This window comes from Leucopleurus acutus, assembly GCF_964270905.1.
Source record: "Leucopleurus acutus genome assembly, chromosome: 16".
Classification (NCBI taxonomy): Eukaryota; Metazoa; Chordata; class Mammalia; order Artiodactyla; family Delphinidae; genus Leucopleurus; species Leucopleurus acutus.
This window is the reverse complement of record NC_139158.1, coordinates 21,573,187-21,644,960: the sequence shown is the minus strand read 5'-3', so window position 1 is coordinate 21,644,960 and position 71,774 is coordinate 21,573,187. Positions and strand designations below refer to the sequence as shown.

Genomic DNA, 71,774 nt, shown 5'->3' with positions numbered 1-71,774 from the left:
CAAAGAAAGTGAGAGGGAATGGGATCCAAAACAAAGGGAGAAAGATCAATAGGATGAAAGAACAAGTGTGTGCAGATAAATTCATAAGTTTTGATGGTGGACAGTTGAGGGGTTGCTGTCTGATGGCCTCTATCTTTTCTGAAAAGTAACAGACACAGGCACCTACTTAAGTGAAAGGGGTGGTGAATGGCTCTCATATTGAGGGAGAGTGCAGCAGACTTGGAATGGTCACAGTAGAGAATGGGGAAGCGCTGAATTAGGAAAATCTAATTAGTTTCTGGGTAGTGGTGATGGTCATGAGATAGAAACTTAGGAATTTATAGTGGCACACCTCTGCTCTGAGATATGATTTTCTTCATCAGCATTCAGCATACTGGAGGTAAGTGCAGGAGGGGCAAAACCTATGTTGAATCAGAGTTATGGTTTTTGCCAGGTGGGTGCAGTGAAAGGATAGAAGTTAGGTGGTAATATGATGGATCAAGGACTCTAGGCTGGATAAGGAAAGAAGTGAAGACAATAGGAAAGTGATGGATGGGGAGAAAATAGGGGCCAGTGCCAGGAAGTGCCAGGGAGGTATAAGCACAGGTGAAAGTAACAGGAATGGACACTGTTACTATAGTGGACACTAGTGACTGGCCTAATAAACCTATTATGTTACTCGGGTTTTCAGACATTGCCTATGTATGGTTCATTAAGTTTCCTTGTTTTACGTGTTGACTCTTTTTGGCCAGTTCACTATTTATAAGCACCCGCATCTTAAGGTAGAACCCAGAAATCACAGCTGATAAAAAATAATCATCACTAGCAGTGCTTCTGGAGGAAAATAATTAAATATGTGAAGTTTTTAAGTTACCTATAGACTATTATTTTCTGTGCTTGTGCTTCTACTCATTTAAAGTATGAGCTGCCAGGGTATGACTTACACCGGAAGGTATGTGTCACTGCCTACATTGGGGCCCCTACCAGGCCCCTTCTCACCTGCCTCCAGGTTCTCCTAAATTTCCTCAGCCAACCTGTCACTGAAACATGAAACTCTATAATTTCAGTTAAGTTGGAATATTGTCCCTTACTTAACTACAGGTGCTCTTGGAAAGGGCAATATGTTAAGCCTTTATCGGTCACTAAGACTTTTGTGGTAACGTGTTTGGTTTGTGTTACCAGTAGGATAGCTTGCCAAGATTAGATTTTTATATCCCCAGGGAGAAAGTAGAGTAAGAAATCCACATCAGTTGTAGGGATTGGGTGGGCCCGTTCACAATACCTACAGCTAACGAAGAGGGCCCCCTGAGAGGAAGAGAACACGAGTAGGAAGAAAACTCAAGGGAGAGATGGGAGAGGGCAATAGCAAATGTTAACTTCACAATTTTGTTCAAATTCAGCCCTATCTTGGAAAACCCTCTCCGTAGTCAGTTTAGTGAGCAGTTACTGCATATGATTTGCTCTGACAGATTGGTGGGAATGTGTGCCTTTCTGATTTACAATTACTGTGTTTCAAATTTTCTGTGACACAGCTTTTACATGTAGTGATGACATGCCTTGTAATCATCCTCATTGTGGCAACAGACATGCTCAGACTGTGTTAAATCATTTCAGCAGTGTCTGGATCTATAGATGATGGGTGTCAAAAGCCTCTTTAGTTAAGATTCCCCACTTAACAGGGTAAGATTCATTATGACTTCCTTTTCTGTGTTTTGATAACACAGGTGAGATACTAAGAGGCATGTGGGATGCTATAGTTCCTAGTTGGTTTTCCTTTTTCCTATTGTGTGCAAGTTTTTATTTGGCTAGACTGGTTACCTAGGAAACAGCTGCAGGGTAAAGATGGATTGGCTATTTGGAAAATGGAATTACAGGCCCCTTCAGGAGGCAAAAGACCTGTTGGATAAAACAAAAATTAGTGAATGGCTGAATTTATGCTTAATTTAGTGTGCTTCAACAAATCAAACTGAGACAGTTCTATAGGAGAACCTAGTTAATGCAGCATAATTTTTAAATTTAGCTTGCTTTTAATTTATTTAAGTTCACCAAATGTTTATTAATTCCTGCTTTGTGCCCACTGCTGCAGGCCATTCTAAGGTTTTCCAATGAAGCTAGAAGGTTCAGTTCCCTCCTGAAAAGCTCATTTTCTGTTTGGGGTTAAAAGAAGTTACCTTAAAATCAAGTGCACGATTATGTGATACAGTCTAAATGTGTTCAGAGAATTTGGAGGATGTAAAAGATCTTGGCTAGTCAATGTGAGTGATGGGTTTGAATCTACAGGCAGGAGATAATTCTTTGAGGTAAAAGATGAAGTTTAAAGACCTGGTGAAAGTTTGGGTACTAACAGTTACCTGAATTTACAAGATAACGGTAGCAGCACAGTTACCCTTGCAGATCCCTACACCCAGACAGCTTATGGAAAATATGTAACTGTGATATAAATTATATTGCCGTAGAATCTTAAGAAAATGAATTTTAGTGACAATGTTGACCAACCACTCTTTGCACTAGCCTTTGCATAATTTAAGAAAACTCTATTTTCACTGAAAGTGTGACAGCATTAGTTTTGTAATCTCAGACCACTACAAAAATGTGAGCACGTAAGAGACACTCAATAAAATATTTATGAATTGATTTGCTTATATACAGTACACCTTCTTGTTAGTTAGCATTAGCTTTCTTTTCTTCCAGAATGTAGCTGTTGAATATTTGGTCTTGATTTGTGGTGATAAGGACTTTCGTAAATATAGACGCATAACTCTTCTTTTACAGTGGAACATCTGTCAGGTTATTTCCATTGATTTGTAGAAAGTATAGGTATAATTTTCATTTTCTTACTTGTTCTCTTTGTATTCACTTGGCGTGGTGTGCCAGCCAGGAGAGGAAGAAAAAGCAATCCTACTCAGAAAGCTTTACAACCTATAGGCGCAGGAAGTTAAATTTGAGCCCTCCTTGCCATGTCCATAAATGGAAAGTAAACGAGGCAACATAAGGATACTCAAAATATTTTGAAAGAGAAATGTTTTAGTTATCGTTTATTGAACCTACAACTTCAAATATTTGCCAGCAAAAAATAATTCTCAAATGTAAATCGCAGGGCTTCCCTGGTGGCGCAGTAGTTAAGAATCCGCCTGCCAGTGCAGGGGACACGGTTTCGAGCCCTGGTCCTGGAAGATCCCACATGCCACGGAGCAACTAAGCCCATGCGCCACAACTACTGAGCCTGTGCTCTAGAGCCCGTGAGCCACAACTACTGAGCCCACGCACCTAGAGCCCGTGCTCCACAACAAGAGGAGCCACCGCAATGAGAAGCCCGCGTACCGCAACAAAGAGTAGCCCCGGCTCTCCGCAACTAGAGAAAGCCTGCGTGCAGCAACGAAGACCCAACGCAGCCAAAAATAAATAAATAAATTTATTTAAAAAAAAAAAATAAGTAAATCTCAGTCCACTAGCTATTTATAGAGTTACCAATGAAAGTTTCTTTGTATTTTAAATTTGTGAAGAGAATTGTTACTATAATCAGAATCCATAATATTGAATTTTGCCAGAGGGTCTTTCATTGCCTGTTGTCTATTCTCACTGTACTGATAGCTTTTATAAATGAGATAGTGACTACAGAGGGTAATTTGTTAGAAGATTTTTGCTGAGTGATCAGGAGTGGTTTCCTGTTAGAAGAGCTTGAGCACTGCTGTGAATGCCTTCTTTATTTCCAAAATTACCATAAAATGCCTTATCATAATAAGACACGCCCTCTCCCTCAAGTTTTCTTTTCAAGGAAACTTTTTAATGTTTCATTTTAAGAACAATTATGCAACTCCCTGGTACCTACTCACCCCTATTGTCCCTTTTCTGGTTTCAAGCAATCATCATGATACTAAAAATGTTAGTAACTGTCAAAAACTTTGAACTGATTTACTTCTCTGGCCTGTGGAATCACTCCACTCCAAACAGCAGCTCGGAGGAGGGATAGGGTGGCATTACTTACTGTGACAGTTTGCTCACTTTCTATCCCTCTCCCGCCCCTCATCTGCCTCCATCTTGCTGGCAATGATCCTGTAATTATAATGCTGTTTGCACCTATGCGGAGATCACAAGAAGGGCCTAATTATTAGATTATTTGAGAGAAAGAGGTACAACTTGTTTGTGTTATCGTCTTCCACTCTTTTGAAAAGTTATAGTCAGAGTTAGCATTAGAGGAAAAAAGACCACAACTCATTTCTGAGAGCAGAACTGATTTTTCTCTTCATTTTCTTTGAATACATTGCTTATTTCTACAAATGTACGAATGGCAAAGGCATGTTGCAGGAAAACCCCCTCCCTCCAACAGCCCCACCTACCCACATATACATCTGTATGTACAGGTTCAGCCCTGGTCTGTCTTCTCCCACCAAGGGCAGCTTCCCAAAATGCCTCTGGGAATTTTACTGACTGTCCTCAAAAAAGGCACTTGTTCATGGCAGGTGCTATGATTTTTGAGGTTAATGTCTTTTTGTTGTAGTTGTTTCTGTTGTTCATAATGAGAAAATAAGACCAATAAAATATGCAGAAATCTGTTGTTTTCAGTGGCTCCAGAAATTTCTTTTCTTGTATTTTTGGTAGCTGTTTTCCCATTTGCAGTTGCCCTTAAAGGGGGAAGCAAGCAACTTTTACTCAAAAGTGACATTTTAATTGTTCTTCTTACTGGGGAAAAGGATAAAATAATAATTCTTTCATCTTCCTTATCTAGGTCTCTGTAAATTAATTCACCCCAAATTTGATAGAGAGGTTCCTTGGGTTTGACATGAGAACATGTTTGTTTAAAAATAGCACTTGATGTTTTACAAAAACCACTTTCATTTATTTAAATGGAAGAGGGGGCACTTTAAAAATTAGCACCGATGCCTTTATGCTTTTCTGCTGAAGCATACTAGTAATGATTTGGCACTGTGAGTACTTGTACATTGTACAAAAATTGTTGACTTAACAAATGGGGTGAACCTACTAGCTCTTCCAGCATTTTCTTGAATTTAGTGGAAAAGTACTTATATTGTAGTTTTCTTAGACCTTTTAAGTTTAATAAAATAATTTAGTTCCAGTATTTAATCCATTATTTAATTTTATTTATGTATTACACTTAGACATATTTCAGGTTTGCCTTCAAATTTTTAAAACGTGTGTTTCTCCTCAGCCAAAATAAAATCATATACGTTTGAGTCTTGGATCTGGGAATAGAAAAGTTCCAATCCTTTTTGCTAGTATGGTAATCTCAGCAAGAGCGGGAACCTCATCTCTGTTGTTCACTGTTATTTTCCTGGAGCCTAGAACAGTGCCAGACACAGGTACCCAGAAAAGTATTTAATAAATGACTGAATGAATTTTCTTCTATGACTTGTGAGGTTTTTTTTTTTAAGTTCACTTTGTACCTTAAACAAAGTATTACTACCTAGTGGACTACAGCAGGATGCTGAAGAATAGGACTCAGTGGAATTCAGTGCTTGAATGACCCTCTCAGAGAGAAAAGGACTAAAGGGGTTTTGGTAGGGACAATTCCCTGGGTGTGCCAAACCCACTAAAATACTCCCACGTTTTGCATCTCTCCAGGAGCGCTCACTGTGGGCCTTGTGCGACAGTGTCAAACAATCCATGGACGAGACCGGACATGCATCCCACCTCGGCTTCCCCCAGAGTGGGTCACCACACTGTTTTTTATCATCATGGGAATCATTTCATTGACTGTCACATGTGGTTTGCTGGTGGCTTCCCACTGGCGAAGAGAAGCCACAAAATATGCTCGATGGATAGCATTCACTGGAAGTAAGTAACCTGTGCTAACTAAATTTGTCTAGAAGGCACTCACCCTGGAATCAAGACTCAGTAATAAGGACTCTCTAATCATCAAAGGGCACCACTTGCGTACAGCCATCAGATAGACTCTACGCGGTCCCATCAGCTCTTCCGAATTCTCACCATAAGACCAGGACATCCAAACCTTAATTGCTTTGTATAACGTGCTATTTTAATGAATTTTATTTTTGCTCACATTGTGACCTAAGTGTTCCAGGTCTGTGACTCAGAGCTACCACTAACCTGAGTCTTCCTCTTCTTAAAGGTATTGGTATTGTCTGTCAAATAAAGATAAATCTAGAAGAAACTATACAGAAATACAAATTAGTTTAAGGTGGTGATTTGCTTTTTAATATCATTGATTTGAGTTTCTACCATAAGTTGTGGTGTGACCATTGAAAAATCAACACATTTGGTTATTTAATAATCGTTTCTCAACATCTCTGATGCCATTTAAGCTATGCCCAAGGGTGTGATAATACTTATATATTACACATTCTCTTGTACTTTGCAAAACTGGTTTAATTTCAGAGCACAACGCAGGCTTTTCCCAAGCTAAAAGCAACAAAAATGCTCAAAGGGAAGGTTTCTGTAATTCTGCTTTCTTCTTTCTAAAGCAGGTTTGTCCCCCAGGGGACATTTGTCAAAGTCTGGAAACATTTTTGATTGTCCCAACTAAGGGGGTGCTCCTGGCATGTAGTGAGTAGAGTCCAGGGATGCTGCTGAACAGCGTACAAATGCACAGAACAGCCCTCCACAACAAAGACTAATCTGGCCCCAGATGGCAATAGGGCCCTGTTGAGAAACCCTGCTCTAAAGAACAGGATAACTATCCCTATGCCAAACACTATGGGGTTTAATTTCTAATTCAGTGTCTTATAATCATCTCAGGTTTTCTTAAGTTTTTAGAAAATGAATATTATAACACAGCTTACTTTCACCTGATATTGTCATGTAGAACTTGTATTACAGGGTTAAGGCATAATCCCATGTATCCCTATTAATGTTAAAACTCAATTTATTCTTAAAGATCATAGGATAGGGATATTAGTTCATGAGTCTCTGTTTCTCCCTATCTCTCTGTGAAACTCTCTTTAGAGAATGTATATATTTCTGGATCTGTTGTTTTATTTTTGTATGTATTTCTCCCTTAATTTTAAAATTTAGATCAAGTTGCAGTTGACATAAAAAGGCTTCTCCATCTTTGTTAAGAAATGTGAAAAAAGTTGATCTTTTCTGAGGTCAAACAGACCTCCTGAGACAGTTCTTTTCTAAATCGTAGGGTCTAGAGGCAGTTATAGAGACAGAGCTACTAAATTAAAGGGTATTGATGGGGAATTTAAAGAGAATCTTTACTCACAGATACAGTTACTTATCCACTCTTTAGAATTCACTCTTTAGGAGTAAAATAAAATCAAAGAAGAAGGATTTAGTTGAAATTTGGGAGTGCATGTACTCTGAATACCAAAAATCTGAAATATTATTTAGCAAAGTAATATGAGTCAGAGAAAAGCATTAAGGTGCTCACATGAGCCATTGGTTCTTATAACCCAATAAAGGGAAAGAACTTTGATTATCTTGTTTTTCGTTCCTCTTCAAAAGAAAATATTTAAGTATATAGCTTAAATAAGCTTAAATAGCTTAAATATATAGCTTAAAACATATAAGTATATAGTAAATATATAGCTACCTTGAAATGCAGAATGTTTTTCCTTTATTTTCCATTTTAAATAATTTAACTTTTTAAAATAATATGTGCATGATACATAATTCAAAGCCTATGAAAGGGTCACCAAGTGAAAAGTAAATCTCATTTGTGGCCCTGTCACCCAGTCGTCTGATACTCCTTTCCTGGAAGCAGCCATTCTCACCAGTTTCTGGGGTTTCCTACCAGTGGTGTTCTATGCATAGAAACATATATGTATATGTGTGAGTGTTCTATAAATACATATTTATTCTATTTATACTATTCTGTATCTTGGTTTTTTCGTTCAGCAATATATCTTCGTGTTGATGTCATCTAAGGAAGCATAGAGCTACATTCCCAGAGCTAGTTTACTGGGGTGGTAGTCATAAGAGGGATTGGGCTCCCCCTAGTGTTTCCATTCAGTCTTTGAAAATGTACTTCATCTCTATTTTATGCACTTCTATTCCAGTTAAGCTATAGTTTGGTAAGAATATAAGCTAACATTTTCTGATGGATTTACACAGTGGAAATGTTCAAAGGAGAGCCACACATGAGGGGGCTCACCTATGGGGGCAAGGGTGACAAAGCTGTGCCTTTTTCTTCAAGTCTGACCCTTGTCCTTGCTTTTGCCGCCCTAATTTACTTGTCTACCAGTACACCTGATTGACTTCCACCACCAAGAAATCTATGCTGTACAGGATATGAAGTTATGTCTTTACAGACTTATTTAGGACCCAGAACTTAATTGTCAAAAGTTGATATGTATTTTCAGCATTAACAGTATTTTAAGATCTAAAGTAACTTCACAGGTCTCAATAGCTAAAAAAACCCCACAAAAAGCAGGAAAACAAAAACAAAAAAACCTCACCCACCAACATTAAATCTCTCCAGGACAGAGAACTAGGTTCCTTGGATTAAAAACAAATATTGGATAGAATTAGGAGTTCATTGCTTCCTTAAAATTTGATTAAGCTTTTCCTGACCAATTTGGAAAATATTTTACACTTGTAAAATATTAAACCCTGCTTTAAATATAGTCATTAAATGATTACTCCTTTATAAAAGATAGATTTTTATTTTACAGTAGAAAATAGGAAAGGATAGGAATTAAGTTGGCACATCAATTAACAGAATGAACAACAGTAATATCTGCACATCTTTTAAGGACTTCTAAATTATTTTAGTGTTTCTTGAGGTTAGAGATTAATCCACATTAAAGAACAAATTGTTTTTAAGGCAATAATGTTTTCCCATTGTTTTTATTAGATTGTCTAATTGTGGTTTCATTTTACTTACCAAACCATATTAAGGCATAAGCACCGTTAGAGACTGGTGACAGATACCACAGATCAGGGGGCACTGGCAGCAGTAATAAAGTTATTTATTGCTAACTATACAACAGAAAGGCCAAAAGATCTAATACTGAATACCTGAATTTTTCATTTGTTCTGTAGTAGGTATCCAAAAGAATTTAAATCTGCTTATGTAACATTATTTGTTGTGGTCATATGCCCAAAATGAAACAGATTCTATGTCTGCTTAATATAAAATAATCCACCCAAATGGTGCGAAGCAAACAAGAGTGCTGGTGTGTTTCTTAAGCTAGTGTATTACTTAAGAAAATGTTACGTTTTACAGCATTTCTGGAGCTTCCTTCCAGGAAATATTCCTAATTGGCTTTTTCAGGACTCTCCTATTAAATTTTGTAGATTGAGTAACACAAAAAAAATTTAGGACAAGTGTCAGCTGGTATATTTATCCAGGACTCTGTCAGTATTGCTAGGGATGGGTTTAACTGAGAAAAGTTTTCTCATTCAGTTAATATTGGGAATGACTATAGAATGACATTACACTGAAGAAATGTTTCTGCCTTCAAAGAAATTTGAAAGACTATGAACATTTGACCAACATGCTTTCAAAAAGCATAAAATAATAATAATAATAGTAATAAAAAGCATAAAATATTTTCTTGGAAACGCCAGCCTATCTATAGGTAATTTGTGTTCCCTAAGAAGAGTGTTTCTTTGTTAGCACAGGGGAGCACGCGGTTTCCTAAAACAGCCAACTGTGGAATTACTTCTGCCCAGACACTGGGTTTTCTGATATCTTTCTAGAAGCATTTTAGCAAATAATATATTTCATTGTGTTTGCATACAAAATTCAAAAGATTTCCCCACTCTCCCCCACTTTAAACTCTGTAGTCAGAAACCTGGGAGATTTTTTTTTTTGGAACGTTGTCCGTGATGAGAGATAACCAGTCTGACAATTTGCTCCTCATCACAGAAGCCTGTGGTTCTTTCCACTAGCTGATTTTAAATCAGAGTAAGATAAATAGTGTTTATATTTGTATGCACCTTTTCTCAATTCCTCATAGCTAATACCAACTGAGAGAGCAGAGAATTGGCAAAATAATGCTAGGACAATAATAATATACAGCATTTATTCAGCACTTACTATCAACCTGTCACTCACTGTGCGAAGGACTTGACATTGTTTTGTTTATCCTTGTACTATATACTTACCCATTTTCAGAATTTCAGAAGCCTAAGATTACACCATTAGTAAGTAGTAGAGCCAGAACTTAGCCCCTGTCTGACACTAGCCAGAGCCCTTAGTCACTACTTTAAATGGTCAAGAATCGTATATACGAGTACTTAGTAGGTTTGGAGGCCTTCCTTAATGCTGATATTCAAAACTATGTAAAAGGCTAAGCTAGCTTTTACTGTATTTAATTGTTAGGCTTTGGGGATCTGTAGTATACTCAAATCTTTTGATAAGTGATCCATATTGTAACAGATTTGACCATGTCATCAATCCACAACCCTTCTTATGCCAAATTTTCATTGTTTTCTTAATCACCAAACCATGTTACTAATGTTGTGTTCTGGTTTGTTTTACAGTGATCCTTTTCTGTATGGCTGCCCTAATATTTCCAATAGGATTTTACATCAATGAAGTCGGAGGTCAACCATATAAATTACCCAACAACACAGTAGTTGGGTCATCATACGTACTTTTTGTCTTATCAATTTTCTTTACAATAGTAGGACTTCTATTTGCCGGCAAAGTTTGTTTACCAGGCTGATGAATGTCTGAATTGCTTGACTCTTATTATTTTTAATTTTATTTTATTTTTTTATTTTTGGAGGGTGGGGAGGACAAAGGCAAGGCATCTGAGTAGTCCTCGCATAGGAAGATGCTTAGATGAAACTGATGCTGAAAAGAAAAAAAAAATGCTTTGATTTGTTCTCACTATGCACTTTGGATTTAAAAACAAAAAATAAGGAGAGCCTTTTCCATAACCAAATACAGACAATATTGACTAAATCTCCTGAGCATATTCAGGCAGTCAGGTCTGCACTGTGATAGCAACCTAGTGAAGGAGAATGCTTTATACTGAAAAGCATGTGGCCCTTTGTGACTCTGTGGTTCCATTTTTAACGTCTAATGATTCATTTGAGGGAGGAAAAAATAAGTCTAAGTATTTATGAATCATGGCGGACCAGAGGGATGCAAGAGAAGTTCATGTGGGGCTGGCCTCACCTCCTAAGAAATTAGAGTTCACAGCTTCCTTGTAATGGTATGAGCCTTTGGCACCAGAATGGATTGCCATTGCATTACCGCACCAAGAAGCCAATAGATCAAAACTCGTTTGCTAAAATGTATGTAAAAATTCTGAAATTCCCTATTCTCTGTGTACAAAAAAAAAAAAAAAAAATCAAACACTAAGAAACATGTCGTTGGGGGGCGGGGGGTTGGGTGGGGGAAATTTTCCTTATATTTATATAAATATATATATAATATATATATTTTGCTGATGCAGTATACAGTGTGTATATATGTGTGTGTGCGTATGTGTGTGTGTAAATTTATATACACACACATGCAAACAGTTCCTGGAAGAGAACTCTGAATGCTTTGCTAGCAAAACACTGTGGTGTGCAAACCTAGAACTCAATAGAAAAAAAGCCATTTATCTGAAGGCTGCATAGTGGAGAGAGTCTTCAGTTTACCTCATTCTTTGTAGCAGCCCTTGATTTTAACAGGTTTTTGTAATAGGTACAAATAATCCCATACCCTTCTAGGTGCAATTTTAAGTTAAGCTAAAATTCTTTGTAGGGTTAATTTATTTGTTTATGATAGTAGAAGGTAAGATCATGTCAAACCTTATAATTTGGGGAATCTGACACTATTTAAATTATTGGCAACTGTTGTCTGTTGTACAGAGGTTCTCTTTTTCTACTGGCTCGTTCTGTTACATTAATAAAGCATTTTCTATGTTTAAGCACACAACTTTACATAAGTACAAAATTCACTAGTAATGTCAACTTACAATATTTTGGCTATTTGTAACACTAACTTCACTCTGCCATAAAGATTAAATTTATGTTTCTTTTCATCTAGGCATTATTAATAATCTCCTTTACCAAAAACCTGAGCAATACAGTATTTTCTTTAAATGCTACATGCCTTTGTTTGCTAAAAGCTAACATTTTTGCATTTACTTTAAAGGGCTGTACTAGACCCACAGCTTTACATTTCTTCCAGAAAGAAGCATTGCAGCTAACCCTTGAGCCCACAAATAGTTTAAAGTATAGTATTTCTCTTCTCCACATCTCCATGTCTTTATGTCAATGCTTAGTTGTTTTTCCAGGTGAACACAATAGATAATCTCCTGTTTGAAATGTGGGGCAGGAGGGTTTTTCATGGCAATGGAGTCTTTCATGGCAACGGCAACCGAAATGTCCCTATCAGAAGAGTTAGGGTACCTTGTTTCACACAAACTGAAATGAATGCACTGTTTTGTTTTTTTTTTTAAATGATTGCTTCAGAGATGGGGCTGCCTCCTCAGATATTCAAGGTATGAAATGGAGGAGCCTGATGTATTTCACACTGGCTTGTTTGACATTCATATATCTTACTGTTAATTCAGCAGTATTTTATTGTGGAAGAAAACCCCAGTGTTTCAGCTCACTCAGGAGTCAGGTAAGAGGTAGACCACCACTGGGGTGAGTTCCTTGAGTGTGCTGGGGGCATGTCACCCATTTCCTTCCCAGAGTCCAAAGAAACCTCTAGGAAATGCCTGAGGGAGACTAATTTTCCCCAAGTATTACGATGTCTAGTCAGTTCTAAGAATACCACTGGACATGTGCTGTGGACATTTGGGATGGCAGTTCCCATTGCGATTTGATTGGACCTCAGTCAAATGGATCACTTTGAAGGAAAGCTTTGGTTGTCACCATTATACCACTGAAATAAAGGGTTAGCAAAGTATGGTTCAAATTAACTTATGATATGACCAAGAGCTTTTCTCTTCCAAAAGTTGAATTTTATTGTAAATAGTTTCTCAAAATATTTTTAACTGGATCATGAGCATGGGGAGAGAAAGTTTCTCAGCTGCTAAGAATTTCCCCACTGTTTACGTCTTTCACTTACAGTGGTATTGCATATAAGATTGCAGAATTTAAGGTTTTATTTGTATCTATTACACAAACCATTAAATTGTCTTTAATTTCATCATTGTCTTGGAGGTCCAGTGCACTAAGGGCTGATAGGGGAAAACTCCCTCTAACCAGTCAGCACTCTAACCCAGGATTAAAACCATCCCATCAAGTAGTATGTGAAGTCAAATCTTTGTACTCTTCCAGACCAAACATTGAAATGGACTCATTCATATAAAATTCTATAAATCCTGTAAGTGAAAAGATAGACAACTGTCAGCAGTTGCATTTAAAAGGTCACTATAATAAGTACTATATAGTACAGTATTAATTTATAGCAGGAAATCATATCTTGTAAACTGTATATAAAACACTGTTTAATGGTGCAATCATTTGTCAAATTTTTGTCTGTTACATTGTTTTTAGAGTGTGTGCATTCTTCTCATACCTAAGAATATCACTGTAAAATCTGCTGAAAAATATTTATAGGTTTTATTTGCACAAGACTTAATTAGTTTGAAAGTTTTGGAAGCTCCTATTGAACATGCCTAAACATCTGTAAACATGAAAAATCTTCAATTCATTAAAAGCAAACATTTCAGTATGATTCTTTCCAAAGGTAATCCATGTTCTATGTTGTTAATGTGTGTATGTAATTTTTCTGACTCTTCTACTTCTTATAAGCCTATTTTCCGTTTCATTTGTTTTGTTTTTGAAGGACGGCTCTTTTTTTTTTTTTTCTTTTTAATGTTCTAGATGACCAAAACACTTCATTGGTTTTTACCCTTTTGCCTAAATCTTTGATATCCCCACTTGATGTTCTGTGAATTCACTGTTTAATCTCTTAAGTAAAACAATGAACAGTCCTGGTGACATACAACCTATTGATTTAGAGGAAAGACCCTGAAAAAGTATTGGAAACTAACTTTGAATATACTACTCTTAGCTATTATTTTGCATCGTGGGCTTCATGGGAGGAACATGTTGCATTTATTTTGTCTTTATTAAAAGACTACTAGCCACAGTTACTCTGATTGTAGTAACTGTTTCAGCAACCCACTTTGATCTTCTTTAAAATATTGAATTTACATTCACAATTCAAAACAGTAAGCTGTCTTTCAGAACTAATTTTTGAAGGATAAAAATATATGAAGGAAAAAAGTGACCTGTGTAGGTTGGATTCCCTACATAGGACTTATTAGTTATATCACCTCAAGAGATTTTAAAGTTTGTCATCAAGGCCTGTATATTACCCCAACTTTATTAAGAATTGTTTTCTAATTGGTTATAACATTTTTCGATTAATAGTTTCAAAACAAATTGTTAATACAAACTGTATAAAATGAACATAATTTTCTTCACTTGTATTTTTGTTATTGAGCAAGTTTATCAAAATAAATTGTCTACTAAAGAAACTAAAGAGGCTTCTATTACTTTGAAATAAGCTTTGAATTTAAAAATTTATTTCAGAAATGAATTTCTTATAGAGGTTTCACATATTCACACAGTGACACTTCCATGCCTCTTGGTCTAGTTTTGTTGTTAGCATTTTGCCAGGGGAATGTCTCCCCTCTCTTCTTCCACTCTCGCTCCTAGCTCCCCCTTCGGGAGGAGATGCTATTAATGTTCCAGAACATGGATTAGGCTGTGTTTACCAATAAGAAGAGGCACTCAGCAATAAGAGACCACACACATGTGGCACTCTCTTCTACATCATGTTTCCATGGACCAGGAGAGAGGTACTGAGCCAAGGCTCTCATTTTTCTTTCCTTTTTTCCTTGCACATCGACCTAAGCCCTTTCATCTTTGCTTCATTCTTCTGTTTTTACTTTATTTCAGGCCAAAGTCCTCTTAGCATGTAAGATTTTAAAATTTGGGTTGAAGGAGCAATAGAGAACCCTTTGGTCTCTAGACTTATCCGTGTGCTCCATCACAGCTTTACTGTAACTCTCTCTAGGAGTATCAGGAGTGACCTAGCCTAATAATAACTAGTAATCAAATGAAACACTATATTTACCCGTTGCTGCTGTTTCTCCTTTATATGGCCCCTGCAGGAGCCTCATGCGGAGTTGGGAGTTTAAGACAAGGTAGGATTTGGGTGTTCTTGGCTTCTGGACCTTAACGTCATCTTCTTAGGGTGACCAACCATCCTGGTTTGCCTGAGACAGGGCTCTTCTGGGACATGAGACTTTCAGTGCTGTAACTGAGAAAGTTCCAGGCAAACAGGGATGAGTTGGTCACCCTACCTTTCCACCATTCAAATCTCACCCTGATTTATGACACAGATTAGAGGTATTTGAAGAGTTCTTTTCTATAAACATTAATGAATAGGTCCACTGGAAATTGTAATGGTTGACTAAATACTGAACTTCTAAGAGAGGGGAAGGAAACACTTTTCTTCTCTTTGGCAATACTGTAGGAAAAAGCAACAGACTGTCTTTAAAAACAATAACATGGGTGAAAAAAATTATTTTGAGTTACTCTTCCATCAACTCCCTTCTAACCACTGTATGAGAAGATTATAGGAAAAACACCAAGACTAGTGGACTGTGGGTTCCTTTTATGCAAAGTCAACTCTTCTGGGTCACAGTTACCCAGCAACAAAATAAAAGTAGTTATTTATAAATTGTATTAAAGATAGAAAGCATAATGCTGTATTATTTTTTTAGAATTTTGGTTCTTTTCCCAGCAGGAAAAAAAAAATGCTGGGATGATATTTTGAAGCACATTTAAGGTTTCTACAAAGAAGCCCCAGTTCCAAAGACTAAGACCACCCAAGATTAAATTTCAAGAAGAAATTTTTCATGAGACTTGTAAAATTTCAGAGCTGTATGAAATCTAAAAGCATGTTCAGTGTTTCCATTTTCCAGATGAAGAAATCAAGGACTCAAAGGCTTATGGACTTTCCCAGAGTCACATAACTAGGTCTCAGGACACTCAATGTAGAAAAGAATGTCTTTGGCAAATAGGCCTTGGACAGTTTTTGGCCTAGGACAGTTGTTCAAATTCTATAGCCACTTAAACGAATCTTTCTTCAACTAATCTCCATCTACTTCAATTCATCCAGATCATTTCTGCCAAAGTAATCTTAACACAAAAGAAACTTTTCACTTCGTTATTCGAGTTCCTGTCACGCCAGCAGTCTACAGAATGAAATCCAAACTTCTTTAGCATAATACTGAAAACCCTTAACGAGCTGGCTTCAGGCTGTCTCCTCAGCCTTATTTCCCATCATTCTCCCTTTTCGCTTTTTACTGATAAACCAGCCTATTCTCCATTCCTTTACTACGCCTTGGCTCTCTGTCTTAGCTGTGCCTGTATGACCTCCCCCTTGCAGTTTCTTTAATCCCTCCTCTATTTGAAATAATCTAATTTTTTGTGCTTTGTTTCTCTTTTGCTTGTTCCTCTGTAACAGAACTTACTAGAGGGGAATCGACTGCCTGGATTCAAGTCTCAGTTCCACAGTAAAGCACTTAATAAATCACTTAACCTCTGTGCACCTTGGTTTTCTCATCTGTAGACCGGGCCTGATAGTACCTACCTTATAGGGTTATTGTCGGTTTAAATGAGATAAAGTGTGGAAAGTTCTTGGTACAAAGTAAGCCTCCGAGTGTTAGCTGCTGATGTTATTAAACACTTCTCTATAACTAGATCATAAACTCTTGAACTCAAGGAATGTGGCTTTCTCATAGTCCAGAGACCTGACACAGTGCTTTACACATGAATTATCATGATTAAATTTGGGGCTAGGTTATAAAGGAAAATTATGAAACTATATTTCCTGGAGATGTGAAAGGCCCAGTCACCTGTCTTCCAGGATTGTTTCAGTAATATTTTTCCTGAAAGCAGAAGCTTGCATTGATCATCAGCCTTTATAAGTAAGTGTGGTTATTTTACTGGTAAGTATTTGACTGTATAATATGCCAGTCTTGCTGACCTCCTTAGGATTTCTCTGGACTCAAGACCCTTTACTACTAAACTCACAGCGCTCTAATATTGATACTTATACAGAGGACCAGGATGATGCAAGTACCCTGTTGATCCTGAAGAGAACTCTCTGGAGGCTTCTTCAAGCTTGTGGGTTCTCCGTTCTCTTGAAGCCATCCATACATTTGGTATGTTTTGCAGAGACTTGGTTCTGCCAAGATGGTTTTAATTATTTCTGCTAAAAGGAACAGACTCAAGGATTTGATCTCATTTTAGATGTGGTTATCCCCAACTGGCCATCTTATGGCGCATTTTAGTAGATACTTTCAATGTGTTTGGTCACCATTAAATCAATCTCTATTATCTCTTGGGGCAAGTCAGTAAAATAAATACCGTGTCCTGACTCTGGTACTCTTTTCATGTTGTTTAAATACTTATTTAGTTGTATAAGACAATTCAAGTATTTTCTTTAATTAAAAAAATAAAAACCCTTTCTTTTACATTGCTTTGTTTTCTATGGCAAAATACAAATGCAGTTGAAGAACCACCCAAAAAAAACCCCTTCCACTTTCCACTCTAGGGGAAAAAAAAAATCCACATATCTAAGAAAGTTTTTTACTACCTCATCTTCTACATATTTTGCTAATTAATTAGAGCAAAATGGACTTGTGTGTTGCGGTCCCACTCACACACACCACTCAAATACTTTACCTCATTTCTGCTTTCTGGGTCATTAGTAACTTTTTTTTTTTTTTTTGGCTGTGTTGGGGGCCTTCTCTAGTTGCGGTGAGCGGGGGCTACTCTTCGTTGAGGTGCGCCGGCTTCTCATTGCGGTGGCTTCTCTTGTTGCGGAGCACGGGCTCTAGGCGTGCGGGCTTCAGTAGTTGCGGCGCGCAGGCTCTAGAGCACAGGCTCAGTAGTCGTGGCGTACAGGCTTAGTTGCTCCGTGGCACATGGGATCTTCCCAGCCCAGGGATCAAACCTGTGTCCTGCATTGGCAGGCGGATTCTTAACCACAGTGCCACCAGGGAAGTCTCAGTAACTTTTTCTCTTGTCCTAAGTGCTACTATGGAGAAGGAAGTTAACATGACCCTAAAGTGGGACCAAAGAATTTTTTTTTTACAGTAACACCTGTCTGTAAATTTTTTCTAATGAATATAGGAAATTAAAAGTTCCCTCCCACACAATCCACCTTCCAGAGAGTACCACTGTTGACAGTTTATTAGGTATTCTTTCAGACATTTTGCTTTCTTTACAGTGTGTATGTGTGTGTATGGTGTGTTTATATGTGTGTGTGTGTGTGTGTGTGTGTGTGTGTGTGTGTGAGATGGGTGTGTCCTGTTCAGTTGTTTTAACAAAAGCAAGATCATATTATACATAACTACCACTACTTTCTTTTTTAACCTATGATGAATATCTTTCAGTGTCAGTAAATATAGATCTTCCTCATTTTTAATGGCTGTATAGTATAGATAGATACCTCTATTACACACTGTAGAGATATAGATATATTTCTCTTCCCCTGTTGTTGTACATTTAAGTTGTTTCCAAGTCTTTGCTCTTACAAATAATGCTGCTCTGAACTTAGCCCTTAGATGACAGAAACCTCCCAAATATCATAATAATCTAACACTCTAACTGAAGCATATCAAGTACTCTATTAAGGCAATTCATATTTTTTGAAAAACTGTGGTTAACAAATAGTGGCATTCATAAGAGTTTAGAGAAAGAAACTAACATTAAATTCATGTTGTGTTTTTCCATATGTCATCTTAATTAATACTACTCCTATGAAGTAGGAGATAGTATTGTATAGATTAGAAAACACTAAGGATCAGAAGGGTGAGCAATTTACCCAAAGTTCTATTAGGGAATCTGGGTTTCAAACCTAGGTTCCCTGACTTCAAATCTAGGACTGCTTCTGCTGTCCCACATTGCCAGTTTGGCTAGTCTAAACGAAATAAAAATAGCTTGTCCCAGTTGCATGATTCCTTGGCTCAGACATGAGCAGCTAAATCTATGGTTTGCTTCTTCTGGATGTGAATGCAAACAACCATAAAAAGTAGTCTCTACTTGTGAATATTACATATTTTGTTGAAAGAAAAAAATTATGTAAGTTATTAAGTTGTGTTTAATCTGCCATCGTTCCTTGCTCATTGTCAAGATTTCTGCAATCATTGCTCAGTGGTATTTTATAGCACTTACTTCCTTGACTGGTGAATTATACCATGTTATCCATTGGTTTTATCGGAACCCTTTTGAGAATTGAGCACCCAGGGAAATTTTCCCAAAGAAGCTATCTCCTATCCTCCCTGTAGCACTTTAAAAAATCAACTAGATCCCTTCTTCCTTGTTGGTAGGAAATCTATTGGCCATTGGGGATACCCTAGGGTTGTGCACAGATCCATGGCTGAAACTTTAGAAAGTCCCCTCTGGTCGTTTGTCATTTGCCTATACCCATTGCTGCTGAAACATCAACTGTTCCAGGCCGAATGGTGCAGTAGTTCTACAGTACCCAATCCCACGCTTGGGGCATGGTAACCTTTAGTGAGCTGTGAGCCCCTATGCCTCTGGACTTTCTTCCTGTATGTACCAAGGACCCATTTCCTTTCAGGTCTTGCCATCTCACCACTGTTGCTACCAAACACGGGGCAGGTCCCTCCTCCCTCTGATTTTTCAGATCTGATTTCTTGACCTCTGTTTATCTGAGGACTGTTCTCTCTCCTTTGGCTTTCCTCAGTCTTGTTTGCCTAGTGTCCCCTTCTTTGGTTAAACAAAACAAAACAAATAAAACAACAAAAACAGCTCTTTTCATGGGGCTGATTTCATCCTCTGGCTCCAGGACTAGGTGCAGAAACCAGGTCTGGCCAGTTAGAGTCACAGTGATTGGTTCAAGAATGAGCATGTCCAAGCCCGGGACTTTGCTGGAACTCCTGGAAAAGAGTTGTTCTCCTTCCTTTAGGGTGCTAAAAGCTATAGAGGGGAAAGCTTAGTGCTGATGCCCCAAGTTTACCAACCACTCCTAAAGAGCCTACCTAAGAATAAAGCCATCACAGAAGAAAAGGAGCTGAGAAGTGGAGACAGATTTCTGTTGACATTTTAGCCTTTGGATCAAGCCATGCCTGAAGCCAGAACTATCCCTGGATTCTTCTTTTATCTGATCACATAAATTCCCTTCTTCCCTTAAGCCAGTTTGAACTGGGTTTCTGTCTCTTTTAACTGAAAGAATCTTTCTATACCTTCCCACTTTCCTCTTGACATTAAACACATCCCTCACATCCCGTGCTTTGGCATGTCACTTTATAATCTTTCAGGTAGCTTAGGTTTTTACAAAAGACAGAAAAAACTGTTGACTTCAAGACGCCTCTCTTTTTTTTTTTTTTGCTGTACGCGGGCCTCTCACTGTCGCGGCCTCTCCCGTTGCGGAGCACAGGTTCCAGACGCACAGGCTCAGCGGCCATGGCTCACGGGCCCAACCGCTCCGCGGCATGTGGGATCTTCCCGGACCGGGTTACGAACCCGTGTCCCCTGCATCAGCAGGCGGACTCTCAACCACTGCGCCACCAGGGAAGCCCCAAGCTGCTTCTTAAAAAGCACCTGCAACTGCTTGAAATGGAGGAAAGAAATAGAGCAAAATACAAATTAATACCTAAAGAAATATATCACACAATAATATTGTCTTAGCCTGTTTGGACTACTATAACACCACAGACTTAGGTGGCTTATAAAAAACAAATTTAACTAGATGTTAACTAGATTTATTGTGGTGATCATTTCCCAATATATACATATTATGTTGTACACTGAAACTAATGTAATGTTATATGTCAGTTATACCTCAATTTTTAAAAAAAGGGAAAGAGGATTTTTTTTTTTTTTTTTTTTTTGGCCGTGGCACAAGCAGCTTATGGGATCTTAGTTCCACAACCAGGGGTCGAACCTGGGCCCTTAGCAATGAGAGTGCAGAGTCCTAACCACTGGATCACCAAGGAATTCCCGAAAAGAGGAATTTTAGATGCTGAAAACAAAACCATCAAAGTCATCATTATCTGCTCATTTTAACACATGAAGATAATAGGGACTAAATATAACACATCACTACGGTATTTATCAAAGAGCTAAAAGATCTTTGGAATTCAATTTTTTCAGACAAAAAAAAATCAATGAGGTTCCTACACTATATATTATGTAACATCCCCATCAGAGAATGAAGCAGTATTCCGTAATCACAAAACATCTAAATATTCACATTAAAGGGAACAAATAAAGACTGTAACTAGCCTCATGCCAGTTCAAGTCAGGCTTTGCCATGAAATGAGCATGCTGTGAACCTAAGATACAAATCAATATTCACTGCAACATCACTTTTTAAACATTTATTTCTCACAGTTCTGGAGGCTGGAAGTTCGAGATCAGGGTGCCAGCACGGTCAGGCAAGGGCCCTCTTCTGGGTTGCAGACTTCTCATATCCTCACATGGTGGAAGGGGGCTAGGGAGCTCTGTCAGCGCTCTTATATAAAGGTGCTAATCCCATTCATGAGGGCTCTGCCCTTATGACCTAATCACCTCCTGAAGACCCCAACTCCTAATACCATCACATTAGGGGTTAGGTTTTTAACACATGAATTGCGGGGTGGGGACACAAACATTCAGATCATAGCAAATATATTTTGAGTAATGGCAACAGTTTAGAGCTCCTAAATAAAGATCAGAGGTAAGGTGACCCATCAGGTCCCAAGAACCTAAGGTAAGAGGAAAAGAAATTCCTACTGTGCTCTGATTCCTTACGTGGGGCCAATCGTGAGCTATATACAGCCTGAGGAGAACTGAGAAAGATGGTACCAGCACGAGCTTTCTCCTTGGCTGGTCATACAGCCTGAAAATCGTACTCTGCTTTATCCATCTGGCACAAATACGTCCAGAACATGTGTCATGTAAACTCAAGTAGAAGAAAGAACTTTTCAATGTTGGGTTTTACTTCTTGTAAAATGTTGAAAACCCATGTATCCAGGAGCAAGTTGTGAAGGTGATAAGCCATCTATCTTGAGCCCCTGTGTCTACAAAAATGGTGTCTCTCAAAGTTAGCCAGTTCTACCCAGGATTTCCAGTAAGGTGGGCGCAAGGACACTTACCTCTTGCTCACAGAGTAGCCTTTGGTTGGTTGTTCTCAGCCTCTTGTGACTCTTCCCTCTTCTGACTTCCTTACCTCTTTCTGAGCTCCCTCCTCTCCTGCCTTGTTGGTGCTGACCAAATGCCATGATTTACACCCCGTGACTCTTCTGCCCAGAGCGACTGGGGGTAGGTAAGCTGTCTCTGTTTTGAAGGGTTTTGTTGTTTCTGATCTGGCCTATAGGAGGCACTGGGGTCAACATCTGAAGGGCTTCTCTACCAGACAGTGACTACCACAAGTAGCACATGTTCTAAATTATAAATGAAGGATTCAGAAAGTGAAGGTTGTGATTTGAGAAATGACCTGGTTAAGAAAAACTAAGTGCAGTTGCCTTAGCTACTACAAGCTAGCTGACATTGAGCACATCACTTCATCTCTCCTGATTTCCATAGAAGGAATTGGAAAGGTCCCCAGCTGTGGGCTAAGGGCTGGTTACATCATAATCACCTGGGGCCATTGTTAAATATTCATGTTCCTACACTTTGCTACAGTTCTGTATCAATCTCCCAGATGGGAATGTACGTATGTTTTCTTAGCAAACAACCCAGATCCTTCTGATGGGCACCTGGGTTTGGGAACCACAGCAGTAGATGATCTCTTCTTATGCTAAGAGGTCACTGAGTCTGCTGCTGTGTTAGCCTGGTTTGGGTGGAGATGGACCTGGTAGGGGTGAGGAACTGCCAAGCCTCTCCCAAGGAGTGTGTCTGGGGGGCTCTGTGGAGGAAGAGAAAGTTACCACCTTTCACGCATGTCGCAGGTTCTCTGCTGTCTTTCTTCAGTTCCTACCACGGGAAGGCAGCAGGTACCAGGGCTCCACTGGTCTAAACCACAGTTTTCTGCTGACCCAAAGGTTCTAAAAATAGAAAAGAGGTGCAAATCCTGCTCCCCAGCCTTTGCGGGGGCAGAGAAAAGCAGAGTGCCCAGGGAGAGGTTGTTATGAACGACAAAGTGGTAATTTCTTCCCAGGGGTGAGGAAGGTTTTTCCCTGTCCCTGCCTCAAGCTGCAATGGTGCAGTCTGTTACCTTGGAGACCAGCAGACACTTCCCGACAGGACAAGCTTCCCTGTTGAGTTGCTTGGAGGAGCTTGGAGGAACTAGAAGTGGGAACCAGCGAAAACAGTCCTGGGATGACCAGGGGCCCTTCTCCCAAAGATGGAGAAATAAATGGAGAAATGCAGGTGAAGTTGAGAGTCACAAGGGTTGACAGGGTGATAAAAGAGTGGGCGGGGGGAGGCCCAGACTCTAAGCTCTGGACTAAGTGAGAAAGATTTAGGGAGCCTGGGTCTTAAGCACCTGCTCCCTACCTGCCAGACATTGTGCTACGTGCTGGGGGTGCAACAGCAGACAAGGAAGTAATGGGGCTGCTCCCGAGAAGGTCTGTGACAATTTGGTAAGAGACGGCCAGGAGGCAGCAATAGGAGGGAATGATTTCCTCCTTGGGGGTTGGGGGGCAGCAAATGGGGTTCTGGAAAGACTTCCTGGGTTTTCTTGTCAAACAAAAAGGGCAAAGGGCAATTTTAGAAGTAGGTCCAACTTGAACAAAGAAGAGTATGAATTAGCAAGATGTGTGTAGGTAGGGGTTACCAGGGTGTGTAGAAGGATGCAGGATGAGGTAGAGAGGTAAGCAAAGAATAGATGCAAATGGAATGAAAAGCCTTGTGAAGAAGGTTTGACTTGCTTGTCCACGGTACTGAGAAGCCATGGCAGGGTTCTAAACAAGTAGTAACATGAACAATTCTGCATATCAGAAAAATCATTCTGGCAGCAGACTGTAAAATGGATTGGATGGGGGAAAGACTGGAGGTTATTAGGCAGTTAAAAATACAAACGCTGGGGGTGGCTTTATCCTGGATATTTAGGAGAATCCTAGATCCAGCTGTTAGCAAATCAGGAAGTTAGCTGAAGATTTTCTTTTATCCACTAATCAGGGCTACCTCTCTCCCTTTGACAAGATGCCATCTCCTAAGGACCGGCTTGCATATACTCTTCCCCTCCTGTGACCAGTCTCCCAAGGTAATGTGGCCCACCTTTCTCTAAACTCTGGACCTGCCCTGAGTACATTTATTCAACAAATGTTTTTTTAGCAACTACTATGTTCTAGGCAATGTTTACATAAAACTGTTCTAACAGTGAACATAACTAAGTCCCTGCCCTCATGGATCTTACTTCTAGTGGATTGATGGATGAGGGAGAGTGGGCCAGAGACAGATAATAAGTAAATATATAGAACATCAGATGATGAAATGTGCTACAGAGAAAACAAAACAGGGGCAGGGAGGTACTGTCTGAGATGGGGTAATCAAAGAAGACCTCTCTGATAAGGTTTCATTTGAGCAAAGGCCTGAGGGTCAGGGCTGTCCAGCTCTGCCTACCAGCTCTCTCTGGCACCTAGCATGCACTCTATAAATGTGCGCGGAATGAACGAGTGCTTGTGTCATATGCTGAAGTTCTTGAAGATGCGGCAGATTTTGAAATGGTATTCTGCATTCCTATAGCCCTTTGTATTTTACAAAGCTCTTGTACGTTCTCAGTTTCATTTGATCCTCCTGACGATGGAGTTGAAGTAGGCAGGGCAGTTACTATTATCCCCATGCCATTCTGCAGATAAAGAAACCAATGGTTCCGTGCTCCTTCTAGCACACCACATTGTTTTGCTAGTTTTTGCAACCCAAACACCCCTCCATTGGCCAACACAAGTCATCCCAGAATCCAGTCGTGCAAGCCTCTGAATTCATTAGGTTGTTAATCACTCACCGAAAAGAGGGAACTAAGACTGCGGGGCGTCCAGTGTTGATGCGGTATTTCTATTCCAGCAGTCTCTGCCACAAGAGTCTCCCAGCAAAGCATATTGAAGTAAAACCGCTTTTTCTTTATTTGAGACATTGTCACATTATCTTGGTGCTTCTCAAAAGAAAATTCCTCTGAATAAAAGATTAAAGACCCCCAAAGAGAAAAGCAAGTTGCCAAACCATCATTAGGCTATTTAATTTAATGGTTTCATAAGAACACACACTCCAATGTTGAAGCTGCAACTCCATCTGGAGTTTCTCACTTGCGGTGTTTTAGACAATATTTTTTTTGTTGCAAGTAACAAGAAATATAAATGAGGTCACTTGGGCTTCCCTGGTGGCGCAGTGGTTAAGAATCCGCCTGCCAATGCAGGGGACACAGATTTGAGCCCTGGTCGTGGAAGATCCCACATGCCGTGGAGCAACTAAGCCCGTGCGCCACAACTACTGAGCCTGCGCTCTAGAGCCCACGAGCCACAACTACTGAGCCCATGTGCCACAACTACTGAAGCCTGTGTGCCTAGAGCCCGTGCTCTGCAACAACAGAAGCCGCTGCAATGAGAAAAACCACACGCCGCAACGAAGAGTAGCCCCTGCTCGCCACAAATAGAGAAAGCCCGTGCAGCAACGAAGACCCAACGCAGCCAAAAATAAGTAACTAACTAAATAAATACATTTATAATAAATAAATAAATGAGGTCGCTTAAGCAAAAAGGAAGGGAATTAGAAGGAACAAGTATCTCATGGAACCCAAGAGCAGAAAATGAAGTCAGTTCTTCAAGAACTGAGGTTTACCTCCCCTCCTCAGAATATTTACTGTCTGCCAGTCCCTGCTCTCGCATAACTTACAGTCTAATGGGAGAAAGATGCCAATTCTTAAAAATCACGCAAATAAATGTATTATTCTAAATTAAGATAATTACTTTTAAAGAAAGGAGCACAGTTGTATGACAGTTTACATAACACAAAGGAACCTGGAATAGAGTGGGATGGTAGAGGAGACTTCCTAGAGGAAGTAACATTTGAGCTGAAATGTCAAGGATGAGTGGTTGGGGGGAGGGGAGGAGAATGTTCCAGAGCAAAGCCAGCATATGAAAAGGCCCTGCGATTAGAGGAGCCATACAGCATTCTAGGAACTGAAGGGGAACGGGGTTGTCGAACACTGAAGCAGCGAGCAGTGGTGGAGTGGGAAAGCTGGAGAGGTAGGTGGGCAGCAGCCAGAGCTTGCGAGCCTCAAATGCCGTCTTACGGATCTTAGTCCTTATCCTAGAAATAAAGGGAAGCCTTTGAACAGCTTTGAGCAGGAGGGAGAAGAGGGGGTGTGACCTTGGATTTGTGGGGGGGGTTGGCTGCCTGGTGCGGCTTGTGGGATGTTAGTTCCCCAACCAGGGATTGAACATGACCCTCAGCAGTGAGAGCGTGGAGTCCTAACCACTGGACCGCCAGGGAATTTCTTGGATTTGGGGGGGCGGGGTGTGTTTATTAATTTATTTATTTTTGGCTGCGTTGGGTCTTCGCTTGCTGCAACTAGAGGAATCCTGCGCACAGCAACAAAGACCCAACGCAGCCCCCCAAAATAATTAATTAATTAAAATAAAATAAGATACTTTATTAAAAAAAAGGTCAGCTCAAAAGACACCTTCACTGATCACCTGACCTATGCAAAGCAGACTCCTTTCCTGATTACTATCATATTATCCTGTTTACTTCCTTCACAGTACTTTCCACAATTTGTTATTGCTATATTTACATCACTCTCCCCCTCTGGGAGGACAAGGACGATGCCTAGCTCAGTGATTGTCAACTGGGGACAACTGTGCTCCCCAGGAGACATTAGGCAATGTTTAGAGATGTTTTTGGTTGTTACAACTTGCGGGGGGGAAGGGTTGCTACTGGCATCTGATAGGTAGAGGCCAGCCGTGCTGCTAAGCATCCTTCCATGCACAGGAGAGCCTCACGACAAAGCATTAGCTTGTCCAAAATGTTGAAAGTGCTGAAGTCAAGAAACCTTTGTTATCTTGTTCACTGTTGTATCCTCAGCATCTAGCACAAAGCCTGATACCCAGTAGGTGTTCAATAAGTATTTATTGAATGAATGAATGAAAGAACCGTTGAGCTGTTGTCTATATGCTGCACTTACCCTTTCCTTTTCTGGTATTCTTTTCCTCCTTAGGAAAATAAGCATTCGGTGTTTTTATAATGGCCACAGAAACTAGTCCTATCTTCCATGGTCAAGATAATGAGTTTCTGGAAAATCATTGGTAAGCATCTTCTCTGACTTTGCAAATGAAAACAACAACAACAATGTTTTGTTCACGGGAGTTGAGGGGGAAATACCTGCCTTTAAGTGAGACTGGGTAAATGGTCGATACATCATCTTATACCTGAGGGCTTCAGTTACCTAACTACCAAAACAATAGAATAAAATGTCTTATGAGCCTGGAGTCCACATTTTATTGGGATCTACACAGGAAACTTTCCCAGTTACTGCACAGAAATAAAATGTTTCTGGAGGCCCTGACAACGTAGAGTCAATGTCTGGTGCTGGGGCATTGATCAAATTACTTTGTGTTTTTTAGCATGAGGAGAAACAATGACAGAGATCCAAAGAAGCAATTGAACCAGAAGAATATCAATGAACGTGGCCAAAACCTAGACAATGGACTACTGGTTACACATATTAACCAGACACAGGACTTGCTGGTAAAAACCATAGTGCTCCAACTGAGTGGCAGTGCTTACAAATCATAGTCTGGGAATGCAGAATGTGTTAAGCTCTGGGTATTTCTTTCTTCACGTAGGATCTCAGGACTGAAAAGGATTAGTTACACACTCATCTCTGATCCCCTGCCTTTAGAAATGACTGAAGAATCTCTATGCCGTTTATAGAAATTGTATAGCCTTCTTGGCCATATCATTAAATATTCAGGGGGATGTGAAGACACTGTCCTTGTTATCAAATCTTGAAGACTAAGGAATTTAATTCTAAGATTCTCCTTCCTGAGATTTGTTTTTCCTGTAGGATTCCCTAAAATCTAGATCCAAAAATCAGTTTCAGGGGCTTCCCTGGTGGCGCAGTGGTTGAGAGTCCGCCTGCCGATGCAGGGGACACGGGTTCATGCCCCGGTCCGGGAGGATCCCACATGCCGCGGAGCAGCTGGGCCCGTGAGCCATGGCCGCTGAGCCTGCGCGTCCGGAGCCTGTTGCTCCGCAACGGGAGAGGCCACAACAGTGAGAGGCCCGCGTACCACACACACACACAAAAAATCAGTTTCAGGAAGTGCCACTGGAGTGAGAACGTTACGGCAGGAGAATTAACCTCTCGAATGACCAGAACTGTGGTCTTAGGCTGACTCTCAGTGTGTTGATGAGCTCTCTTCGCGTGGTGGTGAGTGGATTGTCTAGAACTCGCAATTCACTCTACCATAGAGACTATTGTCATCAGGGGTTGTCCGTGCAAGTCTGGCCCATCACCGTCTACCTATTCTACACTAGAGTTTAACAGTGGTCCTTTGAAATGATAATCAGTCAAAAACATTACAGTTTTAATGCTAGCAATTAAACATCAGGAAAATAGTTGGGCTTTACTTTTCTCCAGTATTGGCACTTATGGGAAAGCGAGTTTAATTAAAAGGAGATGAGCAAATGTCAATAGAGTCTGGAAATTCTGAAGGATCCTTTCAATGACTTTAGATGTTGATACTATGAGTCTTTATTTCACCTAATTTCTTATCAGATACACGACTTTCCAGGTGTACAAGGACCCCTCTTATTTATTAGCCACAAATGGGGCCTCCTTTACTTCACAAATGAATAGCAGTGGGAAAGAGGGAAAGGATTGCCCCAGCACAAAGATCTTATTCTTCTGTATGTAAAGCACATCCTTCAGTATATAATCAGTATGTCCTACAGTCAAAATCCATCATGTGTTTAATGGTGGCTCTTCAAATATTAATAATACAAAATCCATGTCCTAAAAAGTGATGGATCATTTCAAATGCAAGTAAAATGGAAGAGAGGTGAATTAGAAGTCTACCAGGTTCAGTGTTACCAAAGGGAGGTGGTTGTCCTGAAAGATGAGAAGAGTGACACCTAGTGTTTATATGCTGCAGAGCACCATTTTCCTAAGCGAGCGGCTGGGGCTAAGATTATAGGCGGTGCTGTTCTGGGGCGGGACATTAATTAGCAGAGAATCACATACGGAGAAAGTTGTCTTTTCAGTCAGTTCTCTCTAGATCCTTCACAAAGATAGTCACAGTTTGGTGGTAATTTAAAGGCAATATAGTATCGTGATTATGAGCGTGGCTCAAGCTATAGTGCTCGGGTTTGAATCCCAGCTCCAACACTAACTAGCTGTGTGACTGGACAAATTGTTTAATTCTCAATACTTCAGCACCCTTGTCAGTAAAATGAGGTTAATAACGATGGAACCTATTTTGTAGACGTAATTAAGTTAATACGCGGAAAGTGCTTGTCACATAATAAGCACTATTAAGAGTTTGCTCTAATTATTCGTGTTTTCACACTTCTTTAACACTTGCTAATTTCCTTTTTTTTAACATCTTTATTGGGGTATAATTGCTTTACAATGGTGTGTTAGTTTCTGCTTTATAACAAAGTGAATCAGTTATACATATACATATGTTGAAACAGAGGGTGAGGAGGTGTCAGGCACAGAACTTACGGCATCCAATACTATCTAGCTGGAATATGATAGCAACAGTTTATTTTCATTGCCTTTGTTTGTTTGTTACCGTCTGTTTATGACCCAACCTGAGGGGAAACAAGAATCACTGTTAAGAACCGTTTATGCAGCAGCACTCCAGGCCACGCTCTAGATCTTAGCGTCACGCACCCATCTTACAGGTGGAGAAAGAGACACGGGGCTTGCCCAGCATCACAAAGCTAGTAAGTGGGGGGCCCAGGACTGTACTCCCTTCTCCCCTCCCTCTCTTCCTCTGCCCTTTCCTCCTTCCGAATCCTCTGTCTGATCTAATCCTGTCTAATGCAGCTCGGTCAGCCACAGCAGATAATTTCAACCCCTTGTCTATCACCTCACCGTCTACAGGGAGAGCCTGACAAAGACAAGCCCAAGCAGTACCCACCCAGGGTCCAAGCAGGCGCACAGGAGACAGGCAAAGCCACCTTTGGGTGTAGTCGGGGGCCGCGGTGGGCTAAGCAGTGCGCAGGCCCTTTCCACGGTCACTGAACGCTGCAGGGCGGTTTCTCTCACTGTGGGACTGAGCCGGCCTCTCCCCTTGTGAGGCCGTGTCCCACACCCTGAGTCACAGCCAACCCTGGCAACATGTAAGGCCCACTGATTCACACAGACGATGGCGGCCGTGCTGGAAGCTCTTGCAGCATCCGTGTCTGCTCCAGGCCTTGCACACCCTTCCAGCCTCTTCTCAGGTCATGCTTACCCTGCATTCGCTACACTCCAACCACCGTGGCCACCTTTCTGTTCTTCCAGCACTCTGCCCCTGCCCCCAAGCCCACCTCTGCCTGGACTGTGTGCGCCCAGAGACACACAGGGCTGACTCCTCCTGCACCTTCAGATCACAGCTCTGAGGGGCCTCCCCTGACCCCCCCATCTCAGCTAAAGTGACCTCCCCATCTCCACCCTAGTCATTTTCTATCACATTGCCCTGCCCCACTTTCTTAATACAGTTGTTCCTTGCTGAAATTATGGACATTGATTTTGCTTTTCTTTACTGACCATCTATCCACACTAGAATGTGAGCTCCGAGAAGGCGAGAACATTTCTATCTTGTTCACATGGTAGCCCTAGGACCAGGGACAGTGCCTAGTTCAAAGCAGGGCTCAGAACAAGGCAAAGTGGGCTCAGAGTCTTAGGTCAGCTCTCTCCACCTTCTGGCTCTCAGAATGTATCACCAATGTTGAATGCTTGCTGTGAACGACTTCAGCTCCATCACCAAGGCCACCACCCACATCCTGAGCTTATGTCACTCAGCACAAGCAAGGGGGCTTGTTCATTTCATGGCCAGACCCCTGTGATGACTCGGAAATTCTTCCTCTAAAACTTTTACCCACTGCTCCTGTTTCTGGCCTCTGGAATGGACAGGGAAGCCCATTCCCTCTTCCATCAGTCAACAAATGTTTGTGGAGGATCCCTCAGACTGAGAGGGAGGCAGAACTCGTATACCTGAAAGGATGCAGGGAATGCAAATACAGAAATAAACAAAGACGCCACCATCACTTGTGTTTGACAGAGACTCAAAGGTTGGCAGGGGAGAAGGAAAGCTTTATGGTGAAAAAAGGGGAAAGCTTCAGGTGTACCCTGAAGGGAGCCAGAGGCGGACTAACTAGAAGCCGGCGTCTCCTGTGACTGATCTGGGGGCATGTTTGGTTTTCTCTGGTTGGTCCTGAGCTGAAAAGGGGATGAAGAGTAGGCAAGCTGGCAGTCACTGCCAGAGTCCTGACTTCCCGGTCCAATTGCCGCAGAGGTTGTGGTCTGGCTCCATGGTCTGGTTGCTACCCGTGTGGGTCGGAGTTGTGCTGTCATACAGGGTCTAGCCACGGTGTGTTTGTGTATTCAGTCTCTCACAAGGCAGGATGTGGTGAGTGGCGCTTGACTCCTCTAGACACATACTGGGGATGAGGTGAGGGATGGGCACGGGTATTTCCGGGCAACTGGCCCAGAGCACCGGCCTCCGCATTTGTCTGTTGCCTCAGCAAGGCGAGTTCTTGAACGGACTGCTCTCGGGTGGGACCGGTCAGGCTGGTACCTCTTAGGGGTCCACGTGGAGGGAACCTAAAACATCCTCAGCGTCACCCTCTCTTTCCACCGGTTTCTGTGACTCTGTCTTGCAGAGGCTGCAGGGCGAAGAGACCCAGCTGTCTTCAGCTTGGGAGGATTCAGAAGATTGGCTTTTAACACACAATTTAAAGTCTATGAAACTCACCTTGGCTGACCTGATAAGCCAGGGCACAGCCATGCTGTAAGTCTGAAGCCTTTCCCCTCTCCCCGCAAGCCTGCAAGACACGTCCATCCCCCTGAGCCCAAGAGACCCTTTCATAAGACTTTTCTTCTTCAGGAAGGAGGGTAGCAATGTCACGAGGAAAATGCACATCTCCACCCAGACCATCCACCAATTGGAATCCAAGCTTTCTGAGTAAGTATGCTTTTCAGCGTCTTCCCAGCAACCCAAGAGCTCAAGAAGTACCTGGTTTCAGCAGCCTGAAAATGACTTTGTTCAAACGACAGTCTCTGTGGGACCTTGGGCAGGCTTCTTTCCGCTTCTAGCCCCAATTTCCTGTTTTTGCAAATAAAGAGGTTGGACCATATCAGTTTTTCTCAGCCTTTTAAAATCCATGGTCCCTTTGGATGAACACATAAAATCTCACAGCCTCATCTGATGCGTGATGGTTAAGAGTGACCACTTTTGATGACAGATTGATTGGGTTCATACTTTTACGGATATATGTCAAAAATATTCAGGCTCCCCACTTCCAAACTAGATTTTTTTTAAAAGCTTCTCTTTGGTTTATTTATTTGGCCACACCAAGAGGCTTATGGGATCCAAGTTCCCCAACCAGGGATCGAACCTGGGCCCTTGGCAGTGAAAGCGAGGGGTCCTGACTACTGGACCACCAGGGAATTCCCCCAAACCAGATTTTGACGTCACCATCCATCCCCGGTGTAGCAATCTATGGGCCATGATTACTGCTTGCCTGAGGTTTCTTAAAAGGTTAGAATAATAATTAATAGCCAACATTTCTTAATGTGTCAGGAATTCTGCTAAGGGCTGCACACATTATCTTATTTAATCCTCACAACTCAAAATATAGTGTTACTCTCAAGACCATTAACCAAAAGTCAATTACTAAATAACCAATTTGCCAAATTTATCAAAACATTTTAACTGGGGCTTCCCTGGTGGCGCAGTGGTTGCGAGTCCGCCTGCCGATGCAGGGAACACGGGTTTGTGACCCGGTCCGGGAGTATCCCACATGCCGCAGAGCGGCTGGGCACATGAGCCATGGCCGCTGACCCTGCGCGTCTGGAGCCTGTGCCCCACAACGGGAGAGGCCACAACAGTGAGAGGCCCGCATACCGCAAAAAAAAAAAAAAAAAAAAAAATTTTAACTGTAACTTTTATAGCAAGTTTTATTGGGTTGGAAGGTTAAACAGATTTTAAAGATTTCTGCAATATTTTGGTTGATTAGTTTTAATTGTGAATCCAGCAATTTAAGGAATGTTTCAGGTCTCTTCAGTTAATTGGTCATTTGGCAAATTGATTTTCAGAGAATTGGTTTTCAGTAAACTAACTTTTGGCAAATTGACTTGGGTAAAGTCTTATTATCTTCATGTTGGAGCTGATGAAGCTGTGGAGTTTACTACACTTGTCCAAGGTCACACAGTTAGTAAACAGCAGAGCTGGGTCTCAAAGACAAGCTTGTCTCATTACCTGCCCATGCCCTTACCTGCACCCACACTCATGCATGCCTATGACTCTGCCCACTGCCCCATGCCCATGAGTTTATATCCAAAGGCCTTCCCTGCCCTTCTCTGGGCCCCCAAATCCCACCTGCCTCAGTGAAGGCAATTCAGTTAAGTTCACGTGGCTGAGTCCTTGAGTGCCTATTACTGGCTGGTCTCCAAACAGCCACTGGAATAGTTTGCAATAAGGGAAACTCAAGAAATTCCCCTGGCCACTTATATTCAAAAACTAAGTTTTTTGTTCATCAATCCACTGAGAAACTGCTGCTGAGTTGCCTCACTTGTGCATTTATGATCATGTCCAGGTGACTAGGAAGTCTCACCTGAGAAGACACAGATTTGAGAAGAGCAAGAATGTTCTTCCACCTTCCTCATGAGAACACCCCCCCATCCTCCATAGACTGGCCCTCCCTCGAAGCCCACCTAGTTCCACCAAACCACAGCCGTTTATAATGAACATTGCATCAGCAAAAGGACCCCACACACACTTGATCCCTTTCACAATCCCCTCCATCCTTTATCCCAGAAAACAGACCTTCAGTTTTCTCTTTGCTAGAGTTTGCCTTATATTCTCCCAATGCCTTAGACACATTAAAAGAAAGAAAGTCCCATCCGCACTTTCCTTCCATGTATGTAAGTGGCTGTTTTGCTCAGTGATGAAGCTGACCTTGGGTGACAAGTCTTCCTGGTGTTTTGACAGAGCTATTGAACTCTATCAACAGAGAATTCAGTGGCTCACAGAAAACAGCAAGAAGGTAATAGATGTCATTCTTTACCTCCTTTCACTCATTCCACCTGTACTTGTTAGAACCCTTTCAGACGCAAGTGCTAGACCTCCAATTTACATTAGCCAAAGCTAAAAAGGGAATTTCTAGACCTACAGAAATGAAAAACTCAAACACAGCTGTATCTGGGGGTTCAAATGATGTCATTCTTTGTCTCTGAGCTCTGCTTTCCCCTGGGTCGGTTTTACTCTCGGGAAGGCTTTCCCCAGTCTTGGGAAGATGGTCACCAGCAGCTCTAAGCTTACATGTCACCAACTAAAGTGACATGTCAAAAAGGATCTCACCTTGCTTTCCCAGTACACCCTCCCAAGTCCTGGGATTGACACTCTCTGGACCAATTTAGACCAATCACCATAACCAGGAGGATGAGATGCACTAACTGATTGGGCCTGGAACTAGTGCCTACGCCTGGGGAAAGACAGGGGGTGGGGGAAGTTGGAGGAGACTGGGTGAGCCCCCCCAAACCTCATGGACTGAGAAAAGGGAGACAGATGGCTGCACATGGAAAGCCAGAGTGCTGTTACCAGAAGGGGAAACAGATCCTGGGTGAGACAGCAGAAATGCCCTGGACCGTTTCACCTCAGACCCCTAATGAGATTTACGATTAAGGCCGATCATCTGGACATAACTTTTGAAAATTTGATTAAATGTTTTCCTCAGACCCAAAGAGTAGAAGAGTGATCATGGGCAAATTAACCTTTATTTTTCTTCTTATTTGTTTTAGCCTATATTCTTCCACTGATGCTTTTCTGGGCCACCATTTGCTTTCACCTTAGGCAATCCTCAACTCTTTTCTTAAACCCTGGGACAGGCAAGATGCTGAAATCCATGCTCCCCACCCCCAAGCCCCACCTCTACTACCCAGGCCGATTCCAGGGTGTAGTCTACATCTCAGATCCAGAACCATCTTCAGTTGCTTAGACAGGTCAGCAAATGCACATCTCCAGCTGTGGCACGCCCCTTCTGGTTGCACGTGGTAACACAGGCAGAGAGAACTGAGAGGGGTGAAATCCTCACCTACTCCACAAACATCCATTCAGGGAATGTTGCTCTCACCTGCCTACCCACATCACCCCTGTCCTGGCACTTTTGACAAAGGGGGCAGGGATTGCTGGTCGGGTCCTTCTTCCCCTTACCCCTTTCTGATGGAGTTACCGCGGAGCCAGGAAACAAGCTCCGATTGGATTCCAGGGAAGCGATCACCTGTGAACCAGCTCATGAGTCTTCTGCGTGCTGGGGCACCTGGGGTGATGCATGGCCCATCACAGGGCCCAGTTCCCGACTCTGCTGTCAGCAAGGCCTCACTTCTCTGGGTGTCCGTTTCCTTATCTGCAGAGGATAGAAGCAGGGGTTATTAACCGGTGGCACGCAGGCAGATCTGGCCCTACAACCATGTTTTTCTTGGCCTCCATAGTTTTATTTTTTGAATTAGTTGTCAAGATTTAAAAATCCTGATATGTCACCTTTACGTCTGCTTTCAGTCTTCTCTTGAAAAACTGGGACTATCTGGCATCACTGGGCTCCAATTCCCTCTTATTTACTTTTCCAGTTGTTTCTATGGGATGAGTTTCTAGAATTTCAATGGCTAGGTTTAAGGGGATGCATGTTTGTTTGTTTTAAATTTATTTATTTTATTTTTGGCTGCATTGGGTCTTTGTTGCTGCGCGCGGGCTTTCTCTAGTTGCGGCGAGCGGGGTCTACTCTTCGTTGCGGTGCACAGGTTCTCACTGCGGCGACTTCTCTTGTTGCGGGGCACCGGCTCTAGGCGCACGGGCTTCAGTAGTTGCAGCATTCTTCTATAAAATGGGTCTTCCTTCTGCGGCTTCTTGTCGAGGTCGGGGAGCGCTTGAACGTCTGCTACACAGAGCTGCCCAGTAAAAGGTTTGTAGAAGCACAGAGCTGTGCTGGTTGTTTCCGCACACCCTCTTTGGTTTTAGGTATTTGGCCTCATCAAGGGGGCCAGAGTCGGTGTCCTCATCGATGTGTCAGCTGTCAGCAGTGGCCCTCAGAAGGAGGAGTTCCAAAGTGACCTCATGGTAAGTCTCTCTGGCACGGAGAAGGACCTGGAACTGGCAGCTCCACCCCACCCTCCACTTATGAGCTTGCTAATGGGCGTTGTTTATAGCAAGTGCAAAATGGAGTGTTTTGTAAAGAACAGTTCACACTTAATTAGCACCTACAGTTAAAAAAAATATATATGTTGAGTTCTGCAAAACCCAGCCTCAGAGTCTCAGCTGCAGTGTGAGCTTCTAGTATTCACACCACAGCAGTTCCTACTAACCCGATTTTGTCTCAAGAGCCCGGAAAGAAGGCATGCAGGCGGTAATCAGTTGGACTGACTTCAGCACAGCACGGGCTTCCGGCCTGTTCCAGACAAGGAGCTATCCTGCTTGGCCGTAACTCAGAAGCTAAGAACTCTAGGGTCAAATCCCAGGCACCTCCTCCACGTCTCGGCTGTGTGACCGTGTTACCTCATCTGTAAAACAGGGATGATGGCAGTTGCCACCTCACAGGGTCACCAGAGGACAAAAGGAGTTCATGCAAATTAAGTGCTCAGTACAGAGTCTGGCATCGAGAAAAGCCTCTGTAGTCTCTGTGAAGTGTTATGGAGGGTCTGTTCCTAGAGGAACCTCTAGAGCTTTGAATGAGGCCTTAGCAGCAATAGCTGGTCCCAGCCTTTAGAGGAATCAACATGGGCCAGTTTCCAGACTTGTCCCTTGTTCCTGTTCTCAGCAGGTGTCAGGGAACAGGTGTCAGTGCAGGCCCCTCTTCCTGACAGGTCCCAGGGCCCGGTTTCCAAAGATCCCCCAGCTGGGCTGGTCCAGTCTTAGCCAGGGCAAGGCTCGTGTTGGCAGTAACAGGTGACGTTTGTAGCTGGCCGGGAAGAAGCGGGATGAGTTATCTTATTGTTGGATACTCACCAGGTTGAGTCTGAGAGCATCCAATGGGTTGGCCCTGCACCCATCGCTCTATCCCCAGCTTACACGCCCGGGACAGAAACCGCTGCCCCTGACCTCCGTTCTCCTCCCTGGGTGCCACAGTGAGGTGCTGAGGGTCCAACCACAGCACACGCTGAGGTGGTGCTCATCCCACTGCACCCGTGACCTAAGTGCGCAGCAGCTGCGGCAGAAGAGCACGTGGTCTGCGGTCAGCGGGAGTGAGGACCCAGCTCCTGGACTGGCCCGCCAAGCTGCGGGCTGGCCACCCAGGCCCCATACCCGCCACGCACAGCCAGGAGCAGGCTGGGGTGGGCAGCAAGCAAATGTCAACATGGGGCTCCTAAGCTGGGCCTTAAGTGACCCTGTTTCAGCACGGCTCACACCCCAGCCCAGAGGGCCCGGCCAAGGCTTGAGAGGTGGGGCCAGGCTCCACGTGGCCCATGGCCCTGGCAGCCCGTGATGTCCTTTTGCCCACCAGAGCCTCATTGATGAGCAGCTGAGCCACAAGGAGAAGCTGTACGTCCTGTCCTTCGGTACCACCACCAGCACCTTGTGGCCCAGCCCGGTGGAAGTCGGCACCTCCAGGTGAGTGACTGCCCAGCCTTAGCCCAGATGTCTACCTGGTCATCTTCCTCCCTAAGTGTTAGTGTCTTTTTTGCGTGATTAAAGTGCAAAACCCCCAACAGACAAGTGAGACAATTCACAAAAGCAGAAACACAGGGAGCCAATAACTTTTGGAAAAGTCACCCCACGAGCGCCACAAAATGAAAAGATGAGACACCATTTTTACCCAGAAAACTAGCAAGGTAGTTTTATTATTATGAAAATAATACATGCTCATTTTCAAAAGTTGGAACAGAATAAAAGGATAAGTAATAGCAGATGAGTCTCCCTCTTACCTAGCTCCCCCTCACCTCCCAATAACAGTTTCTTCTATCTACTTCCACAGGCTTTGCACATACACGCATCCGTGTGCTTATCCTCTTATTTAAACATAATCAGCCGCACATTGCACTGTTTTGCATCTTGGCTTTGCACCTAATCTTGACTATCATTTTCTCTCAGTACACAGAGATCAACCTCATTCTTTTTTTTTTTTTTTTCTTGCGGTACGCGGGCCTCTCACTGCTGTGGCCCCTCCCATTGCGGAGCACAGGCTCCGGACGTGCAGGCTCAACGGCCATGGCTCACGGGCCCAGCCGCTCTGCGGCATGTGGGATCGTCCCGGACCGGAGCACGAACCCGCGTCCCCTGCATCGGCAGGCAGACTCTCAACCACTGCGCCACGAGGGAAGCCCAACCTCATTCTTTTTAATAGCAGCATAGTATTCCACTGTGTAGATATACTGTAATTTATTTAGCTAGTCCTTTGGGAGTTTCTGGTTTGGAGGGTTTTTCACAGGTGGGGAGAGGGAGAAGGTAAGAATTTCTGCTTACTTATGCCAGTAAATAGCTCTCTCTTTTCCATGAAGGGAATAGCCTTGATCATCCACCATGTGTTGGGTGCCATGCTTGGTACTTCACATGTACTCTCTTACTTAATATTTATAGCCAACACATGGGATAGGATTACTACCCCCGTTTTGCAGATGAGGAGGCTGGGACTCAGGTTAGGGAACTTTTCCAAAATGGCAGAGTCAGGATTGGATTCCAAAGCCCAGAGCGGATCCCAGGGAAAACCACATGCTTGGGTTTCTGGAACGGAGGTCCCCTTGCCCAGCACTAGCTGTAAAGAGGAGGCCTTCCGGGTAGAGGAGTGCCGGTTCAGGCAGCGCAGGCTTTGAATCCTGGTTCTGACAGTCACTGGGGGATTTGACAGGTCCTTTAACTCTCTTATTAGCAGAATGAGGCAAGGACAACTGTTTCTCACAGGGTTGTTGTGAAGATGAGTGAAAAATGAGTACTTGGCATGGGGCAGGTACTCAGTGGGTAAGAGTGTCTTTTACTGTGATTTCCACTCTCGTTCAACCCCCGGGCTCTGGAATGTCAGACCTGGAAGTCACCTTGAGACCATCTAGCCAAGAGTTCCTGAACTGCAATTAGTCCTGGTCTTCCCTTGTGATGTTTGTCCTATCCCTGCCACCTGAACTATTATTTACTCTGTGCTACTTGTATTATCGATGTTTTTAAATATCAACGCTATATTTACTTTGACGGCAACTATCAATACCATAACTGAGAAGCCCGTATCACTTGCCATAATTAGAAAGTCGCTATAAACATAAAGAGAATGAAAGCAGACAAAACAATGGTATTAAATTCCAGCTTGAAACCTATTGGCTAGAGAGGGCGCCAGGCCTGGGATTTGTTCTCTTTGCTTAAAAGGGAGATTCAAACATTTATAATAATGAAAGACAGACTTACTGGCAACGAGCTGAGGGGTCTTTTTTGCAGGGGGAGCTCAGACTGAAAGAGAAATGGAAAGAGAAGGGCTGTCTCACCAGTGCCACATGAGGCATTTAACCAAGAAAGCTCTGTGTTATGTCATCTTCCCTGTGGCGAGCGGTGTGCATCCCAACCCGTGTGGAATGTAGCCACACAGCCTCGCTGCCTTCTCTTCAAGCCCTCTTAGGGCTGAGGGATTAACTCTGTGCTTCAGGCTGAGGTCTGCCTCCCAGGAGCGTTGAAGGGGAAAGGAGCTTAGCCCCAGACCCCCATGTAGCAGAGTCGCTAGGAGCTCAGGCCCTAGAGTCACACCTGGTTTGAAATCTCAGCGTTGCCAGCTGCTTACAGTATCACCTTGGGCAAGTCCTAACTCTGAGACTCAGTTTCCTCATCTATAAAATGGGAATAAAGGTATCCACCTCAAAGAATGATTGTTAGATTTATGCCAGCTCGTACCTGTCCTGGGCCTGGCCCCTAGTAAGAGTTATTAGGTTGTTATCCTCTCCCCCAGCCTCCAGGAACTCAAGCTCTGGGTAAAGAAACTGCAGCCTGACAGAGGCAGCAATCTGCTGGAAGCCCTGAAGAAAATCTTCGCTCTGAAGGGGCTGAATTCTCTGGTGATCATAATGGGAAGCTGGTAGGTCTCCTTTCCTAAGCTGATAACATGAAGGGGTTGGAGAACCAAACCATTGTTAGAGAAAAGACCGTCAAGACTCTTCACGTACGCTTGAGAGAAGGATTGTGTTTCCAGGCCATTTGTCCACAGGTGCAGGGGCAGGGCAGCCAGGGTGGCCAGGCCTGTGGCCCACTCAGCCCTGCGTCTTACACAGGGGACCTGGGACACAGGTGGCTGCTTAGATTTGGTAGATGCCCCTTGGGAATTACCATTTTGCTGGGGATGTCCTCAGGCTGAGGTATCCCCTTCTCTTCTTCCGTCTTCTCCACAGCCCAGATCAGCCTTCTGAAATCCTGTCCGAGTACATCCAACAGTCCATCATGGGACGGGACCTCACCACCCACATCATCACCTACAAATGCGATGATCAGGTGCCCCCTGTAAGTATCGAGATTCTCCAAGGCTTCCCTTGGATTGGTTATAGTGAGCTGGGCCAGCCTTTGAGGTCCCCAGGCTGCAGACTAGAACACAGCTCTCCTTATACCTAGTTCTCCTGTTGGTAAGCCCAGTTGGGAGGCTCAGACGAGGAGAAAGTTTGTTAAGGTACCGGCATTGCCCTAGTGACGGCTCACCCTGTCACCATCCCCACAGGCTGTTCTGAAGCACCTTGCAGAAGCTCTTGGGGGCTACTACCACTGCTACAGCCCAGAGACAGAGGTAAGCCCTTGGGCCAACACACTGCCCCCTCCTCCCATCCCTGCCTGCCTCCAAGGTTGTGCCTGGGGAATCTGGGCCAGACAGGCCATGCTGTGTGTGTGCTTGTTTTCCCCCCTCCCCAACTCAGTGGGTTTACAATGGTAAAATCAGGTTAAAATGAATATGTGGGAAGAACAGAAACAACATGAAGTCACAAGAGATCCTTTTGTCGGTGTGTGTGATGAGTTGATTATACGCCGGTAGAATCCTGAATCCCTATCCAGTTGCCATCAACGTGGGCCCCAGCCCACCTCTGCTCCCACCAGCGCTCTGAGTCTGAAGCAGTTGCTTCAGTTCTCTCTCCTAGATGGACCCCACCTACTGCAGGAGACGCACAGCAATCCATTCATTCTGTACCAATCCATCCATTAGTATCCTTGTCCCGGTTAATAATAACATCGCATACTCCGTGTCCACAATGGAGGTGACAGTTAATAGGCTGTGCCTTGCCTGCTAACCTAATCGCCGTGAGCACATGAATATTTGCATCTCACAAGTGTGGCCAAGTGTCAAAAAGTTAGACATTTCCCATGAGGGAGCCAAGGTCAGGCAACATTTTCCTTGGGCAGAACCCCTTCTTGTTACCTCATTGCCCAGACTTTAGAGGAGTCACAGACTCCAGGGGCTGGGAAAGTACAGTGAGTGAATGAAACTGGCTGGTTTAAGAGATATTTTCTGTTAAAACCTGTGAACCTCTTGGCGTATCTGTTGTTTTTCCACTCTTGGTAGAGGTATGGGTAAAACAAATTTCATTGCCTTCGTTATTATGGGCAAAACAACAGTGCAGAGGTGACAAAAAGTGACAACTGATTCCGATGGGGACACAACAGTGAGCGGTAAGGAGTGCGGTGAACGAAACAGCACTTGCCGCAGCTAAAGAGGCACCTCCGCGCAGCCCCAGCCCGGTGCTCTGTAGGAGCGTGACCACCGGTGTTGCCAGGTCTTCTGATTTTTCAACAAGAGCCAGAAACCTGGATTTTTGTATGTGTGTGATTTCTTTACATTTTTAAAAAATTGCAGTGAAATTCTCATAACATGAAGTGAACAATCAGGGGAAGTTAGTACATTCACAGTGTTGTGCGATCACCACCTTTATCTAGCTCCAAAACATTTCCATCCCCCCGAAAGGAAACTCTGTACCTATTAAAGCAGTGACTCCCTGTTCCCCCTCCCCTGCAGCCCCACGTAACCACCAATCTGCTTTCTGTCTCTAGGGATTTACCTTTTCTGGATATTTCATATAAATGGAATCATACACCTTTCACATCCATCTTCTTTCACTTAGCATCCTGTTTTCAAGGTTCATCTATGTTGTAGCCTGTATCAGATCTTTGTTCCTTTTGTTGAATAATATTCCAGTTTCTGGATATACTACACTTTGTTTATCCATTCATCGGTCAATGGACATTTGAGCTGTTGTGAACTGGTATGATTACTGGTGTGCAAGTATCTGAGTCCCTGTTTTCGATTACTGTAGGTATAAAGCTAGGAGTAGAAATGCTGCGTCAGGTAGTAATTCTGTTTAATTTCTTGAGGAGCCACCAAACAGTTCTCCACAGCAGCTGCACCATTTTACAATTCCACCCTCATCCCACAGTTCCAATTCCTCCTGCTTCCCCTCCCCGCCTCCTCCTATCATTATTATTATTATTGTCATCCTAGAGGGTGTAAAGTGTTTCTTCTCATTTTTAAGGCTAGACAGCCCTTCAATTGTTTAAAAACACTGCAAGCCAATACTGTACAAATGGAACACTGACTTTCGCAGGCTCTGTCCTGCACATGGACCCCGGTTTATAACGTCCGCTTGAAAGAGCCTGCCGCTCCGCCTTAGGGATTCACGTGGCTGCCTGTCCTTTCCCACTGACGGTAGCCAGGTGACTGCTGGATGACTGATTGCCTTCACCACCCCCAGATCTACAGCAGCCGGGAGGTGGATGAGCTGCTGGCAGAAATCCAGGAGGCCCAGAGCCTCCGGGGCCATGTGCAAGCCCTGCACCAAAGCGTCCCCTGCGAGGAGCGGACCGGCTCGATGCACGAGGTAGGTGGTGAGAGCCCCAAGCTCAGACCTTCCGCGGAGGCACGCAGCTGGCCTTGCTGTGCTCTCCTGTCTCACCTGTCGCGCAGGGAGCGGCTGCCAGGCCTCCCACGTCCCGAAAATGGAACAAAGCGAGGCCCCGCCCCCCGCTGTCCCAACAGCTGTGAGCTGCCCAGGCCTCCGCTGGAAGGATCCTGGTGGATTTTCTATCTGAAAGATTTATTTCAGAGAAAGGCCAGCAGGCTCCTGCCACCCCTTCCCCCTACCACTGCCCCTCCCTTCCCCCCAGTTTGGAGAATGATGAAAACCTCAACCACACAGGGTAGGCTGTCTTGAAGACGGTCTTCCCACCAGTATCTCATTCAGGGCAAAGGCCCTGCTTGAGGACGCTTAATTAAACACCAACAGAGTAACTCAGAAAGCTTATGGACACAATCACCGGTAAAGCTGCGTACCGAGGAGAACTGGTAATGCGTTTATAGCTTCACAGAATGAATGTATGGATTTGGGGTACCAGACGTTTTGACCTGGCTGGATGTAGTGAAAGAAACACAGCACCTAGACTGGGATTTTGAATTTTAGTTTCAGCTCTTCTACTATCTAAAACAATAACAATAAGCATTAGTATTATAATAGTTTTCATTTGCTGGGTGCTCACTATAAGATGGGCACAGTGCTTAATTCTTTAAATGCCTTATTTTATCTTTACAACCACAGTCTGCGGTAGGTATGTTATTACCCCCATTTTACAGATGAGAAAACTGAAGTTAAGAGTTTAAATAATTTGCCTGAGATCACAGAGGGAAGCTGATTAGTCTCAATTGAACCCAGGTCTGTTTGATGCCAAAACCTTGCCAGATGTTTCCCCAAATGAAACACACGTACTACTTGTAGTTTGCAAGATGATTATAAGGTGATACATAGATTAATATTCTTTTCAATGTTATGCATTTAAAGCTAGCTCATTATGGCAGAAATAGATCTTTCTAAAATTATTTAAGTACAAAAAACGGAAGTCAAAAATTGAAATTAACGTTAATTTCAATTAATATCATTAAAATTAATAATTAAAAAGATTTAATGTTATATGTTTGATTTTAAAAATATTAAGTAAATAACAGTACAGTGGTACTCGTAGCAAAGTTCATGAAGGAGGTGCTCGAATGTCTGGAGTTTGGGAATTGCTGTTCGGTGTTTTCCTCGTACGTGAGCTATATGTGATTTAACCTCTCAGAACCTCAGGGTTTTGGTTGTAAATGTGGGCGAGGGCAGGTGGGCTAGATCAGGGCTCCCTAAATGATTCGGTGCAGGAGATACTTTTTAGTTCCCTGGAGCCTTATATTTGAGCCCTTGGCAAGACCACCTGTCATCTTGGAGGCCGAGGTGCTTATCTTAATGGTAAGGGTGGGAAGGCGTGAGGAGGACGGACAAGTGAAAGAGGAAGGGAGTTTCTGGGTACATCTCTCTCTTCTCCTGGAAATTCCAGAAATCGCCTGAGAAGCGGATGGGGATAGTGGGAGGGGAAGGCAGAACTGCCTTTAGTTTACCAGGTAATGTTTTAAGATGCTCCCTTGGATGGGTGGGGGAGACCGTGGACTTTCCAGCTCTAAAAGATGATTATGTAAGGATGATTTTTCATTTCGATTAGATTTCCACAGAGGTTGCAAAGAGGCCACTCACGAGTCTCTTGCCTAAACCCCCAAAGCATGAGGATCCCCTCACTATTGAGTTCCCAAACTTGGACAAGACTTCTGCAGAATGGCTAAAGACCAATAGCCTGAAAGGTAAATACCCAAAGAGGGAAGAACCCAGGACTCAGGTGACTAACGGAAAGGAACGAACCCTTTGGGGCTTCATGAGTGGTGCCTCAAACCCCACCATTTATTTTTACAGCCAAGAAGCTAAGCCTTTATCAGGTTCTGGCACCCAATGCATTCTCTCCCGTGGAGGAATTTGTGCCTATTCTCCGGAAGACAGTGTCAGCAACTATCCATGAGGTAACTCAGATTCAGAGTTCTGTCCAGTCCTTTGCAGGGGAGCTCCTGCGCGGTATTTCCTTTCTGAAATGTTCAGGAAATAGAAGTCATAAGACAGAGCCCAAGGAGCAAGGGCCTGAGGGCCTGGAGTGGGATGGAGGCATTCCACCCAGGACTCTAGAACGCTCATCAAATCTACTCTAACTGCTGTTTTTCAAAGAAACGAAAATGAAACTTGGGAGACTGGGGTAAGAGGGAGTATATTGGGCACCACGGTCACCTCCTCCATGGAGGTTTTCCTCCTCCCCAATCCGAACACACTCTCTTTGTGTCCTCGCTGTACCTTGTACAGACTTCTACTATCGCTCCTGTAATACACTAATGTGTGTATTTGTTACATGTCTAATCCCCACCAAAGTAGGAGCCCTTTAAAAGAAAAAGCTCTTCTCCAACCCTCTTTCCCCGATATCTAGTACAAGCAAGCACTCAGTGAATGGTGGCTGAGTGGGTGGAAGGTAGGATGGAAAGAAGAATGAAAAGGATGAATGAGCGGATGGATGGAAATGATGAATGAATAGGTAAAAGAATGGATGGATGGTTGGATGGATGGATGGATGGAAAAGTGAACAGATGGAAGGATGGAAGGGAAATTGGAAGGATGGATGACAGGATAAAATTAAAAAGATGCAAGGATGGGGACTTCCCTGGTGGTCCAGTGGTTAAGACTCTGCACTCCCAATGCAGGGGGCCCGGGTTTGATCCCTGGTCAGGGAACTAGATCCCTCATGCCACAACCAAGATCCCTCACATGGAAACAAAGGTCGCATGTGCTGCAACTAAGACCCGGGCACAGCCAAATAAATACATTAAATAAATAAATAAATATTTTTTAAAAAAGACGAAAGAATGAAAGTAAAGATTAAAGGAAGGGTGGAAGGATGGAAAAATGGAAGGACGGCATAATGGTAATGGGCAAATAGAAAGATCAGTGGAGGAACTTCACTGGTGGTCCAGTGGTTGAGACTCTGCGCTCCCACTGCAGGGGACATGGGTTCGATCCCTGGTTGGGGAACTAGGATCCCACATGCCGCACCGTGTGGTCAAAAAAAAGAAAAAGAAAAGGAAGGAAAAGAACGATCAGTGGAAAGGCAGAAGAATGAAAGGAAAGAGAGAGTGTGGGCATGTAGAGTTCTGGCAGCCCATGGAGGGATGACTAGATGGAAGGAGTGATAGTTAGAGATATGACAACTTGGTGGAGGATGAAAAAACAAAGTGAACAAATTTGATTTTCAAAGTGTCCATGAAGGCCCATCTGGGTTCCCAAACCTAAGAACTCATGGCTAGTAAGTTTTAAGGTCTCCAACTCTGCTATTACCAAACCTCCAGCCATATCTTGTAGTAAAGATTCTGATGTTCAGAAGAGCCTCCTGAGAAGGGAGCTGGCTTGCTGTCAGGCACAGTTCATTCAGGGGACTGCATCCCGAAGGCCCTCTGCTGCCAGCTCCAGACAAGGCAATGGCCTGGTGTGTGGGGAAGAATCCAACCCCAGATGTGCTAAGAGCCCATTTCCCTCCCTTGCATCTCACTTGGAGAGCCCAGTGGCCAATTTACACTTAAAATCCTTCCCCACCTGTGCTTCTGTTCACCTGCTCCCTTCCTGGCCACACCTGAGTGCAGAAGGCAATGGTACAGTTTGAATGGCATGATGGGACAATGAAGAATATTCACGTGGACCTGCCCTTCCTGTATGAGTACCAGGTCAGTGGTGGGTCCCATTAGTCAGAATATGGGGTGCGGGGAGGGAGATGGGTGGAATGTGGAGGCGCCAAGCCACTGACTGAACTCCCTCTTATAAACGGAGACTGTACTCCACCCACAGGGCCCTGTGGGACCTTCTCCACCTCCTCCCCAGGCAGGGACCTGGATCAAAAGCCTCCGACCCTTTGGGCCAACATTTACCTCCTCCCCATCTGAGGCAATGAAATACTTTGACTCTTCCCTTCCTCATCCTGTGGCAGACTCGTCCGTGCTTTAACGGAATGTCTGTACTGCCTGGATACCCATGGCCTTGACACACCATTCCCAGAAACCAAGTGGGATACACCCCCTTCCCCCCAGACCCCTTAATCGGCCATGCTCTGCGCAGTCGCTCACTGTGTGTGGCGCATGAGTTTGCAGAAGCAGCTCAGCAGAGCTATGCGGATGTATGAGAGACGGATCGAGTGGCTCTCCTTGGCCAGCAGAAGAATCTGGGGCACCGTCTGCGAAAAAAGGTACCTTCCCCCAGTAGTGTTCTTGTCCTTCATGGGTGTCATGTGTGACACAGCACTCAACCAACTCATGAATTCCCTGTTGGTAGCATCAGAAGCCATCATTTAGATTAAGGATCAGTAATCACTCAGCAGAACTCCTGGAGGGAAAAGTCACCACCATCATCCCCAACATCAACAAGCATCACTCAATACCAACAATGTCACTCAGGAATCTTTCTGTTAAAAAGCAACAGAAACTAAGTGCAAATTGACTTAAACAAATCAGGGAAGTCTGGTTAAGGTAACTGAAAATTCTAGACTAGATTTGATAGCTGTCTTCAGGCACGGCTTGATCCAGAGGTTCATGCATGTCAGGAATCTCTCTCCATCCCTCAGCTCTGTTTTCCTCTCTGTTCGCTTTGTTTTCAGGCTGGCTTTCCCCTCCAGGTGGCAAGATAGCCGCCCAAAGCTCCCAACTTCCTTCCTTCCAGTTTAGCACTCCCAGGGCTGGGGGCAAGGGTCCATCCTTGAGCTCTTCACTAGGGCCAAGAGGGTTTGATGTTCTGATTGCCTGGGGTCAAATGTCCACTCTTAAAGCTTGGGCTGGCGTCAGCTCTACTCAACTCAAATGGACTGTTAGAGACAGAGGTATTCCCCCTCCTCGCCCCCCAAAAATCAAGATGCTGCTGTGAGAAGAGGTAATGGATGCTGAATAGGCAGAAACAATAGGTATCCAAAATGTCATTATCGCTTCCATACCTTACTTGATGCCTTACCACCTACCAAGTATTATGCTTTGTAATACTATTCATCTATTATATCATTTACTTCTCAAAGCAACCCCATGAAGTCTCATTATAAATAGTTTATAGTTAAATATGCCAAGGATCAGAGAGGTATTGCGACTTGCCTAAGGCCACACAGGAAGTGGGACTTGAACCAAGGCCTTCTGACTCTATCCAGTGGATTTTCTTTTGCTATCCATAGCTGTCTCAAAATGAGAATGGGGGGGGGAGGAGATGGGACTATAAGATTTGAAGTAATAAAAGGAGAAGGCTGAATAGCACTAGAGATCTTAAAACAGAGAGAGAAAATAATGATACATTTCCCCAGAGGCCCCAGTTATGCCTAATTCCCCATCTAACTTGCTTAGCTTGTTTCTGTTTTCCCTTCATAGACCCCAACCTATAATAATATTGAATACTAGTAATTTAAAATAAGGAAATGTACGAAATCATTATATGCAGCCCTGCCCTTAAATCATCTCTACCACGAGGCTTTATACCATGATAGACCCTCCTGGAGAGAAGTTTCTACTGTTGTAAACCCGCCTGTGTTGACTTCAGACCATGGAGATTTGGCCAGCTATGAATTTGGCATGCAGAACTCCCCTGGAAAAAACGTTAAATAGTAAAATGGAACAAAATAAACATTATCTGAGAGGTTCGGTTCTCCTCTTAAAGCTTGTGTTTCTTTTTAGGGTGGTTATACTGCTCGATATCTCTGTGACCAATTCCATGTACATTATTCATATCCAGCACTCCCTGAGACTTCTGCTGGAGGAGCAGCTGTCCAACAAGGACTGCTTCAACATCATCGCGTACGCTCCCGCTTCCTGCTTCCCGCTTCCTGCTTCCCGCTTCCCGTGGTGGGGAGGGCGTGTGCACTCGGATGCCATCCCTGGGCTGAGGCTCCTGGCAGGACAACAGATGTATGGGCACCCAGCATCCTAGGAGGGCCGTCAGTTTATCTGATTTGAATGATCTTGTTTGGGGCATTGAATAATTAAATGGTTGCAGGACAGTCCCACTGGGGCGAAGGTGATAAGCGGACCCAAAACACATTGCTTGATCAGCCAGGATAAAGTAACTCAGCCCATTGCCCCATTTGGCTACCAAGCTGATAAACACAAAAGAGAAAAAGAAGGGCCCCCAGGCTTGGCTCCTAGCTCAGTTCTAGCAAGCCACAGTATTTCAAGCATTCAGAATTCCAATTATAAATTTTAATTATACATAGATATATCAATATAATTTTTGTATATAGTTATATGTTGTGTATTATATATAGCTATATAGAATTAAATTATACAGTTATATATAAAACTATATGATTTAATTATATATTTAAATTATATATAAGTATATATAGTATAAATTAAAACTATATAACTATATATTTAAATTATATATTTTATATATAAATTTTAAATATAAATAAACTTAAATTTAAAATGTAAATATTCAATATATAACAAGTGTTTAACTACATATACATTTAAATTATATATGACTATATATAATACTATATATATTTGTTATACTTCTGTCTACATAGTTACTTATATTTTTAATCTATAATTATATATAATTTAAATATACGTATAGTTATATATATACATTTTTTAATTAATTAATTTTATTTTTGGCTGCATTGGGTCTTCGTTGCTGCGTGCGGGCTTTCTTTAGTTGTGACGTGTGGGCTTTCTCTAGTTGCGGCGAGCAGGGGCTACTCTTCATTGCCATGTGCGGGCTTCTCATTGCAGTGGCTTCTTTTGTTGCGGAGCACAGGCTCTAGGCACGCAGGCTCAGTAGTTGTGGCTCGTGGGCTCTAGAGGGCAGGCTCAGTAGTTGTGGCGCACAGGCTTAGTTGCTCCGCGGCACGTGGGATCTTCCTGTGCCCCTTCATTGGCAGGGAGATTTTTAACCACTGCGCCAGGGATATATATTTTTATATATGTATTTATTTATTTATATATTTTATAAATATATATGTAAATATATATTATACATATAAAATATTTATGTATATTTTATACATATAAAAATATATATAAATATATATATTTTTATACAACTTCACATGAAATAGGAAGTGTTCTAAACCTAATAAGTCAGCAGTTAATATTATCTATTAAACTGTACCAGGGTCTAATCTTTCCCTAATAAATTCTACAGAAAAAATGCTTAGAGAAGCATTTTGGACAATATTTTCATTCATTCATCCATCCATCCATTCATTCATTCAACGAACTTTTATTGAAAGCCTGCCATGCACTGTCACTATGCCAGGCGTTAGGGATACAGAAGTTAAAACACACAATACCTATCCTCAAGGAATTTATGGCCTAGTAGTAGGAGACAGGTGTGTCAAAATATAAGTGCTATTAAATGTTTTCTGAAGAAATAAGTAAAAGGGAGGATATGGGACTTTGAGGGCTCAAAGGCAGGGTCAGTCTATTCCACCTGGGTAGAGTAAGGTCAGGAAATCTTCACAGAGGAAGTGACCCTTTAGCTGAGTCTTGACAAATGAGTGTTTGCCTAGCGCATGGGAGTAATGGAGGAAATGGGGAGAAAGGGTGTTCCAGGTGTAGGGAACAGCATAAGCAGAGGCACAGGGGTGTGATGGACGTACTACAGAACCCTGGAAACTGTCAGTGTGAATAGTTCAGTGTGAGTAAGGGGTGAGAGGGAGAGACTGGGCATGACCAGAAAACAAAATAAAACACCAGGGGATGGAGGCTTTATATAGGAGTTTTTATACTCTAGGACGTATAGGTATTGAAGGATTTTAAGCAAGAGTAATAATCTTGAAACGCTCGAGCTACCAGAGGAAGGATGGACTGAAAGGATGCGATACTGGAGGGGAGACCAGTTAGACCACTGCAGGGGTAGAGGGGGCTTGAGCCAAGGCAGTGGGAATGAAAGACGGGGAGGCCTGTGAGGGGTGCGGGGGAGTTAGAATCTACAGAATGCAGTCACTGTTTGGCTGTAGGGGATGAGGGAATGGTGAGGAGAGGATGTGCCAGGTGGAGCAGAGCTTGGAAGATAAGCATATAGAGGTTGAGGTCCTCAGGAGTCTGGGGATTCTCCTGTTAGGAGCTCTAGCCAAGAAGTACGGGTTTGCGAGCCATCAGCATTTTGGTTGAAGACATGGGAGGGCAAGAATTACACCTGTGGAGACGTGAAGGGGGAGAGATGACAACCAAGGACAGAACTTGGGGAGAACTGCCATTTGGAGTGTGGGCAGAGAGAGGGAACCGCCAAAGAAACAAGAGAGGAACAGCCAGAAAGGCAGGAGGAAAACCAGGAGAGAAAGGTGTTTACCCTTTCCCAAGAGAAAAAAAACAGAGTTAGAGCCTGCAGAAGCAAAGAAGGAAGGGGAAGAATGCAGGAATCCACTGAATCTGGCAGTAGCGCTCCCTGATAGGAAAACAATGAGATATAATGTTTCTGGAATTCATTTTGGCAAGTATTTAAAAGATTGATAATACCCAGTGCTGATGATAATCTGGTGAAAAGGGCACTCTTGGAAAGTATTGGTGGAAGTGTAATTTGGTATAGCCCTTGTATTAAATGTTTTTATTCCAGTATAGTTGATTTACAATGTTGTGTTAGTTTCAGGTGTAGAGCAAAGTGATTCAGTTTCGTATATATATATGTATATATATATTCTTTTTCAGATTCTTTTCTCTTATAGGTTATTACAAAATATTGAGTATAGTTCCCCATGCTAGACAGTAGGTCCTTGTTGATTATCTATTTTATATATAGTAGTGTGTATCTGTTAATTGCAAACTCCTACTAATTTATTGCGTGTCAACCTTGCGCAGGGACCATGCTAATCTTCTTGGTATCGTTCCAATTTTAGTATATGTGCTGCTGAAGCAAGCACTAAATCTTTTAAGTGTATGTTCTTTGTTCCTTCGATTAAGCCTTTCAGTGCAGAGTTCTAATGGTTGGCAAACCTGGAAAAAAGCAAGAGGAAATTGGTAAAATAATCCTGACAATAGAATTCTATTCTATTGAATAGAATAGAATATGCAACTATGCATATTTTAAAAATATGTATTTATTTTAAATACATTTTAAATACATTAAAAAATATGTATTTGTCTGCGCCGGCTCTTAGTTGCAGCCCGCGGGATCTTTTAGTTGTGGCACGCAGGATCTAGTTCCCTGACCAGGGATCGAACCCGGGCCCCCTGCATTGGGAGCATGGAGTCTTAGCCACTGGACCACCAGGGAAGTCCTACACATTTTTTTTTTTTAATCCGAAAGAATATAGAACAAAGAGTTAACAGAAATTGGGGGGAGGGGGATAAAATTGGAGGAATTTTCACTCTTTGTATATTGTTAGAATTTTTATCCAACTGAAATAGAGATATTTCCATGGGAGGGGGAAAGGAGGTCCTTGTTAATATTTATCAGAGAACTGGGGAGGAAGCTTAAGTGCAAGGGGTTGAGAAGCAGAAGATGAGGAGGACGTGGTAACACTGTTTTTCTAGGGAGCATGTCTGTGAGGGGGAAGAGGAAAGAGAGAGAAGTAGCTGGTAGACGAAGAAGATATATTTAAGAGAGGCGATGGGGAAGACAGAAGTAGACGCTGGGCATGTGTGTGGGAGAGAGGTCACTGTGGGACAAGGTCTCAGAAGAGATTGGTGGTGGTGAAGTCAATAACCCAGGTGGAGGAATTGCTCTTGAACCAGAGAGGGGACATCTTTTCCTTGATAAAGGGGATAAATCCTCTTCTCAAAGATTTAAGTTCTGTCTTATAGGGAAAATGAGCTGATACATATACAAAAGAAAAGCTATAGTGCAGATGGAGAGTGAAAAATGTGTTGTGAGGATGAATCAGAGCTAAAAAGGGAGAAACGACTTCTTCCCTGGGGGTGAGGAAGTTCACACAGAGAAGGGAGTGACCCTTATTCAGGAGGGAAGTCTGGCCAAACTGGTGCTGGCTGTGTCTCCACTGAGGGTACAACTCTGCTCCCACCGTGAATGTGCTGAGACGTGTCATGACCAGCAAGGAGATCTTGTGGCTGGCCCAGGCCAGTGGCATCCTCAAATTTTGGGGGTGTAATCAAAATCTTGCCCCCTTAAAATCCTGGGGAGCCCAAAGAGCTGGGGCATGGATTTCCCCCCTAAGAACAAGCCCTCTTTCCTTTTTTCCAAGGTTTGGAAGCACCATTGAAAGCTGGAGGCCCGAGATGGTTGCCGCGAGCCATAGCAACTTACAAAGTGCCTGGCGGTAGGTGACCTGCTGGGTCTGACGTCAGCCTCCCCTGTGCTATTATTTTCTGGGCCCCCTCCCCAAGAAAGTAGCTCTCTCTAGAATCTTTGCCATCCGAGGGACTCAGGCATAAATCAGGAAACAACCGCCTTCCATTCCCCGCCCTCCCCCTCAGCATGGCCCTCCCCCTCAGCATGGCCCTCCCTGCCCCCCAGGTGGGTCCTGAGCCTGCAGTGTCAAGGCAGCAGGAACGTCCTCAGCGCCCTGCGGAAGGCTGTGGAAGTGGACTTCAAGGACAAAGACAAACAGCAGTCACAGGGCATCTACCTCTTCACCGGGGGCATCCCTGACCAGGACATGGTGGGTAGGCCAGTCCTGGGCATCCCTTATCCTTCGCGACCCCACATCTTCCGCTAGGTGGACGCCTAGCAACTGGTTTCTCCAGCATGATTTTTCCAGTCTGGACTTTATCGTGCCAAAGAATCACCTGGAGATGTTGTTCAAATGCAGATGTTGTTAGACCTGGTTCCGAAGGGGCCTGAGAGTCTGCATCGCTAACAAGCTTCCACGGGACGTCGAGGATGCTGGTCTAGGATCTCAGGCCCAGCTCCCCGGCCAGGCCCTATTAAGATAGTAAGAGAAATGGTGACCCAGGCTCTTTCACCTTTCCATCCTCAGTGCCACATACTTACTAGACCAGGTACACAGTAGGTCCTCAAGAAAGCAATTAGGCTGAATTGACCCGAGATCAGTGGCTTGGAGAGCCCTCAGCTGTGGGCCCCTCCTCCCTGTCTCCGCACAGGCCATGCTCAGCGCCTACGTGGCCGAGGCCCGTGTGGGCTGTGACTTACAGCTGAACGTGTGTCTCTTCTACGTGGGCGAGTCACAGATGGACACCACGCCCCCTGCCTGCTATGCCAGCCGCAGTGACACGGCCGCCGCCTACCGGGAGTTCACCCGGGCTGCTGGGGGCCGCTTCCACTGGTTTGGAGACACAGGTGCGTAAGAGTTGGCTGAACTCTCCACATCTTTCTTTCCAGACAGTTGTCTCAGTGCCAATATAGCTCCCTATGCTATAGACATATTCCAGGAAAGCGGTATGTGAAAATCACATTTGCAAATGTAAAATTACTGTTCTGGAGATGGATGGTGGCGATGGCTGCAAGGAAGTGTAAATATACTTAATGTTGCTGAACTGTACACTTAAAAATGGTTACAATGGTACATTTTATGTTATGTATATCTTCCCATAATTGTTTTAAAGTGAAAAAGAAAAAAAGTAAAACACTTAAAAATATTTTAGGGCTTCCCTGGTGGCGCAGTGGTTGAGCGTCCACCTGCCGATGCAGGGGACACGGGTTCGTGCCCTGGTCCGGGAGGATCCCACATGCCACGGAGCGGCTGGGCCCGTGAGCCATGGCCGCTGAGCCTGTGCGTCCGGAGCCTGTGCTCTGCAATGGGAGAGGCCACAACAGTGAGAGGCCCGCATACCAGAAAAAAAAAAAAAAAAAAAAAAAAAATATATATATATATATATATATATATATATATATATTTTAGAATGTCGGGGCTGGAAGGGGCCCTAAAGGTCCCTTAGTTTAGCGTTTCCCAAAAGGTGATATCTTCGCAGCAGGTGGTTGGCAAGATAGTTGTACATGGAACACAAAGCAACAATTTTTGGTCATAGCTGTAGGAGATCAGAATATGCCACCTCAATATGTGCCACTTTGGCATAAGGATTATTTTGAGCTGAAGACAATTAAGAAACAGCAGATGCCACAAAACCTCTCTGCTTCCCCTTCCCCCATTTGCCTAAAAGCAGGACATAAATTTCTATGTCCTTCTTCTGTGCCAGGAGGAGAAGGATGAATCTTAGACTCTTAAGCTGGTTGGCAGCTCTGGGCTCTTCACAGCACCAAGAGGAATCTACGTAACAACCCTCACCTAAAAAACCCTTGTCTTCCATTAGTTCCCCCCAAATATTTACCTTCCCACAGTTTGCCGGCCCTCAAAGCCAAACCCCATTTCCTTTGTCTTGTCACTTCTATTGTTCTTCGTTAAGATGCCACAGAAGCCCCAGGTTCCAACCAGTTCCTCTGAGTAACTCATTGCTGAGTTTCTCCTCCATGTATGCACACCACATGCATTAATAAACTCTATTTTTCTCTTGTTAATCTGTCTTTTGTCAGTTGGATTTCCAAGGCCCCAGCTGGAGAATCTAGGAGGGTAGAGGAAAATTTTTTTCCCTCCCCTAAATGATTATATGATTGTTTTAATATTTCATTTAAAAAATGCTAGCATTCATTGTCAGCAGTGACATAAATTTTCTCTTTAAAATATGCTTTTAAAGGATGTTAACCAGACTTTTATGGTGATCATTTCACAATATACACAAATATCAAATCATTATGTTGTACACCTGAAAGTAATATAATGTTATATGTCAATTATATCTCAATTTTGTATGTGTGTGCTTTTAAGTAAACGAAAGTGAATTGATTAAAAATATATGTTAAGTAAATTATGGTTTAGATGATGTGCAGACAAGGCAAAATTGTGACGTGATTCAGGAGGGACTGAAGCTTGGGACATGCTAGTGCATTCTGACCTCTCTGATTTATGGATGAAGAAATGATTCCCAAGAACATGAGGTGCCTGTGGTTACAAAATTAGTGGCATAGCCAGGGGTGGAACTCATGAAAAGTGCTAGGCATATACATTTAAGTTATTATTGTTGATTATTATTAATAATGGCAAACATTTATAGACTAGCTATTTTACGCCAGACACGGTTTTAAGTGTTTTACATATGTTGTGATTCATTCCTCACAATAACCCTATGAAGTGTGTTATTACTATTATCCCCATTTTACAGATAGGGAAGCTGAGACACAGAACCCAAAGCATAGATGTAGTAAGTAGTAGAACCAGGATTTGAACCCAGAGTCTGTCTTGTTAGTCATTATACTCTAGTCCCTCTCAAATGAGTCATATTTGAGATATTACTACAGACATTATTCACTACAGACATTAGCTACTTTAATTAACCCCAAGGTGGATCTTTTTATTCACTGGAGGAGCAGGACCTTTCCCCTGACCTATGCTTCCTGTGGGTGAGAGCTCTTGGCTGGGTGCCAGGGTGCTGGGTCCCAAGGCCAGCCCCGCTCTTGGTATCCTCACTATACCCATCCATCCCCTTTACCACCAGAAAGTATGGGGGGGTGGCTAGTCAGCTAAGCCCATTAAGACCCCACCCTGCCCCTTAGGCTGAGGTCGCCTCCACATGGCCCACGTGTTTACAGATGTGGACACTTGCCAGGATCTCCATCCCCTCCCCACGATCGATCATGGCTTTGTTTGCTTTGTTTCCAGGTATTTACGAAAGCGATGATATCAGTGCCATCACGTCTGAGATGGAAAAGGCTCTCAACTACTCCCAAAAGGTATGCCTTAGGTGTGGGGCAAATGACTGCGCTGGCTTCTGTGTTAGGATCCTGGGGCTGCTATATGAAGTACCACAAACTGGGTGACTTAAAACAAAAGACATTTATTCCCTCACAGTCCCAGAGGCTAGAGTCTGAAATCAAGGTATCAAGAGGGCCACGTCCCCACCGAAGGCTCTGGGTAGAATCCCTCTTTACCTCTTCCTAGCTTCTGGTGATGGTGACTGTTAAAGAAAATGAAATTGCCCTGGACGCTTGTTAAAAATGGCAAGGAAGGGCTTCCCTGGTGGCGCAGTGGTTGAGAGTCCACCTGCCGATGCAGGGGACACGGGTTCGAGTCCTGGTCCGGGAAGATCCCACATGCCGCGGAGCGGCTAGGCCCGTGAGCCATGGCCGCTGAGCCTGTGCGTCCGGAGCCTGTGCTCTGCCACGGGAGAGGCCACAGCAGTGAGAGGCCCGCATACTGCAGAAAAAAAAAAAAATGGCAAGGAAGACATTATTGAAGACGACTGCAATAGGGGAGAGAGATTGAACTCAACTCCGATTATACAGCAAAGATAGCTGGGCATTTATAGCCAGTGAGCAGAGTGAGAGGGTCAGTGGATGGAAAATTACTAAGGTGAAGTTGACCAGATATCGAGGGTAGGCGGATTCTTGCTAAACAGGTTCAACAGTATTCTTTGCTAAAACTGGGTTCAGCAGGCCAAAGGCAAAGCCCAGTCAAGAAGAGGGCTCAGAGGAACATGACCAAAGTTTGGTCAAGGAGGGAGTCCTTGGCAACAGCAATCCTTGCCTGTCCTTGGCTTGTGGCAGCAGAACCCCAACCTCTGCTTCCATCTCCACATGGCTCTCCTCCCTTCGTGTGTGTGTCTGTGTCTCTTCTCCTCTTATAAGGACACCAGTTGTATTGGATTAAGGGCCCACCCTCCCACTACAACCTCATTAACTTACATCTTAATTACATCTACAAAGGCCCTGTTTCCAAGTAAGGTCATGTTTATGGGTACAGGGGAACTTCAACATGCCTTTTTGGGGGACACGACTCATCCCACATTGGCTTTCCACCTTTGTGCTGATCCACAGACACCAAAGGCTTCCAATGAAATGTGAGAGTGTCCTGTAAGTCACTGGTTTCAGGTCCGTGTGCTCTACATCCTGGCCCGTACATTCTTGAACACATCAGTCTCATTCCTAAACTCAAGGCCTTTGTACCTGCCACTTCCTTCACCAACTGTTCCCCTCCCAGGTCATCCATGGATTGCTCCTTATGATTCAAGTTTCACTAAAATGTTACCTCCTCAGAGAGGGAGTTGAGCAGTTCAAGGTGAGATGAGAGCGGGACCGGATCGCGTGGGGAGCAATGAGAATGGAAATAAGGGAACAAATGTGAGAACATGTCTTTAAGGAAGAATTGACCAAACTTGTGGCTGATTGAGTGAATGGGGTGAGGAAGAAGAAGAAATCTCAGGATGACTCCCAAGTTCCTTGCGGCGGGACCTGGTAGACAGGACCCAGAGAGAGAAAACAGGTGGGGATTCGGGGAGGGTGGGCCTAGAACAAAGGTGAGTTTGCGGGGCCTGTGAGATAACAAGTGGGGACATCCTTCAGGCAGGTGGATAAAGATGAGGCCTGGACATAGAGGTGTGGGGCAGCTCAAGCCATGAGGTGCACAGAGGACACGTAGGTGGACGTGACTCACATTTCAAATACGACCATTGTCAGGACTGCCCGTCTCCCCAACTACATGGTGAGCTCTTGGGAGGGCGGGGCCATAGATTGGCAAGCCTGCAGCTCCCCTAGACGTGCCTGAGCTGTCCTCCCAGAAAGGGTCCCTCTTTGCTGCTTTATTCAACTGCTTCTCAGGTGCACATTAGTCCTGCTCCCTCATCTGATAAACTCACTCACAAGGTGTTAATGGGCACTAATGGTTTAACCCACCCTTCTTATGATGTTAGTTACATTTGAGTGGTGTCTTCTAGTGCCTTGATTGAGAATAATTATTGAAGAAGCTTGCAGGCAGTTGAGAAATAGATAGGCAAAGGAACGAAGTATCACACCACTCTTCTGCCAGCATCCAGGGTCGGCCCTGGGCACATGGTGAGCTGACCACCACATGTGGCTGCTGGGTCCACATATGGAGAGAACACTGGCTTTGGAACAAGACCTGCCTGGGATTGAATGGAAGATCCTCTACTTACTCACAGTATGGCCTTGGACAAGTCCTTTAAATTCATAAGCTTTGGTTTCCTTACCTGTAAAATGGGGATAGGATAGCCCTTGCCCTGCCAGTGTAGTTGCATGTCTTGTTGACAAGGAGGTTTGAGACCCCCCAGGCAGTAACTAGCCCGGTACCTGATGCATCCCAGGCCCTCCATACATGGTACTTATTATTATTATTATTTTGGCTGCATTGGGTCTTCGCTGCTGCACGCGGGCTTTCTCTAGTTGCAGCGAGCGGGGGTCTACTCTCCGTTGCGATGCGCGGGCTTCTCATTGCGGTGGCTTCTCTTGTTGCAGAGCATGGGCTCCAGGCACATGGGCCTCAGCAGTTGTGGCCCACGGGCTCAGCAGTTGTGGCCCACGAGCTCAGCAGTTGTGGCCCTCAGGCTCAGCAGCTGTGGCACACGGGCCCAGTTGCTCCACGGCATGTGGGATCTTCCCGGACCAGGGTTCGAACCCGTGTCCCCTGAATTGGCAGGCAGACTCCCAACCACTGCGCCACCAGGGAAGCCCCATGGTACTTATTATTAACAGGCCTGATCCACAGTGCTCTTGGCCCCAGGCAGCACTCTAGGGACAGAAAGAGGAGTACAGGGGCCCCAGTGGCCCCAGCGCCTCCTGCTGTGTGTGTGTGTGCGCGCGCGCATGTGCGCCAGTGCCCTGCGTGGAGACACGCTGGCTCGGGTGCTGCTGACACTCCCAGTCCCCCTGCAGTGTGCCTTGCTCGTGTCGTCTCTGAAGAACCAGTCTGGAAAACAACAGGAAAGTGCAGCCCTCCTGAGAGACAAGCCGAAGACACTCAAGCTGAGAAGTCAGCCCGGGAAGTTCTGTCCCTCCAAGCCCAGAGCACGCTCTGTGGCCAGAACGGTTTGACTCCCCTCCCCAATAACACACAGGGGATTCTGTCTCTGCCTTGTCTCCTGGTCTTTCCTAGATCTTGAAGTGGCCTGGGCCAGGCCCCCAGACCCCAGGGCCAGCAGAGGTGGGAGCAGGGTCCTCAGGGGTCAGTGTCCTGGCCTCCAGGGGGATGGGACCCCCGGGGGGCCTGCTTCTCAGCTCTGGCCACCCCTCCACCCCACCTTTGGCTCTGCCTGGCTGTCCCAGCTTTGTGGTTCCAAGGGCTCCGTGGACTCGGCACCCTCCGTTACACGTGCTGGTTGTAAGGCAAGAGGGCTTGTCTGGGAGGGTCTCTCGGGGCAAAGGAATTAGGGGCTTAGGGCATCTAATGGGTCCTTTCTGCTGCTGCCCGAGGCTTTTGGGGGCCTGATAGGAGCCTGAGGGTGGACCTGGGCCTGCCCGGGGCTGATCCCCGTTCACAGCCTGTCAAATCTGTCCCGCATAAAATCCACCTCGGCACTCAGAAGGGGCCTCTAGAGGTGTGTCTGGGGGGACACCCCAGACTCCACAGCACTTGTGAGCAGAAGGGCAGTGAGATCTGTGAGCGCTTCAGCATTTCACCAACTGACAGGCCCTTGTGAACACAGCACACTTTCAGAATGAAGAAATCCACCCAAACCGTGTGCAGCTAGCTCCCTTCCTGCGGTCAGCACTTCCGAGCGGTTCTGTTCCCATGGGCACTGCCCTCGTGTACAGAACTCCACCAGGTTTTGGGCGCCAGCCCAGAGACATCGCGCCTTCCCGTCTTCCCAGATTCTGAGGTGAAACCCCGCGGTCTCGGAGTCCACCTTGGGCCTTCAGTGGTTCCCAAACTGGCTTGGTTACGAGGGGGCTTGGGCTGCGCCAGGGCCTCTGGCAGGCCTCCTGAAATGCAGGTGTGGGAAGCTGGGTTGCTGGCGGGTGGCTCTCTGGGATGGCAGCTCTGGGCGTTTTTCACAGCCGCCACCCAGAGGTCTCCTCCGCTGGTCCAGGCCCTGGGTGACTTTGTTTAACCATCATCACGTTCCGGTTGTACCCGGTAATGAAGGAACCCCTTCCTTAAAACCGAGGTGCCCAATAGGGCACGGAAGTTACCTGAGTGGTTGCTTGTCATGCTGGAGGCCCAGAAATCCCAGTCCAGTAGGAAGAGGGGCAGGTAACTGGTGAAGAAAGTTCAGGCAAATCCCCACAGTTGTCCTAGCAGGCCCTCTCTCATAACACACACACTCACATTCACACTCACATGCACACGCACACACATGCGCACACACATGCACGCACACTCACACACGGATGCACGCTGTCACACTCCCACACACACTCACATATACATGCACGCGCACACGCACTCTCACACACGCACGTGCACTCTCACACTCACACACATAACGCACACCCATGCACACACTCACACATACACACAACGCACACGCACACACACTGTCTCACATACACGCAAACACACTTAGTCACACACACGCATGCACACTCACACACACTCTCACTCACACACACACACACACCCTTTTCACCTCAAACCCCAGAGTCCTCTCCGAATGTGCAATAGGAGATGGGGCGAGCGTGTGAGAAGTCTACTTCCTGAGGCCGCGCCATGCAAAGGTTCCTACTTGACAGATTGAGGCTGGGATGACTGGGGTACTGCCCCCCACAGAGAACAGACCTCTGATGGAAAAGACTGCTGTTTTCTAGAGCATTAAAGGTGACCCTGACAGAGAGAAGAGTCCCCCCTTGAAAGCTCTGCTATGGAGTCCACTCAGTGGCAAAGCGGGCATCCCCCCAGGTAAGGCACGGCCCCGGGGGTGGAGGGGTGGACAAGCACGGCTGAGGCATGGATTCGTGAAGACAGTAACTAAAGTGATCGGCAATCGTGTGCCAGCCCTTCTGCTAAGATTGTCCCATTTAAAGCTTATAACAATCCATCCTGTATGGCAGGGAATCTATTAGTTCCTCCATTCCACTGATGAAGAAATTCAGGCTCAGAGGGGCTAAGGAGAATGTCCAGTGTCAGCCGGTCATGACAGGGCACCAGTATTTTTATGAAAGTACTCAGCTCATAGAACCTAAGACCATGTGTCTTCTAATGTCAGACACATAGCAGAGCGGCTCAGAGCAGAGTTCTGGAGTCAGCAAGACCTGGATGGAATCTTTACTCTGCTTCTTACTGACTCTGAGTCCCACTTACCTCATCTGTAAGCTGGGGTACTATGAGGATAAAACAAGACAGGCTACGGGAAGCACTTCGCACCAAGCCTGGTATATATCAGCAGCTCTGGCTTTACTGATCCAGGGGAGGCCAGAGGACCCAAAGGACCTCAGATCCACCTGGGAGCCCCATTGCAAGGGCAGAGCATAGCTGAAGTTGACTAGTCTCTAAGCCAAGCTGCACAGCTTCACCGCATAAACCCTCAAGGCTGCTCCAGCCGACAGGCCAAATGTCCTCTAGCTACAGCCCAGCCAGTGAAAGAAGGGACTGCAGCTCGGAGGAGGAAGACCAAATCAAGGGACGCAGAGACCTCTCTCTCGCTCTTCTATACAGAGACAGGGAATAATGTGGGTAAGTTGGAGGCTGCACAGATGTCTGGACAGCCCCCTTTCCCCGTGGGACCTGGAAGGTGATCAGGCCCCAGGGAAAGGAGAAATCTCCCGCAGTCCCGGGACATGGGCAGCAGTGCACCCCAAGCAGGCCTATCCTCAAACCACTCACATCTCCCAGCCCAGGGAAATGAGCTTGCAAAGTCTTGACACAGGCAGGAGAGTGGGAAGAATTGATGCTGGCGTCTCCCCAGGTCCCTGGGCGCGGCGCTCCTGCTCTGCGCATGAGGGGCAGTGTCCTCAGACTGATGGGAAGGGAGTGGAGATGAGCCTCCCAGGTCAGTCGGATTGATTGCTGTGAAATGGCACAGGTCCCGGTAGCAACCCATTGACATGTAGAGAAGGAAGATCCCAGCATGCTTCCCCAGATCAGCACAACAGCCTCCCTCCTACCTCTCAGCAAATTGCACCTAAGGAATGTTACAGCTGACTTGATTGACAGAGAAATTGACATGGAAAAGGGAGGCTAGGGTAAGAGAATTGCACAAAGTAACCCTGCTCTGTTTCTCCCAGGCTTCGTGTACAGGAAGTACCCTCAAGGAAGAGCCCTAAGGAGGACTAGCTTTTCTATTGAGTTGCCCAGAAAGGATACAGTCTGCTCCAGCCTAGAGGTATTATGCTGTCTGCACCAGCACATGCCCCCACGCAATAATTCCTTCCACCAACCATTATTTCTGAGAGGGTGGGTATACTTGGAATTGAGGCCAAACCTGCTTAGAATGACTGTTTAAAGTGTCAGGATAAGGATTCAATAGAGCTACGTGGGAACCTGGGTCTGCCACTTCCTAGCTGGGTGACCTTGGGCAAGTCATTCAGTCTCAATGTCTTCCTTTATAAAATGAAAACAATTGTACCTAATAGGATTGCTGATTAATTGAAGTATATTTTGTGTAAAGTACTTAGTGGCGTCAGATCCTTTTGGATGCAAGCAGCAGAAGTCCCCCTTCTTGTGCAGATCCAGAAGATAGATCATCTTTTCTTCCCACAACCGGTCAATAAAAGTCTGAGCTTGTTCTGACCCTGGATGCCATGCTCTGATTGCTTTAAACCAAGCCATTCTTGTATCTCTCATTGCGACAAGGAGCCTGAGACTATCCTCATTGGTTTAGAGTCTAAACTTTAGAACAATTCCATTCAAATTTCATGGGAGAGGGTTGAAATGGAAATTGGGGAGGCAACAGTATCCACCAGACTAGGGAGTAGTAAGTGCTCAATAAATTTTGTTCCCTGTTCCCCGTATTTCTTGTGCATCTCTCCCCAGCACAGGGGCAGGAATCGGAATGTGATGAAGGCTCAGTGAGGACCTGGGAACCCCACATTTCAAATACAAGACAGATTTCAAACATGAGGTTTTAAAAGATGAGTCAATCATTCCATTAAGCCTGAATTACCCAAGATAATAGTTCTTTCCTTTATTCTAAAGTGGGTAGCAAATTATGGACTAAAAAAACTGAAGATGGAGATCTCCAGATACCTCGGTCCCAAATGCACTCATCAAAAGTCAACACAGACGTCGGCGTCAGCCAAATACTGCAGTATCTTCCCCAGCATAGAGATCAACGTAAGTCAAGATTGGTGTTGTTTTTTTTTCCTCCCAGCTCCTGTCTCTTCTCAGGCACAAATGGCTGAGTGTGTTGGGGAAAACTCCCCATGAATGTATGCCCCTGGCTTCAATTCCTGCTTCTAAGAACCCCACCCCCCAAAGGGGGACTGCGCTCAAGGAATAGGAGACGCAGAATCCTGTTGGAAGAAAAGTCAGCCCCTCAGAGTGCTTGAGACCATGCTCTAGGGTTAGAGGGGCTCAATGGAGGGGGAATTAGAAACAACTGCCGAGAATGCAGGGCAGTGGCTGGAATCCTCACTAATAAGAGCTCTGTACCCTGACACTGACGATGGTCCCATCAGGATGGCCGGGAACAGCGGTTATGGCAGGAGGTGAGGGGGTTCTCTATTTTCTCGTTTTGAGGTCATTTTTTTTTATTGCTTTGACACTGGAACAGGTACATTTAGTAGAAAATGAAAATCTAATCATGCTTTTAAAACAGAGACCCCATTTTCTCTCCTTGCCCTCTGATATGACATTGTCAGCTATAAAGCTAAAAAGAGCCACCATATTCAAAATTATCCACCAGAAAAATATTATGGGAGTTTAATCATGCCGCCCCCCTCCTCCATCGGAGGTCGTCTCTTAGTTTGAAATGCATCGACCTCCCATCCTACCATTAAGGGTTTTCTATTTAAAATTTAGAGATACTATGTTTTTTTCTTATTACAGTGACCACATCTGCCACAGAAATCATCATCCCAATTCCCACACACCTTCCGAGAACTGTGCATTTGGTAGTTCAATAAAAGAGAAAAGCTTTTAAACGAACAGACAAAAATGTATGCTTAACAATGTTTTGAAAATTGTGAACCACGGTAGACTAAACTATTTTCGGGGGTAATGGGGAGGTGAAGAAATAGCTGATGGGGTTGGAATTTCCCTTTGCTTGCCTTATTCCAGGGGATGGTGAGACACATTCAGTGTACACCCAGGGAAATCGAAGCGTACATCACACACCTGGAGAAGGTCATGCGGCGCTATGTCCAAAGGCTGCAGTGGCTGCTGTCTGGTGAGCCTGCCTGCTATCCTGGAGGGCGGACGAGCGTGATGGGCAGCGGGAGGGCAACCCCAGGGACCCCAGGGTCAGTTCTTCCCAGGCTAGGCACTCACAGACTGTCACCCAGGGGCAACATGACTTCTGGGTTCAGAGGTCAGGCAAGGTGCTGGATGACAGGGTGGTGGAGCACGAGCCAGAGCAGCAGGGAGACTCAGGCCTGGTCAGGCCGCTCTGCCGGCTCGTCTCCCACACCTCACCTCCTGGGTGTGACTGAAGGGCTGCTGCCCCTCAGGAGCCTCAATTTAGTATTGATTGGGCCCCACAGAACCAGTCCATGAAGGTAGACATGGGAGGGGCTCCGGACAGGGAAGATGCCCCTGTTCTTCTTTGCAGAGAGCACCAAGGCCCCTCTGGGAGAGGTGAATGACAGGGCTGGCTGAGAGCCAGGCTCACATCCCAGAGGAGGCTGGGCTGGGCATTAGGAGATGGTCTGAAGCATCCAGTCCAAAAGGCCGGGCAGACAGCTAGGACTGAACCGGAGGCTTAGTTCAGGCTTTGGGGCCTGGAGGGTTCCTGGGACGATAGAGGAAGGATCCCACCTGGTGGGCCACTCAGGTGCCTGCCCAAATTCATTAGGTCCAGTCCTCTGCAGTAGAACCTGGTATAAACAGTCCTTGGGCTGACTGCTGCTTTCCAAAGCCTCTGGAGCGGGCGGCAAGCTCGGGTGCAGCTGTCAGGTCAGAGGCTGAGGCGGGGCGACGAGGTCATGTGCGAATTCCCAACGCACACTTCCCGCTGGGGAGAGTGTGAAGGGCAGCCGTGCAGCCGCTTCTTGTGTGGTATGAGTCGCGCCCCCACCTCACATACAGCTACACACCCAACACCATCTAACGCCTCCGAACGTACCCAGGGGATGCTGCGCCGAGCCACTCATTCATTATTCAACGAATAAGTGTTGTTCTCCCGCTCCATGCTGGGGAGGTGGTAGGGGAAACACTTCACAGGTTCCCTGAGCTCATGGTCTAGGGGAGACAGTTGTTACCCAAAGAGCAGGGTGACAAGTGTAAGGAGGAGACAGGCATGGTGCAGTGAGAGAGGGACAGGGGGCCTGCACAGAGAGATCACGGAGGGCTTCCCAGAGGAGGTGACATTTGAGCTGAGATCTGAAGAATGACTAGATGTCACCTGAGGAAAGAGAGGGAAGACTCTCAGGGCATGACTGAGGTGCTCAGCGGGGGAGGAGGCTGAGTACAAAGACTGAAGGAAGCAGGGTGGCTGAGATTAAAGGGTGCCACCACTCCAGGGAGATGAGACCATGGCCCAGACTTTATCCTAAGAGCAATGGGAAGCCACTAAAAGGTTTTAAATAAGGGGAAAGTGATGACGTTAGCATCGGCAACAATCCCTCTGGTTGCTGCGTGCAGTATAAATTGCTGAGGGGACGGAGTGCAATCAGGGGAACCTAGTAGGAATCCAGGGGAAAGATTAGGATAGCTGGGAAGGGTAGTGATGATGGAGACGGACAAAGAAAGCAGAGTTAGGGAGGCGACAAGGGCGGGGCTCGGTGGCTGGCAGGATGTTTCCGCTGTCTGGTTCCCAAGATGGATCAGCTGGCCTTCTGTGGTGGGAGGCCCCTCGACCAGCTGGCTGGCTGTCCCCGCGGAACGTCCCACACACCTCAGGATGGCTCCCCTCATGTCCTCATGTTGCCATGAGCATTGCCAGAGAACAGCCCAGATGAGTCCTGGAAGATTCCTGGGCAGTGGGTCCAGCCAGCTCAGGCTACCTTTTCCTGGAGACCAGTGGACCTTTTTGCAGCAGTTTTCCATTTTTTCTACTCCTGCCTTCAGTGAGGTCTGAGGTGTGATTCGGGACTGCTGTACATGCCATCTTCTTCTCTTTGGCTTCCCCCGTGTTACCTCCGTTTAGCCTTGGGGCACCAGAAGGGCTGGGGTTAGCGGTTGCCTTAAAGTGTGAATCAGAGGACCTGGATGTGAATCTCGGCTTCGCTGCCAGGCTGTGTGACCTTGGGCAAGTCACTGGCCCTCTCTGTTTCCCCTTGGGCTAAATCCCAAATCCTTTAACAACCTCTCCAGCTTTCTCTCTGTCCCTCAAGCATGACATGCCCCTCTCTCCCACTCACAGCCTTTCACAGTCTGTTCTCCCCACACACACCCCCTCTCATCCTTCAGCCATAGCTTGTCTGCTCCCCACCCCACATCCATCAAATTCAGATTCTCCCAAGTATGTACTCCTTAACTTTGTGTCATAACCCTCAGCAGAGTGGTAGCTGTTGGTATAACATCCGTCTTCCCTGCCTCACTGGCAGCTCCGTGAGGGCAGGGACACTCTCTCATCTCCGCTGCACTTTGCTCAGTGCCGGGCACACAGTGCACGCTCACTTGATTTCTGTCAGCCAATCTACAGACTCCATGCTCTGTAACATCATTTCCAGCCCCAAACAATACTGTGACACCGCTTAACCCAATCACTTAACTTTAGGGGTGAGGAAACTCAAGCCCAGGGAAGTTATAATCATTTGGGCAAGTCATCCGAGGCAAAGCCACGGCCGAAATCTCGACCTCCACAAGCCCAGTCCACGCACCGGCTCTGCCCTTGGACAATGACCCCTCTAGCAACACTACAGAGGCCGTCTCCCAGTGGGTTCACATCTGATCCGTGATCACTCAGGCAACGGGTGTGGCAAGACCTTGGATTTTATAGCTGCAGTGAGGAGAGCCACCCTCACTCCTCCCCTGCCTCTGCCTCCACCCGCCTCCGAGCAGGAAGCCGCCGACTCTTTGGGGCCATTTTGGAGAGCAAAGTGTGCATCCTGCTGGACACGTCGGGATCCATGGGCCCCTACCTGCAGCAGGTGAAGACAGAGCTCACTCTGCTGATCTGGGAACAGCTGCGGAAGCACTGTGACAGGTAAGAGGCAGGGGTGCTGGTGCGCGGGGGTCAGGAGATGCAAGGGATGGTTCCTGAGGTTCCCCTGGCCAAGGTCACTCCCTCCTCAACACTTACAGAGCACTTTCCCTGTGCCAAGAGCTTTACATGCGTGATGTCATTCAGTCTGCACAGCGGTCTTATCATTATCCCCATTCTTCAGCAAAGGAAACAAGGGCTTAGAGAGGTTAAATCATTTGCCCAAGATTGCATAACCAGTAAGTGGCTGAAGTGGGATTTAAATCTATTTCTGTCTGCACCCAGAATCTTCACTGTGTATGTTCTCATCCTCAGGTGGTCCACAGGGGGCCCAGGGCTTGCTGTAGGGTCTTCAGGGATAGGTGTGAGTCCTCACGGAGGTTACTTCCCCTGAGGTCAGTACAGACGGGTGCGTTCTAACCAATCTCTTTCACCTCCTCTCCGGCCCCCACCTCTTCTCCGCTCTCCACAGTTTTAACCTGCTCAGCTTTGCAGAGGGCCTACAGCCGTGGCAGGACACTCTGGTGGGGACCACAGACGCAGCCTGTCACGAGGCTGTGAAGTGGGTGACCAACCTGCATGCTCAGGGGAGCACCTCAGTCTTGCAAGCATTGCTGGCAAGTTCCACCGCCAAGCCTGACCCAGTGGCAAAGCAGAAATACCATTGCCCCTATCCTGACATTGCGCCATGCTTTGCAGTTTTCAAAGAGCGCTTTAGAATTTACTGTTAAATCATTTCATCTTCCCAGCAACCCAGTGAGGATGAGATTCTCGCTGTTCTCACTTTATAGATGAAGACACAGAGGCCCAGAGAGGTTAAGTGACTTGCTTGGGGTTAACCAGCTAGGAAGTGGGCTGAGCTCTTTCTCCTAAACCTCAGCAGCTTCCTGGTCTGTCAAAGGCTGAAAGAGGAGGCTCTCAGTCTTAATGACAAGTCGGTGAGATCCAACCAGACTTGGGGACAGCAGGCCAGTGGTTTCTGAGTCCCGGTTGGCCCCTCTTCTGAGCCAGACAACCTACATGCTCTCTCAGAAAGCTCTCAGTTTTCCTGATGTGGAAGGACTGTACCTCCTGACGGATGGGAAGCCAGACACAAGCTGCAGCCTTATCCTCAGTGAAGTCCAAAGACTCACGGAGAAGAGAGACGTGAAAGTGCACACCGTCTCCCTGAACTGCTCAGACAGGTGGGCGGTCAGGAGCTGTATCCCTTCCCCACGGCCGCGTGTCTGAGGGGCAAGGCTCATCCTCACCTAATCCAGGGGGGATTCACGTTATACGCTGAGCTCTCCTGGGCCCAAGTCCTGTGTGTGAGCAGTTAGGAGGCCCTGGGCAGGCATTACACTGGAGAGAGCCCCTCGGTGCCCCTGCCCACCCGTCAGCATCCTGACTTTCTCCAGCGTGGAAATGGATTTGCACCGATTCCCACAGTCACACGCTGTGTTCTCCCGTTTCGTCTTCCTTCGGGGCACATTTGTGAATATTTAGGGGGAAAAAGTTTAAAGTAGCTATGTTTTTTTTGTTGTTTGTTTTGTTTTTTTTGCGTTACACGGGGCTCTCACTGCTGTGGCCTCTCCCGTTGCGGAGCACAGGCTCCAGACGCGCAGGCCCAGCGGCCATGGCTCACGGGCCCAGCCGCTCGGCAGCACGTGGGATCTTCCCGGACCGGGGCATGAACCCATGTCCCCTGCATCGGCAGGTGGACTCTCAACCACTGCACCACCAGGGAAGCCCGCTATGGTTATTTTTATAGAAGAACATGTGTTAGACAGGAGAGATTCAGCTCCTTCAGAACATTCATATTTAATCTCTCTGTCTAAACCGTGAGCTCCGTAAAGGTCACACTGTGTCCCTGTCAGGCCAGACACATAGTAGGCACTGGATAGATGTCTAGTTAAGGAATGGGGCCCCGTGCTTTGAGGGTGACCCTCATACGGTGAATCCACTTCACACAGCAGTAGCCACTGCCACCCAAATACCAGCTGGGAGAGTGGCTTGGTGATGCTGACACAGTCTCAGTGGCACAGACCTCGAGGTCCAAGACCCCTTACCCGACTCATGTGACTTCCCCAGGGGCTGGGGGCTCACAGAGACCTCGGTGGGCCTGGCCCCAGCCCTCTGTTCCTCCCCGCAGGACAGCGGTTAACTTCTTGAGAGATCTGGCCTCTCTTACTGGGGGCCGCTATCACTGCCCTGTCGGCGAGGACTCACTCTTAAAAATGCAGGGCCTGCTGACCAGGGGCTTCATCAACGAAAGGGTAGGTTGTGGAGCTACCGGGTGAGTTCTGTTGAAATAGCTCAACAAAATGTCAACAGGCGTGGCTTTTTCCTCCTGATTGATAAGATCTCTGCTTCTCTTGTAAAACAAAATATTGACTAAAAAAGGTTGTGTTTCCCTGCTGCTCTCCTTTTAGGCTGCCTCCCCTCGAGGTTGGGAAAGAAGCAGGGTTAGGGGCATTATTTAATAGTAGAACAGTTCACATTCACTGAGCACTGCCTACATGCTACAGGTTTGTTGCATTATGTAAATTACCTCTTTTAAGCCTTCCAACCATTATTATACCCATTTAATAGACGAATGAACAGGCTCAGCCAGGTTTCCGAATACACCTAAAGTCGGAGTAAATGGTAAAGCCAGAGCCCAGACACCCATGCGCCTAAGTTCTGTGCTTTAATTCCTGCATATTTCTGTCTTCCCGTCTTAAATTCATTGAAGCGCAGATATTCAAATGATCTGTTAAAAAATAAATACAGTAAAGTCATAGGTTTTTTTTCTTTTTGCGGTATGCGGGCCTCTCACTGTTGTGGCCTCTCCAGTTGTGGAGCACAGGCTCCAGACACGCAGGCTCAGTGGCCATGGCTCATGGGCCCAGCCGCTCCGCGGCATGTGGGATCTTCCCGGACCGGGGCATGAACCCGCGTCCCCTGCATCGGCGGGTGGACTCTCAACCACTGCGCCACCAGGGAAGCCCCAGAACTTGCTTTTAAGGCTAGGCTCTAGAATTTCATTAGTTGACATAAGAAAAAGGCATATCTGTGGAGCTGTTTTACTAGAAGAAATAGAGAAGGGGCTGGATAGGTTTTACTGATTAACAGTGAGATAAGGTGTATATACTACTTCTGTTCTACTGGGCAGATCTGTGCTGACTTCAGTGAAGTCCTTAGACCCTCTTAGTTTCCACCATCCCCTCCCTACACTGACTCTCAGACATCTAACTGCAAAGTGTCCTCTTTGCAGAATGACTGCCTTGACAGGTGGTGAGCTCCCTGTCCCTGGAAACATGCAAGCTGAGGCCCACAAGATTTCCTGCACTGGGAGGAAGGCTGCTTTGAGTTCACTCTAAAACTTTTCTCCTGAGATTTTGGATTTTCAGGTCCCACCCAGTCATTTAATGGATCTAATTTCATACTCATTTCCCCTTTTCGAGGACCCCATGCTGCCACTATTTGAAGGAGATGATTTAAGGAGATTGGCCCAGGAGATCACCAAGGCCAGAAGCTTCCTCTGGCAGGCCCAGTCCTTCAGGTGTGCCCTTCAAGCAGCCCCTCCCACCTGCCTCGTGGCTCCAGCCCACCCAGACCCTGGGCCCCCCTCAGGTCAGTGCCCACTCGGTCATGACACCCTTGCTCCAAGAGCTCCTGCCCTGCTTCTCCCTGCCAGGCCCAGAAATTTGGGCATCGAGGGTCCGTCTTTCTTCATCTCCTATTCACTAGGTCCCAACTCCAGAAGAAAAACAACACAGAACCGAAGGTCGCTCCGTTTTAGAAAAGTGTTCTCAGGTAAGGGGAGGGGATGAACTCATCAACTTTTGAGCGCCCGTCAAGGACCAGGCAGCATGCTCTATTTTGTGGACAGCAGTGACTATGGGCAAGGATCAGAAACAATGATTCCTCTAAATAGAAAAGCCATCCTACAAAGAACCACTCAGCAAACGTTGGCCCAGAGGGAAAGGTGCCCTAGAAAGCTGTAACGCACAGATCAGCATGATTCCAGGCACCAGGACTCCCTGGAAGCCGAGAGAGGAAAGCTCTCTATCCCTGGGTCCACCCCGATGTTCCCGCAT

The 71,774-nt window shown here is 45.2% G+C and overlaps 2 protein-coding genes across 2 annotated transcripts in view; both read left to right on the top strand.

Annotated features, from left to right (window-relative positions):
• The window catches only part of MOSMO (modulator of smoothened), a gene marked incomplete at its 5' end in the record, with an annotated part of 56,278 nt that extends 45,078 nt beyond the window's left edge, over positions 1-11,200 (top strand). The window contains 2 exons of the mRNA XM_082857124.1: positions 5,560-5,772; positions 10,390-11,200. Of these exons, the coding sequence (XP_082713250.1) occupies positions 5,560-5,772; positions 10,390-10,574 (398 nt within the window). The 3' untranslated portion in view covers positions 10,575-11,200. The remainder of the gene's footprint in view (positions 1-5,559; positions 5,773-10,389) is intronic.
• A 15,793-nt stretch (positions 11,201-26,993) lies between these two features.
• Positions 26,994-71,476, top strand: VWA3A (von Willebrand factor A domain containing 3A; the record flags this gene model as incomplete). Its single annotated transcript, XM_082856660.1, has 32 exons — positions 26,994-27,077; positions 27,396-27,519; positions 31,648-31,775; positions 31,872-31,949; positions 33,978-34,032; positions 36,000-36,098; positions 37,480-37,586; positions 39,898-40,023; positions 40,334-40,442; positions 40,654-40,719; positions 42,671-42,796; positions 44,442-44,577; positions 44,687-44,790; positions 46,447-46,527; positions 46,948-47,042; positions 48,502-48,621; positions 52,974-53,048; positions 53,246-53,390; positions 53,833-54,028; positions 56,403-56,473; positions 59,408-59,560; positions 61,280-61,370; positions 62,034-62,144; positions 62,696-62,793; positions 63,606-63,743; positions 64,689-64,797; positions 67,572-67,716; positions 68,186-68,330; positions 68,746-68,897; positions 69,845-69,968; positions 71,139-71,236; positions 71,425-71,476. The coding sequence occupies exons 1-32, from the start codon at positions 27,016-27,018 to the stop codon at positions 71,474-71,476; spliced, it is 3,519 nt and encodes a 1,172-aa protein (XP_082712786.1). The 5' UTR covers positions 26,994-27,015.
• Positions 71,477-71,774: the final 298 nt, after the last annotated feature.